Source organism: Mustela nivalis, assembly GCF_964662115.1.
Source record: "Mustela nivalis genome assembly, chromosome: 7".
In the NCBI taxonomy this organism is placed as follows: domain Eukaryota; kingdom Metazoa; phylum Chordata; class Mammalia; order Carnivora; family Mustelidae; genus Mustela; species Mustela nivalis.
In genome coordinates, this window is record NC_139026.1 from 58660364 (window position 1) to 58732452 (window position 72089).

The 72089-nt window shown below is 35.0% G+C and overlaps 1 long non-coding RNA gene across 4 annotated transcripts; it reads left to right on the forward strand.

The window, feature by feature from the left end:
• Positions 1-18711: 18711 nt before the first annotated feature.
• Positions 18712-50437, forward strand: LOC309869421. 4 transcript variants are annotated; one of them, XR_014314175.1, is made up of 7 exons: positions 18712-18801; positions 33062-33219; positions 33820-33912; positions 34201-34339; positions 47017-47150; positions 49094-49202; positions 49633-50437. It is a non-coding gene; the product is annotated as an uncharacterized lncRNA (long non-coding RNA). The 4 variants fall into 4 exon arrangements; XR_014314176.1 differs by having other exon boundaries at positions 47071-47150; XR_014314178.1 differs by having other exon boundaries at positions 33062-33136.
• The last annotated feature ends 21652 nt before the right edge of the window (positions 50438-72089 follow it).

Consider the following 72089-nt stretch of genomic DNA (forward strand, 5'->3'; position numbering starts at 1 on the left):
TAAAAATTAATTAACAAATAATTTATTAAAAGATAAATTAAACTAACCTATCATTCTGTGATAGTATTACTAGGTTGAGAAAAAAGTATAAAGGTCTCAACCCAGACACGTTTCCTTGGCTTAAAGACATCTTCAAGAATCTGAGGACTTTTGAGCCTTCTGTTATTTATTTATTTATTTTTTTAAGATTTTATTTATTTATTTGAGGGAGAATGAATGAGAGAGAGCATGAGAGAGGAGAAGGTCAGAGGGAGAAGCAGACTCCCCAGGGAGCTGGGAGCCCGATGCGGGACTCGATCCTGGAAGTCCGGGATCATGACCTGAGCCGAAGGCAGTTGCTCAACCAACTGAACCGCCCAGGCACCCACTTTTGAGCCTTCTATTTTGCCATTTTATGGTCTTTGTCTTTGGACTTTCCCTCATAGCAAGTAAGGCGGTTGTTGCAGAAAAAGCCCTCGAGTATCCACTTTAGGGACATTTTTTCATCAAGAAATTTCTTTTCCAAAAGTTCCAAGCAAACCTTCCCTTAGGTCATTTTGGCTAAATGACCATGTGTCCAAGTTCTTGCTCCAAAGCAGTACTGGGAATGTGAGTATTTGGAGTTTTTGGCCTCTGTGGAGGAAGGTGAACTCTGCCAGCAAGAATGAAGTAAAGGGAGAGGTAATTGAATGGAGAGGCATATTAGTAGGATGCTGCTGCAAATGAAAACAATATCCAGGAGCTCAAATATGATAGAAGCTTATTTCATGTTTATATAGATTTTTAAAAGACTTATTCTAAATGAATGGTCTGCTCAGTTTTTGAGTTTCAGGGAACCAGGTTCTTTCCATTTTATGGCTCATGTAATTTTAACAGACTTTTAAGTTCACTGTGCTAGCTTGGATCCAGCCAGCTAAAGAGGAAGGAGTGGGGAATGATACTTGCTTCTCAAGCTCTTTGTCCTAAAAGTCATGTGTACCACATCCCGAATCATTCCACTGGTAAAAGCTAATCACTTGTCCTCTCTCTTCCCCACCCAGATGGCGATTTGAGGAATATAAGCCTTGACTAAGCTGAACTTCCCAGCAGCAACCAAACTGTGAACAAGAAGGAAATATGTGAGTAGGATAATCAAATAGTTTGATGGTAGAATGATTACATTTCAAGAGTACTGATTATGAATACATTATCACCCCAGAGGGATGTCTCTAACAGGAAATTGCAGGGTATATCAGCATTTTTACTAATAACTTGTTTGAGGATATACGATGACATGCTAATCAAATTTTTAGACATCTTGAAATAGAGAGGAAGTGCCAACACATTGGTTGAAAGTTCTAGGATCACCCAAAAGATCTTAAAAGACAGCAATAAGGAATCAAAGTGGAGATAAAATTGTTAGAAAGAAATAGCAATTCCTACGGTTAGGTCATTATATTCAGCAACACAGTTTAATTGGACAAATGTTCATTTAGTTCATATTATATTCAAGGTATTGTGCTAAAGTATGTATGGAATATTGGAAATAAGAGTTAACATGCAGGAAAAAAAAAAAAGCAGTCTTGGGTGATTGAAAAACCAATATGAATTACTAGTGAAGATTCTTTCTCCATATGTGAGAGTTGTTTGTATATTTGTGTGTACACATATATGTATTGTTTATGTACACATCTTTGGTTAAATTATAACATTCATAATATACAAATATTCCAGAACATTCTAGACTCTGTTCTTCAGATTTTTGTCTCAGATTAAATTAGTGGAGTGAGAAAAGTGATTTCTTCCAGCAAAAATGGTAAGGAAAAGATGTACAGAGTGGGAGATAATTTCGGTTGTTCTTTAAAGGTAGACAAGCTAGGATATCGTCAAAAGGAAAGAGAAGTGGGGTTGTATTTCAAGGAAGGAGGAAGGACAAAAACTAAAACATAGATATTACGAGAGCTGTAAACTCTTTAATGGCAGCCTGAGTTGCAGGAAGGAAAGAATGGGGGAAACAGCCATTAACTTATTTTGAGATAAAGTTGGAGGTGATCATCAATGTTGGTTAAAGCTTTTGGATTTTATTCAGGATATAAGCAGTCAACGAGCAATACTGTATTTTTACTATTTATATCATAGAGGCTATAAAGGTCATAAAGGTTTTACCTGTGTTTATATGAAAAATGGTAAACAACAACAATAACAACATCAACAACAAAATGATGAAACAAAAACCTGGAGATATTTAACTAACTCCAGAAGAGAAAATTTATGGTATGAAGCATTATTCATCTCTTGTCATCTTTTTTTTTTTGTAAGCTCCTATACTATCCCATACCCTAAACTAAGACCAACAGTGAGAAATTACAGGAAGGCTATATTTTGGATGTAGTATATGTGAGTTTATATGTGTGTAAACATCTCATTATCAACAACGTACCTTAAATGTATAATGAACCAAACTTGAAAGGGTCTAAACCCAAGTCTGTGTTCATTTGCTGGACCAATGTAGAAGGGTGATCAGAACATCTTCTGGAAAGTGAGACAGGGATGTTTAAGATTTCTGTTCCAAACCTACAAACACTATGATTTCATAAAATATGGAAATTTGTTCATATTTCTCCTTTTTGTGAAAAAATTATCATTTTATGGGATTTTGGAGGGGAATTTTAATTCACTTAAAATTTAGAATTTATGCTATCCAGAGTGATTGACTGAATATTAGCTATTAACTGAATAAGTTTCTGTAAAGAGTTAATATAAACATGAAAAGTTTCCATCTGCCCTTTTCTGTAATCAGTTTTAAAAAGCTAAACATTATAAAACAGAAATACAATATTCAAATCTAAGCTACACAGGATATTTGTAGGGTAGAGAACTAATAACTTGTCACTTTTTTATAAATCTTTTTAAGAGGCAAACACTTGATTTATTTCATTGTTTCATTATCATTTTAATTCTAGTTAGTGAAAAGAGATCATTCAAGGTTGCTCCAAATCAACACAAGCTTCAAACAATTCCTTAACAGTTGTCTTACAACAGACCTTAGCTTATCATACAGATTCTGAAATTTTTCATTATGTTGTTGGAGAGTGTCCATAACTGACACACATCTTGCCTATTAAATATTAGTCTTCCAAACTTTCCAACATAAACTCTCCAGTCACATCAAGGCAGCACATTATTCATGCTAATTCCATTTTTGCCTCTCAACATTTTCTTGGAATGTCCTTCCTCTTATTTCCTAACTATAAAAATTTACTCATTCTATAAATTTTCCTGAAGTCTTCCTAACTAGTTTAGCTTATGTCAGCTTCATCCTTCATTGACCTTGACATAGTAATTATTGGCTGTATTTCATATCTTGATACTTAATCACATCTAAACTTATGCAACTCTTCATTTGTTCCATATTGGTTTTATTTTTCTTCCCAGTGAGAATATATGTTCTACAAGGTCAGAGGACACATCGTACATCAACTTTGCATTCCCTGGAATATGCAGAATGGCACTGGGAATTATGTGAAGTGCTTATGAAATAAGAATGAAGTAGAGTTGGGTTGAATTGAATTTAATAAGTACTCAAATTTTCTTTGACTTTGAAAATATTGTCATCACAAAATAATAATTTTTATTTTATATATTCTTGCCAAATTACTAAAAAAAATTTTTTTAAAGATTTTATTTGTTGTAACTTCCTCCTCTTTTTACCATTATTCTTCTTCTTTGCTCTCATCTGGAATCACTGTCTGCTATCTTACTGTACTCTTGCTTTTATGGTGTACTTCCTCACAGAAGACTAGGATATAGTCAAAAGGAAGAAAAGAGGGGTTCACTAGATGAGGAGGTATGGGGTATTCTAAAATGATCTGAAAGATAAAGATAATAATAGAATGCTTACTTATTGTATCCACGGCTATGAAACCCAATACAATTAAGGAAGAGTATTTGGGTATAAAGAGAGATAGGAGGGGGGTCTGAAAATTAAATGTGTAACTTTTTTATCAGGTTATATCAGGAAATTTTAAATGATATACTGCAAATCCATAATTTTGCTCTCATTTTTGAAATTGAGCTTCCATGGATTTAAATTTCCTGCCATTATGTGATTGTTAATACAAACTCTGTGGCAGACTGTGAGCTCATGGAAACCAGAGCATTGTCTTAACCACCGTGTTTCTATTTTTTTAAAGCTTTTATTTTAAAGAAATTTCTATACCCAATTTAAACTAAGCAGAGTTTAAAGATCAAGAGTCACATGTTCTACTGACTGAGCCAGCTAGGCCCTGCTCTAATTACTTTGTTTGTAGAGTATAACATGATATCTAATGTATAGTAGGTCCTCAAAAAATATATTTGTTGGGTAAGTAAAGTTTACTATGGCCATCATTGTTCTACTTATTGATTTTCTAGATTACATTCACTTCCTTTTATTGGTTATTATCTTCCTATTACTGGTTTTCTATTTGCTTTCCCATAAGGAAAAATAAAGTCATCTTATAAAAAGGTCTTGTGACTCCTTTAAAAATCATATTCTTAGGGTTTTTTTTGTAAATTTCTTCTATTTATAGTATTTAACTGGACTCGGAATTCTTGAGGACAAAGCTATACATTTCATTCATTATTGCATTTACAGCTCCTAGTTCACTATGGGGCACAGATAGGGAGCTACCCAATAATAGGGAATGGGGTAATATTAAACAAACAAGACTCCATCTTCCCAATGTAATCACTGAGAAGTGATAATAAATAGTATTCACTATTTTATAGTCTGATGTAGCTGAAACCGTTACCCAAAGTGTTATAATTCTTATGGGAAGGACTTTGTACTCAGAAGGGATTTTTACCCCCTCAAAAGTATTTTGGTTTAAAGTCCTGGCTCTGACACTACAAACTATGTGGCCAGGTTAGTTAATCTCTTCAGTTGTAAAACAAGAATAAAAAGAGCACTAACTTCCTAAGATAGTTATAAAGGTGAAACGAGGTCATGCATATAAAGCTTGTCATATACTAATCGCACAATAAATATTAGTTATTGTTTTACTGTTTTCTTCCCATAAAACAAAAATAATGTACAGAAGGGATATCACATGTGAATTCATTTATGTGCCAGTCATCTATAAACTTTGTACTTTCTCTACCTCATGATGACATCTTGATTTATAAGAAATATATACTTGGGGACACCTGGATGGCTCAGTTGGTTAAGCAGCTGCCTTCGGCTCAGGTCATGATCCTGGCGTCCTGGGATCAAGTCCTGCATCAGACTCCTTGCTCAGCAGGGAGCCTGCTTCTCCCTCTGCCTCTGCCTCTGCCTGCCACACTGCTCACTCTGACCAAAAAAAAAAAAGAAAAAAAAAAAGAAAAAGAAATATATACTTGGTCTTCTTCACTTTTCCTGACACACAGCTCCTAAAACTCCTGGAATTTCCTAAGTAATAAGAGTGATGAGATGAAGGGTGTGTGGGGGGTGTCTTTTGTTTTCATAAAGAAACCCTTTAAACCACACCTGAGTTTAAGTTAAGTTGGTGACTTTTGGAAGGCACTAAGGATGGGGGCTGGTTGCCAGGAGAACCAACCTGATTAGAGAGCTAGAACTTTCAGTCCCACTCTCTATCTCCTAGGCAGGAAGAGAGACTGAGGTTGAGTTCATCACCAGTGACCAATGATATAATTAATCTTGTTTATGTAATGATACCCCCATGAAATTCCAAAAGGATGGATTCAGAGCTGACTCTGGAGCCCGTGCTAGTTACCATTACACTGATTCTCCTACTTAATGTCTATGGCTTCAGACATGCTTGTACTTTACTTCCCTTTCTGGTAGAGGTACTTTGTCTGATCTTCTTCTCTGGCCATTTCTTCCTATAACCTTCTCTCACCCTTTCCTCACCTTTCTATCATTGATACTGGGTCTGGTCTTTGTTTCTGTCCATCTTACTCATGAGGACATCACATCAAAATCCTTCACTTCGCTTACTACCCGCATTGATGATTCTCCCATCTGATCTCTAGTCCTAACTTTTCTTTGGAGTCCCAGATTTCTACATCTAAAATGTATGACACTTATTTCATGTTTCTTTTCATGTTAGACTACATAGGACTGCATTATCTTTCCCTCACAGTTAGAGTCCACTGGTTACTTTCTTTCTTTGTAAATGGTCCTGTGCAATCTGGAAGCTTGCCTTCCTTCTTATGAAGACTATTTCTTTGTCTACATCCTCAGTGCTTTTCCCTTAGTTCAGCCATTTGTTGTCTTCCACACAGTTTAGTCTTTCCTTCTTCCCAGTACCAATTTTCCCTTCCTGGTTTCATGATTTAGGCCAACTTTAATCCAAAAGTCTGTAAGCAGATATGATGTGTACAGATTCTGACTCATAACTTTAGGGAGCCATCTCCTTCCTCTAAGACTCTATTTTCCCTTTCTGCTGGGAAATAGTAAAAAATGCATCAGTGGCTAGTTGGGTTCCTGCATGACCTTGTGCCGCATGGCTTTCTCCTGCCCTAGACAACCTGCTTGCTTCTAGACTGCAGGTTAAGGGGGGAAGTTCTTTGATCTCCTTTAGAACACTATATTTTAGGATCATTTTAGAGCAGTTTCAACTGAACCCTAAAAACTTCTTAAAATTAGTTCAACTAACTCAAGGCATGTTCCAATCCATCTTCATTCTTTTAAATGAGTATAATGCTTTCAGAAATGCAAATATGGTCAGGCCAATCCCTGTTTAAAATTTAGAAGGGGTGTTTGCTTTGTTTTTTTTTTTTTTCCCCCAAATTGATTTTATAATCATGAGGAAATTAAATAAATCCAACAGTACTCCCTCAAGCCTTAAAAATAAAATTCAAGTTGCTTACCAGGGCACAGAAATCCCTTCCTATTCTGTCTTCTGACTATTTCTAGAGTCTTAACTTTTGCCACACAGCCTCACAGGCCCCCAGGCACATGACTCTTTCAGACCTGGGATGATGACAAGTTCTTATACATACCTGTGTCTTTATACCTTCTGTTCTCTCTGTCTGGATGCCTTTCCACGTTTTTTGTTTTTTATTTTTATTTTTATTTTTTTGCTGGGTTAATGGCTGCTTGTCCTTCAGGACTTAGATCTAGACTCAGGTCAAATATCATACCCTCCATAAAGCCTTTTCTAAGGTCTTAATACCAATTAAATGTCCCTTATCTGTCACCAAATCCTGTCTGTATTTTTATCAGGCATATTTCACATGAAAGTCTGTTTCTCCACCAGACATTGTCTATTCTCCCACAAAAATATACTCTCATTTAACCAGGTTCTGTGCTACTTACCTATGTTCCTCTGTACAGCTGGTATTCAACTTTTTTAATTGAATAATGAGAACATACTTTTTTTAACCACTGAGTCCGAAGGGACCTTATCCTCTATTGTAATTTCTATATTTCAGCCCATAGCAACTCCTTATACAGACAGAGAACAGTAGAATTTCATATTTAAATGAAATTAAGTTTATACCTAATGTAATTAAAATTATTAGAAATATTTATTTTCTTTTATTTATTTATTTATTTTTAAAAAATATTTTATTTATTTGTTTGACAGACAGAGATCACAAGTAGGCAGAGAGGCAGGCAGAGTGAAGGTAGGGGGAGCAGGCTCCCTGCTGAGCAGAGAGCCCCATGTGAGGCTTGATCCCAGGACCCTGAGATCATGACCTGAGCTGAAGGCAGAGGCTTTAACCCACTGAGCCACCCAGGTGCCCCTATTTATTTTCTTTTAATGTCAGCTTTCAGTGACTTTTTAAACTTCAATGCCTTAGAAAATTTTAAGAAGTTCTTATGAAACATTACCTTTGATTATTGAAGAAATAACATTTTTATAAGAAATGGGGGTTATAATAAAAAGTTTGCAGTGTTCTATATAGCAGATAATCAATAAAAACTGAATGAACAAATAATTGTTTTGGCTTTGGTAAATACGCAGTTTATCAAACATTGAAAAACAATTTAGTTTACAAATATTCTCAAAAACCAGTGTTCAGTTCTTTAAAACCCAAACAATAAAATTTAACAATTTTTCATATTCTTTTTTTTAATTTTTAAAATTTTTTAATTTTTAGTTTTTTATAAACATATAATGTATTTTTATCCCCAGGGGTACAGGTCTGTGAATCGCCAGGTTTACACACTTCACAGCACTCACCATGGCACATACCCTCCCCAATGTCCACAACCCCACCCCCTTCTCCCAACAATTTTTCATATTCTTTAGAAATCTCTCAGCTCTTTCTTTGGTTAAGACAAAATTTTAAAATACTGCACAAAAGGGAAAATTTTACTTTTTACAAATATTCACACCAAAATAGTATAAAGACTTTTAATCATGTATTCTAAAATTTCAGAACATTGAATACTAAAGGAATTAACATTCAATTATTTAGGATTTTTTGGAGAAATGATGCTTGATAGGCTAACATAGAACTTGATATGAGTTAAATATGAAACTGTCTCCGTATGGGCTATCTTAAAATTAAAAGAAATATCTCTATTTTCCTAGATACTTTATTCTTTCCTTTTACTTGTACATAAGGAAGAAATGAATAATTTATATGGATTTAATGATTTATATATTTCAATTCATTGATTTATATATATTTATTTGTCAGACTATTCGTATAACCACATTAATATAATTTCTGCTGCGAATTTGTATATGTGTGTTGGCCAAGGAGCCACTGTATTATCATAGAACTCTTCAAGGGTGAACAACCTATGTAGTCACAAAGACGCAGATGATATTTATTTTAGAAGGCCTTTCGCTTCATTAAAGGCTATTACAATCCTGCAGTTCTTAATCATTTTTGAACAAGGGGCCTGGATTTTCATCATGCACTGGGCCCCACAAATTATGCAGCCAGTCCTACATGCAGTTTAAGCAGTCCTCCTGATTTTGAGCTAATTGTCAAGAGAGTGTATGGCTAAAATGCCCATTTCTGAACAGCTCCCCATAACAACAGACCTAGGGTCCTAGATGTCTGCCAGGCTCCACTTGCCCAGCTTAGCTGTCAGAAGCAGCACGCAGGTTAAAAGAGAAAGATTCTCCTAAGTGTCAATCCCTCCTGCTGGCTCAAGAGAACAAAGCTGGCAGGCAAAGTGAATCAGATAGCGTACCTTGCACGCCCAAGCTTCAGAATAAAGCCGATAGGTCTAATTTCAGCTTTACCAGCCTTGGTCGTGTCCCTTTAAGTTTACTAAGTCGGATATACCTGTAAGCAAGCAGTCTAATGTTTTTGTGATCTTGCTGCTGTGAAAGTATTTAATAATAAGCCTCAGAAGTTGGAGGTAAGAAGGAAATCTATGATGTCTAATGCCAAGGTGGTGTTCAATGTGTTGAAAGTTGATTAAATTTCCTTTTAACACCCCTTGAAACTGACATTTTGCTACCGTTTAAATTTTTTCCCTCCAAACTATTTTTTATACCCATGATTTAGAGTGATATACAGCAAAGCAGTGGCTATGAATTGGCTCAAAATGATTCGAGGGGTAATGAGCAGGGATTGAAAAAAGTCTGCTCCTGTTCATTTAAGGAAAGGAAAGCTAACTTTATCCTGCAACTGCATGCCAAGGCAGGGTCAAAGATTTGAGACTGCTCAAATAGTGCCATCCAAATTTTATCGGTTTGAAGTGATAACTAGGTTCCAGAATCCCATAGATTGATAAAAGGAAAATATATTTAAATAGATTAGTGCATTCTCAGCTATCAGTTGCAAAATTGCTTGCTATATTCACATGTTTCCATTTTTAAAGTTACATCTGTTTTAATCGAGATAGTCTAAATTTGAAAATTAATATGACATACTTCTCTATTTTATATCTAAAGTATCTGATTTTTAAAGAGGATTATTGTTTCCCTATGTATGTCTATCATAGGAAAATGTGAAAACCAGACCTGAATCCCTGTTAATGCCACTGGTGATGTATCTGTTGACACAGATGATGTAGAAGCTTACAATTACTGCCTGGACTAGGTAAGCGATGCAAAACTGAACACCTCATAAATGGAATAACGCACCATCTTCTGTATAATTGACTATCAGCTGTGGCCATTACAAAAGCATTTATTTAGCACCAATTGTGTACATTTATTTTTCTCCACATCATTCTGTATTTTAGCCACATTAGTAGTTAAAAACGGAAATCCAACAAAACTTTCTTATAATAAAAGCTTGAAATATTAACTACCTGTTTTCTTCTGCTTTTGAGCCTCGCCCAGTGGCTCTATTCTACTTAACCCAATATCTCTTTTAATTTTATTCATTATTTAAAAGTATGTATGTAGGTATGTATGATGTATTTATTTATTTATCAGTTAGAAAAAGAGAGAGAGAGAGAGAGCACACAATAGGGAAGAGCTATAGGCAGAGGGAGAAGCAGGCTCCCCACTGAGCAAGGAGCCTGTTGAGGGACTTGATCTCAGGACCCTGGGATTATGACCTGAACTGAAGGCAGACGCTGAACCGACTGGGCCACCCAGGTATCCTCAGTATCTCCTTTTAATAACAAATATTTTAAAATGTCATTCTGAGCAAAAAGCATGTGAAGATAAAGAACCAGGACATCTATGTGGACATTAGAATCTAAAAAAAATGTTAATTATTAACAACTGAGGTTTATTTGTATATGATAATAGAAAGTAGGAAATTACCTTAATTTATGCAGAACCAGGATCCCTCCAAAATTTAAAGAGAAGGGAGAAGATTTATAAGTATGGTATTCTTGCAAATAATTTTCTATGTTAAAAACAGATGGGCTAATGTTAAAGAATCACACGAAGCCTACCATTTACCTTGAATTCCCAGTACATGACAAGACAGACAGTCAGACCACAGTACCTAAATTGACCTTGGGAATTTTAGCCTTTGACAGGTGACGGAAGACAGAGGGTGAATTGAAATTAACAAAGAATAATATAGGAAGAAGCCATAGTTATCTGGTAGACCTCTATGGGCAGTATCAGAATGAGCGTGGATAAGAGTGGAAGACCTCAGGCCATACAAGAGTAAGTAGATAAATCTGCTACATCATCTTCACGGTATTTCTTATCATTGTACAGTGAATTAATGTAATTGTGAATATGAGCTATAAATATACCTTTATTAATGCATTACTCAATAATTTTTCTTATAACATCATGTAGGAGCCTCAATTATTTTTTATTTTGCGTTTCTATAAAACAGCTGCAGAGGAAGAATGATGTAAATGTAGACTGGTGCTCAGGGGCCGTGAATTTCATTGTTGTAGGTGACATCATTTTCAAATATAGTGAATGGCTTTAATAAAATTTCAAGCTAAATAAAGTCGAGTCTTTCATAGATGTACATGACAGTTACACTTCTGAAAAATCCAGTCTATGTAAAAACTGTGCACATGTCAAACGAGGACAAATTCTAGACTCAGATAATTACAAATAATATTTTCCCTATATGGACTTCTATGGTATATTCAAAATTTGAGAAAAACATAAAGGAATTCACGTCATTGTGTGGCACTGTCCTACTCACTGCATTGCTGAATCCTGCTCCCCACTTATTCAATGTCAGTACTACCCCTCCATAACATCCTAGTGACAAGATCACACTTGAGAATTTCCAAAATGTCCCCTAGTGATAGGTACCGCACCACCATCTGTTTTTTTTTTTTTTTTTTTTAAGAAAAATAGCTTTGTAATAAATCATGTAGGTATACCTTCTAGTTGGGGTATTTACATTTAGAATAAAATATGATTACCATTTTTACACAGATTAACTGACCCCTAAATTGCTATACTAATAAAATTGTGGTTCAATAAAGATGTGAAATGAAAAGAAATGAAAAAAAAAAGAAATAAAAAAAATGGATTAATGGAATATTTGTTCATTTAAAAAATCCAACTTCACTACCAATGAATGTAAGAAATTCCAAGTTGGAAATGTTAATACTAACTTAACAATTTATATGACCAGCCATAGCACAGTCCTTGATTAAACAATATGATTTCAAGTTAAAGTACTCATAGTTCCAGTTCAAAATCAGTGACTTTTTTTTTTCTTTTTACTAGTTGTGTGAACTAGTACAAAATACTTAACCTTTTGATTCTCTCATCACTTCATTTGGAAAATGGAGATAATGGCACTTTATGTTGCTATATTTTTAACAGGCAATGCAGATTTTTAAAAATCTACTTAACAATTACCAATAGATATCAGCTATTGTTAATGTTGTTATAAAAGCAGTTTAGGTTTGAGTTGTATATTTCTTGACTGTTTACTTTGTTTATTTATGAAACAAATATCAGAGCATATTAAGCTGCATTAAAAATATGAGCTCTGTTAAAGTAGATAGTCCAGAAGAGGTAAATCTGCATTATAATAAGTGATAAGAAAATGTGTGAGATAGAAATAACCTATTTTTTATTGTAGAAATAACTGTTTTTTTCTGATAATTACAAAAGTTATCCAGTAAATTCTTTTCCTTTTAAAGTCATGATTTTGCTGTCCCAATACTGGGAGGTGCCACAGCGAAGCTTTGCTTTTGTCTCAACATCGAGTAGTGACTGATTCATAGTCATTGCTCAGATGTTTTTTGAGAATAGCAAATTCCTTAGTCTCTCCAGAGCCTCTCTAGTATTTTTTTAAAACACTTTTTGAGCTATATTGAACACATTTCCCCCCTCGAAACAGTTCAAGCTCCTAAATCATATTCATCACCTCAAATTTTAAATTCTAAGTAAACATGTGACACACATATAAAGTACAAATCTATGCTTGTTTTCCCTTTGGCCCAGCGTCTCTAAAGACTTCTTCCACAAGGTAGTCATTTGGAGGGTGGACATGAGGAAACAAAACACATTTCCCCAATCAGAACTGTGACTTAAACACGGGTCTTCCTTCTGCCAGTCCATTTTCCTGCCTTTAATTCACTACACAGCATCTGGGTTTCAAGTTGCTTGTATATGTAAATCTTACAGAATGGTAATATGGTTAGCAATGTATTCTTTTTAACAAAATCTATTACAATAACATTTGAGCATTGTGCCAGGGCTGTTTATCTCTACAACTATAATATATATTTAAAAACTTTATTCTTTTGCTATGCCAATGCCCTTCCCAACCCCACCACTTCACATGATTAATGATTACCCTGGGAACAAATGAACTGGTTTGGCCTGAAAGTTAATTTTAAAAGAAACCTGTTTTTACATAGACAAATTTTGTGGTTGGCTTGGGATTTTACTACAAGATGGGGTTACTGAAATGATCTGCAGATGGACCTCTTAGCCTGTTTTTGACCCAGCGAAGTATCTATGGGATCAGAGGGTGGCTTTGTGCCCACCTCCTTCCCTCCCATCCTATTGACCCATGTAAAGGGTATAAGCACCAGTCCCTAACGTTCTCAGCTTTTTAAAATTTCAACCTTTGCTCTCCTTCCCCTAATCCCTGAGGCCCCATTTTCCTTATCCTGCTTTACTTTCTTTTCATAGCATTTTTACCACCTGGAAACATGTATTAACTTATTTATCTGTTTATTGCCTGTCTCTTCAATAGAAAATAAGCTCCTCTGGGGCCAAGGCTTTATTTTGGCCAGCGCTCCAACCTGTGCCTGGGAAATAGAATACAATAAATATCTGTTGGAAGAACGAACAAATCAAAGCCTTCTCTTCGACTTTATTAATGTAATTGATTTATGAAATTCTTTTGTTGTTGTCTAGAATTATACTTAAATAGAGAAGAGTAGATCAAATTAGAGATTAATTGGGGAGCAGAATCATTATGTTATTTAACTTGAAGTGGAAATCTGGGAACCAAGAAATAAATCTGAGACTAATTGAGGACATTTCTTTAAGCTTTCAATATACTCTTTTTGCATTCCAGAGAACTAAGACCTAAAAACCCTTGAAAAGCAACACATTCACACTTGTATTTCCATCAGACAACTTTCTTATATCATAATGTCAATTCTATTTAGGACCCAAACACCCACCTCGTATGCCACTGAAGTATGCCAATTACCGTGGGTAAGTTGGCATAGTGAAGAATCAGTCTATGTGCCATTTCCAGAGCAGCTAAGGAAAACACTACTGTTTTCCTCATTTAGTAATATGATTACTAACTTATATTCTCAAGTCATTAAAGACCGTCAGAAAAGCAAATCATGAATACCACCTCCCACATGGTATAATTGGGAAGTTACTAAGCAAGCAGAGAACAGAAGTCATGTATCTCAGAACATGGTACCTTACCAGTTGCAACATATATTGTCAGAATCAATTGATGCATTCTGTAAGGTGACTGCATTTCCCCGGGAGGACTGATAATTCAAAATTGTATAAGCATCCACATAGTTTACATATATTTGTATGCCATGTTCAAAATGCCTCTTACATTCACATATGTCACAAAATATCTAATGAAATCTATTAGTAGCTGCAGTCAGGCCAAATGTTCAGGAATTCTGGAAGAGGTAAGGATCGGAATGGTCAGGGGAACAACAGACCAGCTTCCTGACCTTCTCCCTCACATTAGGGACAGTTCTAGAGTGAATCAGAGAGCCAGGCTAGAAAGAAAGATGATCAGAAATAAAACTATTCTCGAAAAGAATTATGTCTGCTAAAGCGAATATGGCGAACATTTAATTGGCTTAAGGCACCAGACTAGGTCCCCTAAGAATTATTTTTGAGATCCTAGATGGTATTGAAGTAGAATTCTGTATCCACATGGAGTGTTGGTGCCAGCATCTTTATACAAATGAACTGTCTTTTATTCTTTCCATTGCCTTTTCCCTCTTCCAAATAACACCGACATATATACTTAATTCAGAAAAGCATGCTTTGGTTTCAAGTTCTTATTAAAGCTCAGAAAAAAATTACTAGTATATAATCCTGAGGTTCATAATTTCCCTTTAAATAAGCTATAGGTTAATGTGTAAAAACCCCTGTGGATTTTTTCCCTTTGTTTAAATAATATCCTGTAATTCAAGCCAATATACTTTACAATAGCATGTTAAAGGCAAATAGGAAAGCAGTTTAGCTCTAAATTAAGGTTTCTCCATCAGCATTTCTACTCACTCTGGATATTTTCTGATACAAAGCTTTGGTCTCTCCTTTCATGATGTTATTCTGCAGTAGTAAAGCAAGTAACCACAGCTTCATAATGCTAAGCACTCCAGTGGGAAACACAAACAGAGTGCATAAACCAAAGTATTCATTTCATGAGGTTTTATTAAAAGGCTTCACCTCTAAATTGAGCTGTCATACACTGTTGGGAAACTTTTTACCACAGTTTATTTTAACTATGTAAAACATTAAAGGAATGGAATTTCTTCAGCTTTTCATATAATGGGCATGACCCCTCTTACACACTACAAGCAATCTATACTGCATTTAATCAAATTGGCTGTAGAGTAAAATCAGGCCATGTGTTTTTCCCACTTTCCCCAATTCTCAGAAATGACCCCAACCTCGTTAACATGCTGTAGATTTTCATGTATACCCAGCAAGTTCTTTGGCGTTCTTACTGATAGAGTATGCCACATGATTAAAAGATATCCTTCAGATGAGAAGGACATTGGGTAATTTATAAATCATTCATTTGTGACACAGCTTTATATAGCATTTCAAGGAATTGCATTAACTGCTTTTGCAGTTTCCTCAAATGTTGCTTTCAGTTGATGGTGTCATAGGTCATTACTGATTTTTTCCTTATGTAAGCAATACCAACTTTCTATTAAAAATACTAATTTCCACCCTAGTATAGTGTCTTTTGAAGTAGCATATATATTAAAAAAAAAATCAAGTTGCTTTGAAATATTAAAGGAATATATTTAACTGAAGGGTTTTCAGACAGGTTGTTTTTCTGTATTCCTGATGACAGAAAGATTTTAGCCTACAAAGTCAATAGTAAATTTTATTAAAGTCATTATTTTCCTGTTACAGGCCTCGTGCTTTAAATAAACTACAGCTGACAATGCTGTCTTACATACTGTCATACTGTAAAATGTCCCCTCTTTATTACCGCAGGGACAACTCATTTAGAACTTTGAAAGTGTTTTCACATTGGAACTGCTCATTTGCAGAGCTGGCCTATGGCTGTGTTTAAAGAATGTGGTTGATACTTCTCTTTTCCTCTAAATATTCTAGGGAAAAATATAAACTTGCCAACACAACATTTTTTAGATAAAGATTAATGTCCCTTCTCCATAGATAAAATATATCTCAATCTTTCCATATTAGTGTGCTTGGACTACTTATGACATTATTTTTCCTGTTAGCTCACTGTGTATATGCAAGAGCAAAGCACTTGATGTGTATATCACCTGTTTTGTTTTGGGGATTTTGAATTTCCTCCAAATTACATTCTTTAATGAATAACCCACCTCCTTTGCATCATCCTCTTGATCAACATAATCTTGATTATAGAGATGTATAATTGCTGGAAATTGAATAATCATCCAGAAAACATTTTAGGAAAATCAGAAGGAATATGTTTATAATTTGGGAGCCAAGGCGTATCATTCCAAGTTGTGCTTATTTAACTCCTTGTATAATATACATTTTGTCCTACTGTCCTTTACCATATATTGCATAATTTTAATGAATTTTTATTTTCTTCTCCAAATGTACCCAAACCTCTATCTACTAAGATTCTACTGTGAAGAAAAAAAGAACAGAAAAAAAGCAGAGGAAAAACAAAACAAAACAAAACCAAAAAAACAACTTGCCTTTACATTGGAAGTTGACGCAATCAATGCCACTAAATCCACAAGTATTTCCTGACCTCTTTTCCTGTTGGAGGGTATTTCTATAAAGTACATCTGTACTGTTTGGGGCTATCAAAATCAAATGAAACTTTACCCCAAAGTCTTCAAACTCATAGCAAGAATGGCTAGAGTCTCTTTTCTTCCATTTAGAGAAAGAACAGAGCAGAAGTGGCCAGAGGCAGAGTTAACTCTCTGCAGAGATATGGCTGGTCCCCTCCTCTGCCCTCCAAATCTGGCATCATTTCATTTTAGCTCATGCTATACTCAGACCCACAGGAAAAATGAGAAGATGTGTGTAAACCCTTGTCCTAGACTAATAAAGACTTGATCAATGGCAAGTCTTTGATTTCAAATCCAGTTCTCTCCTGTTCGATCTTCAGACAGTAATCTTTGCTGCTTGTCTGTGCCTACATTCAGATCTTGCTGGTGTCTATTTCTGCAGTCTTTTAGATCAGGTAAAACAGAATGGAGACCATAAAATATTCTCCCTTTGAAAGATAAAATAATTCATTTCATAAAATACCATAAGTAAGTAGCTAATAAATGTCATCCCTATAAAAGGAGAAATATTTTTTAATTAACAAACATTTACAATTTTTTCTCAGTTTATTTCTTCAGTCTTTTGCTGAGACAGAGCTATATTTAGTTTGTATTTAAATCATCCTCATGCCTCACTACACACACACACACACACACACACACACCCAGAAACACTCACACATTCCACATACATATTCAACACAACCCATAACCTAGTCAATAACTATGACAACCTTGAATCCTCCCTATCCCTTCTACACAGCCTAGAATCCCAGCTAAACCACAATCACTAGAGTTTCTTATACCACATGGTGTGAACCTAGATGGTATCAAAATGCCTGATTTGTGATGTGTGTGTTACTGTTCACTTAAAAGTGCTTTTACTACCTTTTCTTATCAATGGAAAACTTTCAAAGTATTTAAAAGCAATGCCTTTAAACATTCTGGCTGCAATAAAGCAAAAATGGCAGGTGGCTATATGAAAGAGGTAGAATACATTTAAAGAAAATCACTCATAGGGAAAAGGTGTAACATTGCTTAGAGTTATTTATATACTTTCTACTGGGAAGAATGTGTTTTGGGGTGATGTGGGATTCTTTCCATTTGCCCAGTGAGAACATTAGCTGTTTTATAGAGCACTGTTGTTATTTTTAAGAAAGATGGAAAAATGAAACATTAGAAAATCTGCCTAGCAATACAAACTGAGTTCAGCAATGTAAATAAAAAGGCTAGAAGGCTAATCTTAAAATCCACAAATTACTTAAATACAAAAGATTAAAATGCTTTACCATTAGACAACATTCTGAGGACTAGAGGAGAGGGAACCTAATGTTTATGAAGCAAGACTTCTCACTAATTAAGGAAACGGAAAAAAAAGATTGTACTTGCTACCCTGAGCAGGTTATCTAATGTGACTAATGCACACTTGTTTAAGGAACAGGAAAATGATGCTTTGACATTCAGAGAAAACAACAGCAGCAGCGACAAGGTTCTTAATATAAGTCACCAAGACAAATCTCTAAAACCTGTTACAGTGAGAAGTTAGGTTTGGAATAAAACTGAACAAATAATACAATTTGCCTCCCTTCATCCTGGAAGTTTCCATTTTGCTTTCTTTAGGGAGCGTCACTCTCACTCTTGCATTCAGTGCATTCGGTGGCAGTTGGGGACCTCTAAAGGACCATGTGTCAACTAGGTAAAACTTTTAAATTATACTCATTAGAGGTAAAAATTCCCCAAATTTACTACTCTTTAAAACATAAGTTATTTATATTTAAGACTGTAGTCTTTAGTGCCATCTAAGTATGACAGTTGAATTGATAAACAATTTAGAAAAATGACCAATTTTTACCATGGAAGCTAAGATTGTATCTATAGACAGTAAAACCTCTATTGCAAAATGTTGGACCCATTGTCACTATGTCACAGATTCTTAGAATTTTAGAGCTGGAAGAGAAACCCTCCCATAATACCTATGAAGAATCAAGACACTGGCTGGAAGCAGAATTTCCCTCAGTGCTTAGTACCCATCAGCAAAGGTACAGATGGGAAAAGGTTTTGACATAATTGAATCTCCACATGGGTGTCCAAAATTGTAGGAATTAATTCATTTTTCTATATGATTGTTGTTTCAACCTAAATACCTCCTAAAAGTGAGAAAATATACCTGGCCCCAGAGACAGGAGAGGAAGAATGAAATTTCTCAGATGTTTTAAAGCAAAAATAATATTGAAAGCTTGTGTTTGAGAATGAAATTAATCCTCACTCAGGCATCCTGTGTCTGTAATGAATTCTGAGAACCCTGAAAACTCTACATTTGAAACTTGGGCTTTCAGATTTTCATGTGGGTATATTTGTCAAAGTAGATGGATACAACACAGGGTATTTATGTGTATTTAGGAGTTTGCTAGGTTTATTTTTATTTATTTTTTAGAAGATTTTTTTCTACCTATTTGAAAGAGAGAGAAGAGATTGAGAGAACGAATGGAGGAGGGGCAGAGGGAGAAGCAAACTTCCTGTGGAGCAGGGAGCGGGACACAGGACTGGATCCCAGGACCCTGAGGTAGATGTTTAACTGATTAAGCCACCCAGGACCTCCCCCCCACTCAATTTTATTTATTTATTTGAAAAAAGGTTTTATTTATTTATTTGAAAGAGAGAGAGGAGTTTGCTAGCTTTATATAAAACTTTTATTCTTTAGATAAACAGTATATGGGTTTCACAGATGTTAGGGGACAGGCTGGTAAATAGGTTAGAAACTCTAGAGACTCTTTTTCTCACTTGTTAACATAGAAAATTACCTCTGAATAATTTTGGACATGATAGATGCACTCTAAAATTTCATTTTAAGGGGCACCTGTGTGGCTCAGCCTGCTAAGCCTAAGACTCTTAATTTTGGCTTAAGTCATGATCTGAGGGACATGGGATCCAGCCTCTTGTCAGTCTACATGCTCAACATAGAATCTGCTTGAGATTCTCTCTCTTCCTCTCCCCACTGCCCCTTCCCTCACTTGTGCGTGCTCCCTCTATTTAAAAAAAAAAAAAAAAAAAAAAAAATTTCAATTTGAAACAACATGGAGGTGGCCAAGGAAAGAAACTCCTGAAAGGATTTGAAGGTTTGAAGGAATAGTAACTCCTACTTAAGATGATAAACAAAATGGAGTTAACAGCAGATTGAAAATTGCAGGAAAAAAAGAAGACATAGCAATAGAAACTTTCTATAATAAAACAAAAGAGAAACTATAATTTAAAATATATAATAAATGAGCTGAGTGACAACTTCAAATAGCCTATTGTGTATGTAATTGAGATCTAAGAAGAAAAGAGAAAAAGACCTGAATAATTAATAATAATTTTCCAAATTTGAGTAAAATGGTAAAGCCACAGATACAAGAACCTCAGTGAACAAGAACTACAAAATAAGCACAAAAAAATCAAAATCAAATGCCTCAAAACTAGTAATAGAATACACGATACTAGTAAAAGAATACAGACTATTTGTCTCCCTCCCAATCGCATCTTGTTTCATTTTTTCTTCTCCTACCCTCTTAACCCCCCATGTTGCATCTCCACTTCCTCATAGCAGGGAGATCATATAATAGTTGTCTTTCTCCAATTGACTTATTTCACTAAGCATGATACCCTCTAGTTCCATTCATGTCTTCACAAATGGCAAGATTTCATTTCTTTTCATGGCTGCATAGTATTCCATTGTGTATATATACCACATCTTCTTTATCCATTCATCTGTTGATGGACATCTTGGTTCTTTCCATATTTTGGCTATTGTAGACATTGTTGCTATAAACATTCGGGTGCACGTGCCCCTTCGGATCACTACGTTTGTATCTTTAGGGTAAATACCCAGTATAAGTGACTCTTAATCTCACAAAACAAACTGAGTGTTGCTAGGGGGGAGGGGGTTGGGAGAGGGAGGTGGGATTATGGACATTGGGGAGGGTATGAGTGTATGTGCTATGGTGAGTGCTGTGAAGTGTGTAAACCTGGTGATTCAAAGACCTGTACCCCTGGGGATAAAAATACATTATATGTTTATTAAAAAATAAATAAATTTTAAAAAAAGAATACAGAGGAAAAGACTATCTTATATATGAAAAGCAAAGTTCAAGACAAGTTACTCATCAAAAACAATGCAAAGAAGAGTGGAAAACCATGTTTGAAATACACAAGTTTACCTTTAAAGTATCAAAAACAAAAACGTTTAAAAACAAACGAACAAGGGTCCAAACCTTGTCAACCTAGAATTCTAGACCCAACAACACATATTTTAAAAATAAAGACAAAATAAAGACTTTTGTAGATATAAGAATAGCAGAAAGAGAATTTTCAAAGTTGTTTCAAGAGAAAGAAGATAAAGCATAACAGAAATATGGATCTACACAAATGAAGGAAGAGAACCCAAACAGTAACTACATGGATAAATATATAAAAGTTCCTTCTGACTTCTTAAAGCTCTTAAAAAGAGAATTTTCTAAAAAGCCATATACAACTTACTTTTTAAAAAATAACTGAGAAGACATCAAGAGAAAATTAAAAAGTATTTCAATTGAAATGGAATGAAAACACCACTTAATCAAAATGTATACGATTCCTTTAAGGTAGTAGTAGAGGAAAATTTACAGCAGGGAATGCCTACATTGGAGAAATCTCAATTCAAAGATCTCATTTTTGTCATAAGAAACTAAAAAAAAGTACAAATGAAACCCAAAGTAAGCAAGGGAAATGTGGAAGACAATGAGATAGAAAACAGAAAAACAGTAGAGAAAAATAAACCAACGTTGGTGTTTTGGGAAAACTCAATTAAATTAATAAACCTATAACCAGACTAATCATAAATAAAAAGAAACTAATATTGGGGATGAGAGATATGACATCAATGCAGATTATACATAAACTGTAAGGATAATAAGAGAATATTTTGAACATCTCTCTTTCTTTCTTTTTTTTTTTTTTTTAAGATTTTATTTATCTCTCTGACAGAGAAAGAGAGAGAGATCACAAGCAAGCAGAGAGTGGGGGAAGCAGGCTCCCTGGGGAGTGGAGAGCCCCATGGCAGGGCTTGATCCCAGGACTCTGAGACCACGACCTGAGCCGAAGACAGAGGCCCAAGACCTGAGCCGAAGGCAGAGGCCCAACCCACTGAGCCACTCAGGTGTCCCAAACATCTTTCTGACAAAAAAAAATTGGACAGCACAGATAAAATGAACAATTCCTTGAACAATACGTTTGAATCTCACTCTAGAAAAAAGTAAATAAAATAGCCATACATCTATTAGATATTTGAAATTATATCTTAAAATTTTACTACAAAGAAAATTCACTCAGGTGCCCCTCATGTTCAGTTTTAGAAGCCTAGGTGGCTCAGTCATTAAACATCTGCCTTTGATTAAGGTCATGATCCCAGGATCCTGGGATTGAGTCCCACTTCGTACTCCTTGCTCTGTGAGAAGCCTGCTTCTTCCTCTCCTGCTTTCCCTGCTTGTATTCCCTCTCTCACTGTCTCTTGCCTCTGTCAAATGAATAAAATCTTTAAAAAAATAAAAATAAAAAACAAAAATCTGATGAAATCTATCAAAATGTTAATAGAGCTATTAAGGTAGTTTAGCAAGGTTGTAGGACCTGAGATTGACATACAGAAGTCAATAGTATTTTATACCAGCAACAATCAAAAATGAAATTTAGAATTACCATTTCTTTTAAAGATTTTACTTATTTATTTGCCTGAGAGAGAGTGAGAGCGAGAAAGAGAGTGAGAGAGAACACACAAGAAGGAGGGAGCAGCAGGCAGAGGGAGAAACAGTCTCCCAGTTGAGGAAGGAGCCCAACGTGGGACTCTATCCCAGGACCACAGGATCATGACCTGAGCTGAAGAGCCACCCAGGCGTCCCCCCAAAATTATAATTTTTAATAGGAAAAAAAATGAAATACTTAGGAATAAAGTTGACAAAATGTGTGCAAGACCTAAAAACTGAAAACTATAAAACAGTGCTGAAAGAAATTAAGGAACTCCTAAATAACTAGAACAGTCATTATTATTTATTACAGTCATGGGTCAGGAGACACATTATTGCTATATGTCAGTTTGGTCTGAACTGACCTGTTGATTCAACACCAAATCAAAATCCCACCAAATGTTTTTATGGAAGTTGACAAGCCAATTTTAAAGTTTAAATGGAAATGCAAAGAATTTAAAATAGCCAAAACAATTTTGAAAAAGAAAATGAAATTTGGAAGACTAATACTACTTGATTTCAAGGCTTTTTATGAAGTTACCATAATGGAGAGAGTGTTATAGTGATATAGTGTAGGAAAATAGATCAATGAAACAGAATAGGGAATTTATTAGGAGACACACACATAAGAACTCATTTTCACAAAGATGGAAAGGCAATTTAACAGAAAAAGTATAACCTTTACAAACAAATTGTGTTAAAACAAGGAGTATTCATATGTAAAAACATGAACTGCAATCCATACCTAGTACCAGATATAAAAACTAACTCAAAATTAATTGTAGACCTAAAATGGTAAAAATACTAGAGGTAAATAGGAGAAAAATATTTGATTTTGGATTAGGCAAATAGATCTTAAATATGACAACAAAAACAACTCACTGAGGGAAAATAATGATAAATTGGACTTTATCACACAAAAAAATCTGCTCTTTTAAAGACATTGTTAAGAGAATGAAAAAGAATAAGGTTAAGATAGGACTAGCAGAAAGTATTTGGAAAATGTCTATCTGATAAAGAATTTGTGACTAGACTATAGACAGAACTCTTATAAGCCAAGAGTAAAAATATGAACAACCCCAAAATTTAGACAGAAGATCAGATGGTAACCTTACCAAAGGAGATATATAGATAATAAACAAGCATAAGAAATGATGCTCAAGGGACGCCTGGGTGGCTCAGTTGGTTGGACGACTGCCTTCGGCTCAGGTCATGATCCTGGAGTCCCGGGGTCGAGTCCCGCATCAGACTCCCAGCTCCATGGGGAGTCTGCTTCTCTCTCTGACCTTCTTCTCATTCATGCTCTCTCTCACTGTTTCTCTCTCAAGTAAATAAATAAAATCTTAAAAAAAAAAAAAAAGAAATGATGCTCAATATCATTACTTATTAGAAAAATGGAGGGGCGCCTGGGTAGCTCAGTGGGTTAAGCCTCTGCCTTCAGCTCAGGTCATGATCTCGGGGTCCTGGGATTGAGCCCTGCATCAGGCTCTCTGCTTATTATTTATAGGCATTAAAATAGCTAACATTAAAAAGATTGACCATACTAAGTGTTGGTGAGGTTATGAAGCAACCGTACTGGTACTGGTAGGAATATAAATTGGTACAATAACTGTGGAAATCAGTTTGACACTTTGCTAAAAGTTTAATATATAACCCATATGATTCAGTCAATTTCACTCTTATGTATTTGCCCAAGAGAAACAAAACCTACATCCAATGAAATACTTGTACCTTTGTGTATACAGAATCAAACTGGGAAACAAGTGAAATGTACCATCAAGAGGTAGATGGGCAAACAACTTGTGATATATCCATTCAATGAAATTTATTCAACAATAAAAAGAAATGAACATATGCAACCTGGATAAATCTCAAAACAGTTACATTGAGTGAAAAAAGCCAAACAAAAACTGGTATCTGTTGTATGATGTCATTTATAAAAAAAATCAAGATCAAAACTAACCTTTCATGGCAGAAAACATACACATGGTTGCCTGGGGATGAGAAAGATTGGGAGGGAGTGGTTATAAAGGGGCATGAGGAATGATAGATTTTTTTTTTATTCTGATGATGGTTTTCCAGGTATGCACAAGTGTCAAAACTTACAAAATTAAACACTTTAACTAGATAGTTTATTGTATGTCAATTACATCTTAGTTGACTTGTTAAAAATTATTACTGAGATCAGTTTGATTTATTGCTCACTCTTTTATTGTGTTTTTTAGATAATTGGAAAGTCACAATTTTGTACACTTATTTGTGAAGTTCTTCCTTAAGAGACCTTGCCTTTCCAACTCATCAGAGGAATCCAAGGAGAGTTTATATAGGGAATCACCAGCAATTTTCACTGTACTCTTTATCTTAGTGTTTACATTATTAATGTACCAGGTATTGGGAAAAACATTTTATTTCCACACTTATATCCAATTTTCTTCTTTTTTTTTCCTTTACTGTAACTCTCTGTGTAGTTACATTTCCCAATTTTCTATAAAGTATACAGCCAACAATATACCTAAAATTTAAGATTCTTTACTCATGTTACTTTTCTTGGTCTAAATGTCAGGTCAATGAAACAGGGTTCAGATTTTTTTTTTTTTAATTCACATGGAAACAGAAAATGTTTATGCGTGGAAGTGGAGGAAAAATATAGGATTGCACATAGAGCATTATTATATCCACAGAGAAGTTCAGCATATAGGGCTTTCCAGATATATAAATCTATCTCTTTACTGTTCTCACTGTTCACTTACTTCTAATAGGTCTTCTAAATGGAAGAGTTATTACTAGTCCATTATTAGTATTAACTCTTCCCTTCAAGAAATTTTGGCATCTTTTTCTGGTGTTCTATATTAGCATCTGCTATGACTTTAATTACTGTCCAGGTGGCTTCCAATCATTTGTTGCTCTCACCTTGGGAACTATTCACCTCATTTCTATTCTCTTTCTTCCTATTTCAAATGTACATCTTTTGTTTATCTTCTGAGTATACCAAAGTTTTCGTAGTGTACTTTGAAATCCATTGCCCTTATAGGTTCTTCCAAACTCATGCTTTTTTTTTTTTTTTTTTTTTTCCCTCTTGGAGTTCTTTGAAGATGTATGCAAAGGGTGTCTCCCAATTTGAGTGGAGAAGGAGTATGGTTAACAATAAAAATCAAAATGTAATTTTTATGTAGGGAAACCTGAGCACTCTTATATACATAAAACTATCATAAGTCATCTGTCCAGGAAAAATATTAAAGAATATTTTGCTTTTACTGATTGGTTAAATGCAGCAAAGGAGGCAAGATGTGTTAGAAATGTAGAAAGAATTTTATTTCACTGGAGTTTAATGTGGTATATGGTACCCTAACAAATACTGAAAACTCCAGTGAATTTTCTACTTTACCTGCACCCTGTTGATGAAATGTGTCAGTTTGATGAGAAGTCATCCAATGCAGCTAGGTTCACATTTAGTTTGATATAATAACGTAGGAGGTTGCATCTACAGATCTTTTAGCATTTTAGAAGTGGACATATGATTGGTAATTGGTTATTTGAAAATTCAAGTAATAAAATTAAGTAAAAGAGGTTGTAAGCATGCACTGCACATGCCTATAGTAACTTCTTCCTATCTATTATCCAGAAATTTTCATCATGGTCTAGGTATCATGCCAGAGTTAAGCCAAGCAATCTAGCAATTCTGATTTTGGAATTGATTAGATCCTGCAAGTAACAACAATTCCCCAATTCCATTCATAGAAAGTTTCTTCTGAGCTGCTATCATGTTTGCATAATGTTATTTTCATACCAATGCTCATTTCACTGGTTCTCCTGGGTTCTGGGTTTATGTCAAGCAAGTGCAAGTGAAAAAAAAAATCTCAATATCAATAAAAATTACATAACAATGACCTAAAAGGCACTGAATACAAATAAAGTGATTTACTAGATTATTCAATAACAAAGTTGCCCTTAATAAGCTAGTTTGAATGATGGAGATTATTGAGCTATCATCTTAACAGATATGATGCTAAAAGTCTAGTGAGGCACAGGTTTTGAGTTTATCCTCATCAAAATTTAGGTCGCAATTACAACCTTCAAAACATTTACCCTTAAATGTAGTTGGGTTGCATCACTGATTACCAATATATTTTTAAAAGCTACTATATTAACTAATTTTTTTAGATTTATTTATTTATTTGAGAGAGACAGTACATACATGTGATAGAGGCGATTGGTGGGGAGGGGCAGAGAGGGAGAGAAGCAGCCTCCCCACTGAGCGTGGAGGAGCCCAAAAGGGGCTGGATCTCACAACCCTGAGATCATGACTTGAGCCGAAATCAAGAATCTGATGCTCAACCAACTGAGCCACCGAGGAGTCCCTTCACTAATTTTTATGAAGTCCTTAGATTAAAAGTTCTTCTATCTTTGCATACATTTAATACTCAGGTAATTTTAGTATTGTCTGTTACTTTGGTAGCTATTCCATGGTATTCCTTCCTCTTCCCCTTCCCCCATTACCTCCCCATTTTGGCCTCATGTATCTGCACCCTTAAAATTTTGAACTAAGTACATTAATGTAGTATACATAGACAAGAAAAATTTCAATGTAACATTCCTTTGCCACTGCAGAATCATCAGTTACAGAGTGATAAGTAAAGATGTGATACATTGCTAAATTCTATAATAAAGTCTATGAAGTCACTTAAATTTTGCAGTATTTCTCTCTGAGAGTTTGATTATAACATTTCTTTAAGTACTATTGTGGAAGGATCTTTTGATAGCTAAGGCAACTTCACTTTCCATCTATTTTGTCTATATAGAGGTAAGGACAGTCAGTCAATCTTTTCTCAGCCTACCTTACAAGTAGTAGTAACCATGCTACACATTTTAAGACAATGAGGCATAAACAGAGATATGTTTGTTTGTTTGTTTCCTAATAAAAGGGACAGATCTTATTGTCTCATACTCTCTTTCTTTCTTTCCGCCTTTATCTGGACCTGTTGAATGGAGCTGAAGCAACTGTCTTTTTAATATGAGGCTAAGCAGTAAGATGTGGATAAAAGATCGAAATGCTAAGGATAGTAGAACACAAAGAAATGGAGATCCTCGGTAACTGATGGCATCATTGAGCAGTTGCACTTCAACTTATCCTTTTTTTTTTTAAGAGTTTATTTATTTATTTGATAGAGGGAGTAGAAGCATGGGGAGCTATAGGCTGAGGAAGAAGCAGGCTCTCCTTGAGCAGGGAGCCCACTTCCCATTGAGCAGGAGGCCAATGTGGGGCTCCATCCCAGGTTCCCTGGATGAGGACCTGATCCTAAGGCAGATGTTTGACTAACTGAGACACCCAGTCACCCCAAGCTCAACATATTCTTCTATATTTCTTGCAATGTGAGATAAACATCATTATCACTAAAGCCTTTCTTATTTGGCTTTTTCAATATTGCAGGCAAAAATACTTAACAATACCACCATTTTAACAATACCACCATTTAAAATTTTTTAAGTAAAAAAAAAAAAAACAAATTGAACAAAGCTATGACTTAGAGAAAACATAACTATTCAACAGTAAATATGGTGAGTAGTCATGCATGGTTATTTTACCATAGGTTGTAGAATGATTTTTAAGGAATTTGTTTGTTTTACCTGTGCTTAGCTTTGAGGTGTATTATAATGGATATGTGAAAAAGGAATGAGTTATTTAAAGTGCTAGTTGGAAAGGCACATTACTAGAAAGAAGAAAAAATAATAATTTATAAAATTGGTGAGAAGATAATGAATGTTGTATAAGGTTATAGAATAAATAACTTAATATTTATAACTCTCAAGAACAAATAGTGAATAGTGAAAGAAAATGGATTAAAAAAAATGACTAGTGAAATGAAAAAATATCTTGGGTGTGTGACCAGATATTTAACATCAATGCTGGTTACTTATCATATGCAATTCAATTCATGAGTAAGTTTACAATTGGCTTCAAAAAGTGATGAAAATATTGCTTCTGGAAATTTGTTAAAGTTAAGGCTGATTCACAAATTCAAGGCAATCTGAATGTTAGCCATAACAAAACATGGCAGATAGGGTATTTGCAAAATGATTTACTTCACCGTTTAAATAATAAAAGACAATGAACATGCAATATTTACTTTTTTATCCCACTTCATGAAACTCGTTATTGGGATAACTGGAATTCTAGTTGCTGTGCTGTCTTGGATCGTTAGGACAATATAATACCCTTGAAATGATCATAATGTAAACTTGCAAATTTAAGTACTACTAATATACTTCTTACTCTGTCTCTGTCTTTGTTTCTCTCTCGCTCTCTAAACTTAACATGAGGAATAATGAAGTCTATTTATTTTTTAAATGCACAGAAAGGAGGTCACTGTGGTTGTATCTTGACTCCGATTTGTCTGGACCAATCTCAGGTGTGGGGTACTCAGCCTCAAAAATTACCAAATTATGCTCTTGTAGCATTTGGTAGAATCCCTGCTAGTTGAAGATTGACTGATACCTCACATTAATGTCTGTCAACTAAAGAATAAGTAACTATAAATGCTTGTTGTCAGTGAAAGCAGGTTAAAAAGTGAGGTGAGTATGAGAATAACTTTGCACACATTGAAGGAGGTATAAGAGTAGTATCAGGACCTGAGTTGCATCAACTACCCATAGGCATGTTTCAAACGATTATAAATATACCTGTGTGAAAATTCTAAACATTCTATTGTTGTTCAGTAAATCCTAGTTGTCTTCTCAGCCATCTTGAGGTGGCTGAGGGGGTGGAAAGGAAAGATTAGACCATCTTCAGGTGGATATCTGTTGTAAAAATCCTAGTCAATAAACTTTATTTTTGCTTCTCTTGAAATCTGTTGCTACAATTCAGATTTTAAATTAGGAAATATATTCTTCTTAGTTATTTTTGAATCACTGGAGTTATATGCTCAGCATTCCCTCTCAAAGCACATGTGTCTACCTTGCTAGAAAGTTTAGCATATAAGACTTACTTTTCTTTATAATTCTTCATCCTTAAGAACTTCAATTCCGGGGCACTGGGTGGCTCGTGGGTTAAAGCCTCTGCCTTCGGCTCAGGTCAGGATCCCAGGGTCCTGGGATCGAGTCCTGCATTGGGCTCTCTGCTCAGTGGGGAGCCTGCTTCCCACTCTCCCTCTGCCTGCCTCTCTGCCTACTTGTGATCAATCTTGGTCAAATAAATAAATAAAATCTTTAAAAAAAAATGGTGATGGTGAATAGAAAATGAGGAAGGACTGGAATCATTATAAAACCAATATAGCAAAGAGCCAAAGAGATAAGACTTTTAGAAAGTAGAGACTTGGGATAAAGGAAACCATGGGAGAGGACAGGCATATAGTCCCATATGATTTAGGTGGGGAAACTGAGATGTCTAAGACAGTTGATGGACTGTGTTTAAGCCTGAAATAACTCAACCAGGACAATCACTTTGTGTTCTAGAGGAGGGAGAGAGAAGAGAAATCTGACATAGGGAGTAAAGCCACTCTATCTCTAGGACTATACTAGGATACAGGAAGGAGTGTCTTCCAATTCTAAAATTAGAAACTTTAAATATTGGTGGGTACAAAAATGGTGAAAACATCTGCTGTTATGTTACCCACAACAAAATTAAAACTTTGAGTATATTGTTGAAATAGAGATAGAATAGAACTTAAAATGAGTTGGTCATCAAAGGAAAGTAAATTGAAATTGATTAAACAGTACTCATTAACATTAATTTAAGAAACATAAATGGGTATTTGGCAATTGGTAGGCCCTTTGCTTGGTGTGTTTTCTTTTCTGTGCTATATTAGTGAATATAAACTTTCACGTATATTTTAAACATTTACAGACTTCCATTAGGATACCTGAGATTTCTCATCTTCTAACTCAGTTTTTCCCAAGGGTATATAGGTTTTCATTCCAAATTCTCCAATTCTGTGGTTGAGAAAGAATTGATACTACCACTTAGAAGCATCATATATTCCTATGTCAAATATTCATGCTAAAATTAAGTGCCGACATATATTCATATACAGAAACACACACATACAATTTTTGTATTCTATCTTGCTCTGGATTATCCAATGTTTTCTTCAATTAGTTCAGAAAGAGGAAAGCTGAGCAAGCCAAAGCTGACCCATATATGACACGTCCAAGTGAAGCTTTTAAAGTATGTTCCCTTTAATAGCAAAAACTATTCTGTTTAAGCCTTCTAAGATCATTCTACTTAGGCTAGAACCTGTTTGCTTAATCAGTAGATAAAGTCTTAAGTGGCCTTTAAAAAAAAAAAAAAAGCCCGATTTTGTTTTGGTGGGGAGGAGGGGTAAAAGAAGACAGAGCTTAATTAACCAGACTGACAGGCTCCATAGATCTCTCAAGTGTTTAAATTAAGGATTGCAAGTTCTTGAAACTTGACAAGCCAGGCAGGATTGTCACCGCTGCTGTCTGAAGCAGAGGTAAGTACAGATTAGGCTTGTCCTATCTCTATCATAAGCATTTTGCTGGGATCTAAAAACTTCACACTGTGAACAGACTTGCAGGCTTTCTTTATTCCTGGAAAATTTGAGCAATAATTAAGGTCTCAAAATTTTCAAATAAAGATTGTTCATTTGTAATAATTTTTTTTCTCGGATGGAATGGCAGTATTACTGTATTAAATGTTTTTGCGCGTGCGCACATACACACACACACACACACACACACGTTCCTTTATTAAAGAGAAATAGTTATTTGTACCTCGCACTGGGGGCTTTCAGGTTTTGTGTATTCACATCAAAAACAGACTGATGTGCATCGAATCACTGGCTATAGTGCTTAGGGGCTAGTGAATGTTAGTAGCTCCCACCCACCTGGTCAGAGCTTTCCTGTGGAATGAGATGGATCCTTTCAGTTATTTATTTTCTCTGTGTGCATATAGTCACAAATATAAATATATACATATGCTTGGAGCATGTTCCACTACATTCGACATCTGGCAGGTCTCCATTAGGAGACTTCTGATGCTTCCAATGAGTAATAAAATGGAATTACAAGAAGGGGGTGAGAATGGGGAGGAAATAATGCAAATGACGGCCCAGGAGACTCTTTCTTTGAATTTAGGTAAGTTTCAAGTGTGTATCTGCTGTAAAACATCAAATCCTGATCTTTAACCAACTCCTGTTTATATGCTGATTTCTGGAAGATCAAAGGCATTTGGATATTAGAAATACACCTTTCAGATATTTGTGTGTTGATACCTCCTTGCAGAGAAAGCTTTTCTCATGCTTACATAAAACAATGGCCTAACCATATTAAATATTTTGAGGCATTTGCAGAATAGGCACGCACTATATTCCCAAAAAGGAAAAAAAAAAAGTATTTATTTTCTAGAGGAAAAAAATGTTTTGGCTCTCTCTGTCACCTGGCTGAAGAATAAAAAAAATAAATAAAAAAAGGAAAGGAAGAGGGAAAAAAAAGTTACTGTGTGCAGTTAATATCGAACAGCAGCCATCTCCAGATGATCCCTGCTGCATCCAATTTCTGCCAAAATGCTTTCTGTTAAACCTCCATCAAACAGACACACGGCGCACAAAAGAAAACCTCATCACCAAGGGAAACTAATCCACCGGTGCGCAATGTAAGCCTGTCAACTTTTTATTATAAGAAGTCATCACTCATTTCAGTGAAGATTAAAAGTATGACTAAATTGAGAAAATCCTCTTAGCCATTTGGAATTTTAATAGAGGAGAAAAGGGGGTGAGTAAAATTTAGACTCTGTGTGTGAGTGCGTGTGTGTGTGTGTGTGTGTGTGTGTGGCTGGGTGCATGTATATAAATGGACACACAGTATCTACATGCCTATGTGTGTATGCACATGCATACCGACATTTGTCTATGCACGTTATTTGGGTGAATATTGTAATTATGTACATAACTTCAGCCCCCTCCAAAGGAAAAGCGACTGAAATTCATACATAAACATGTAGCCTTGTAGTAGGTTTTCTCAGTTACCACAGACAAACAGTCTCTGATTCAGAGGAACTTAAGAGATAAGAATGGAAAATGAGTCCTCACAGCTTTAATTACATCGCCACTGGCAACAAGGTGTTACAGTGGCAGAATGACAATTGCTTTTACTCAGAGTATAGATTCAGGGTCAATATGCTATTTCATCCTAGTACACCCGAGCAGATGAGCACCATGTTGTTTCTGTATTGGCCTTGCAATACTTGATTCCTGCAGGAAAAGTTAGTCTGATGTGCAATTAGAATTACAGGAGATACACGCATCCATAGCTAACGAGAGCTAGGTTTTGTAGATTATATTGAATGTGGTGCGTTTCATTTAAGCTGTCACTGAAAATGTGGGTAATCTTTTACATTTAAAGACCAGAACCATCTTGCCTTTCCAAGATTTTACCTGTGTTTAAGCACAAGTATTTCTCCAGGATGAAGTTTGAAAATGATCAGCTATCATCCCTGAAGTCCTAAGTTACCTTGTTAAAATTCACACAGAGCACTTTAAGTTTGTATAACTCCTCCCATGCCTTGGTGAACTCTTTCCCCCTCTCTTCACAGCACAGTAATAAGGTTACACAAGTCATTTGGTTATGAACTCCACATAAGTCCATCTGATCACTGGAGAACAAACAAGTAAGTCTCATCACTTGCCGAGCAGGAAAACTACAACTGTATCTTACCTTTCTGGAGTTACACAGGCACCAACGGGCAGTGAAGTGGGTTGATATTCTTTCTGCAAATCACTAAAGACCTTGTACGACCAGGAAACCTGCCTCTTAGAGCATAGCAGAGCAGTGATGCTGACACCTTTGGGAGAGGATGGGGAAACCCGTCAGCAATTTCAGCGTCTTCTGGCCTTTTGATTAAAGTCTTCCCACACCCACCCCCACGCCCAAACTAACTAAACCCCTTTGCTAGTGGTAGACAACCACTGAACTGTTTCTGCTTCGAGAGCCTACTTTACTTTCCATAACCTTCCCTTCTATCCAATGAAAAGCAACTGTGGCCTTTTACTAAGTAAATGAGCAAATATTTTCCCAGTGTTCACCAGGTTAGATCCCCATTTAATTAAACTGGCTCATTATGTCCCTATCTGATTAGCAGAGTAGAATCAATTATTCAATGCACAAACATGGCTGCAGGAGCTAGAGGTGTATACAGAGCTGTTCATTTAATTCCAAGGACACTAATTAGGTACAAAGCAAGCAATAACTTTAACAATTGCAGGCACAAGCATACATGCAGTACAGGACAAGGGGAAAAAAAAAAACAGGCCTTCATTTTCTTAATAAGCTGGATTCTCTTCCCCCTAACAGGGTCAAGAAAAAACAGAAAGCGAGAGAGGATGAAATGTAGATCAAGAAAGCCAAGCATCCAGGAAATAACCCTTGGGATTTGCATATGTAATGGTGTGCTGCTACTTTTGTACTTTATAATCAAACAGTAGGCAATTATCCAAATTATTGACAGCAGATTTCTCATTTCAACTGCAAATTAAGGCCATTAATAAAGCTTTCTAATGCAAAAGTGACTAATTAACTAATGGAATGGAACTCTGAAGCTGTGATATCAAAACCAGTCCACCACATATTGTGGAAACACAGGGGAACTAATTAGTTTAATTATCAAAACAGCTAATTAAAATTACACAGTTGCCTAATTAGTTCTTTGCATTTTTTCTCTGGTTTAATTGACAGGATGGAGTTAAATAGGTAACCGGTCTCAAAGAGGGAAAGGGAAAAAACCAGGAATAGCTTCTGCTGAATATTTTAGCTGATGTTATCTCATTCATGTGGCAGACCAGTAACAGGAAAATAAATGACTCTCATCCTTTTGGTAAGCAACTCCAAATTTTCCAGACATAAATCTGCCCTCAGAGTAAGCTATCTAAAAAGATTTTCATGAAGTTAAAGGGCTGGGACGTCTTGATGCCTCCAAAAGGTCAGGGCGAACACATATTTTGGAGGAGGACAGCATGTGGTTTTTCTTCAGGAAGTTAATTTTTCACTTAGTTTAATTTATACTGTACTGTATGTGTGGTTCCCTAATCACTGCCAAGGGACATGTAAAAACGGCTTAGATAGCAGAGTCGCTTCTACGCCCGAGTGCTGAAAGCTAGTGAGTGCTGGTGGTAGCAGTGACTGAATCTGAGATGAAAAACAGGTGCCTCTCCACAAGGTCTGAGAACTTTCTTAAGCTAATTACTTGATTCTGAGAAATAATAACAACAACAACAGTCGTATTCACCGCGGTCTCAAGGATCTTTCTTCCCACTCTGCAGAGAGAATACAGCCCAAACAGGCTTTCCCTATCATTTCAGCACTTTTGGTGCTGGTCAGCACCCACAAATCCAAAACCTGGGTTGCCCTGTTCCTAGAACTATTAGAATCATGGAACTTTTTAACTGGAAAAGAGCTAAAGAAACCATAGAGTTCCTTCCTCTAAGTATAAATGAACTGAATAAAAATGTGTCATGCATTCTGATGTCTTCAGGGGATATATATCAGTTACTGGCCATGTGTGGAAAGTATTTCAAAATGATATTTTAAAATATAGCATCGCTCTGATAGCTTTCTCAATGAAAAGCAAATGGGCAAATAAGGTTATCACTGTTGTTAATGATTTTTGCTGGGCTTTTATTAGTCAATATGTGGGCCATGTTTTCAATATTATAAACAAATTTTTTGTGACTCTTTTCTGCCCAAATGACAGCTTTGTATTTAATATTATCAAAATTTGGGGGGTAGTTTGGCTTAAAAAGTGAGGGATACTTAAGTGAGCGGGGTCTTCTTGTTCCTGCCTTTTGTGGTTTCACTTTTTTTCCTTTTATATATTAACAATTTGTGTCCAACTAAAAATTATATAATTAAAATAGTATACTATATATAAAATAATATGTATAGCTATATACATATATATAATGAAATATAAAATAAAATGAGTATTCATAAATCTATCCTACAGCTTAAGAGCTAAAACATGACAGATATCTTTGAAGTTATCTATGTTCCATTTGGAATGCATTCGCCTGCTCTACCCCAGCGAGTTAAACACTACCCTGAGTTTTGCATATATCATTCTTTTAGCACATGTATGTACCATTAAAATATATTATTTAGTTTTGCTTAATTATATAAACAGAACATAATTAAGTCAACAGTCATTGGGGGATTGCTTTTATCATCTAACATAATTTCACTAAGACTCATCTATATAGCTGCATAGCAATTTAATGCATTTACTTTCTCCTATATAATATTCCTGTGTATGAATAAACTTTATTTATCTATTCCTTTGTTGATCACTTGGAAAGCAATCTGGAATTATTCTAAAGCTGAGAATGCACATATTTTAAAACCTAGCAATTTCACGTCTGAGAAAACACTCATACATATATGTTAAGAAATGTATAAAACATATTTTTAGTAAATGGTTATGAGTTTTCTTAATTAGATTATTAATTATAATTAATCTTCACTCCTTACATACTACTGTTGAAACCAACAGAATCAACAGTGTAAATAAGAGGGTAAAGAGGGGTTGTAGAGATGCCCTGCAGATAAAAAGGTTATTTGTTCAATGTTATCTAAATTATTTGCATTCAATATTCAATAAATATTTCTGAGTACTCCCATGTATCATGCACTTTTCCATTCATAGGGGATGTAGCACTGAATAAAATTGAAGTGGCTGCTAGCATAAGGCCTTATTTTGTTGTGGAATATAGATACTGAACACAAATAAAGAGTATGATATTAAGTAGTGGTAGTAGTACAGGTAAATACAGAGCCAAGTAGAAGCATAAAAAACAATGTGGCTTCTAGTTTAGATGGTATGGCCAAAGGATGTCTCTCTACCTCAATGAAGGTAAGAAAGAGGTCTTGCATGTATCTCAGGGAAGAATATTCTTGGCAGAACCACAAAGACTGTAAGGTGGTATTATTTTTATTGGTTTAGAAAAGCAGTAGAGATGTCACTGTAGGTGAAAAGGAATTGGTAAACCAAAGAAAGCTCAGATAATGTTGGAGAGTTAGACCAAGGCAAGCTCACATAGAGATTTATATCATTTAGTCCAGGTGTCATTGATGTCCTATAGTCTATAGTCCTATAGTCTGGATGTGAATAAAAGGGAACTATTTGATATTTTTATGCAGGAGAGTTAGTTAAATGATACACATTATTTATGATGTTTAGAAACATCATACTGGATAATAAATTGAAAAACCTGTAGCAGGGGAAAAACAGAAGCAGGAAAACCTCTTGGATGGGAGTGATGGTCATTTAGATGAGAGAGGATGGTGTCTCAGTTTAGGTGGCAACAAGGGAGCTGGTAAGAAGTGATTAGCTGGAGAATAGATTTTAAAATGGAGTCAGAAGGATTTGTTGATAGATTACTTGTAAATCTGTAAGAGGGAGAAGTCAATAATGACTTCAATGTTTTTGGCTTGAGCATATACGTTAAAGATGATGTCATGCATAGAGATAGAAAATTATGAAGTAGGGGCAGGCTTAAGTAAAAAAAATTAAATGTTTGGTTTGGGGCATGTTATGTATGAGATATTTGTTAGATATCCAAGTGGAGTTGACATGCCAAGTAAATACTAGGTAAATTATTCTGGAGTTCAGGTAGAGCTCGGGGATGGAGATAACAATCTGCATTTGGAAGTCACAAAAGGGGTGATATTTAAAGTAATGGAATATGATATGATCATCTAAGTGCTTCGCATAGACAAAGAAGAAAAAAGGTATGAAGATGAGAGCTGATGTGGCTGACTGATTGCATTAAAGGCCTCATATCTATTTCCTTCTCTTTACCCATTCTCTTTGCCATGTAACTGGGCTATCACATCCTTATTCTGGGCCTAAAACTCTCTTTGGCCCATGGGATGATGATGGTGGTGATAAAAGCAAAAGCTTGAGAAAGTACTTGTACATTTCCGCTCTGCTATTACATTCTACCCTTACCGTGAGAAGATGCCCAGACAGCTTTTGTCCCAGCAGGAGCATGGGAGATACAGGGTCAACCCAAGGTGCATGAGTACGCCTAGCTAAGTGCATTCTAGATCAGATGAACCTCACAGACAAATGAAGTGTCTAAATGTTTATTGTTGACTGACATTGAATTTTAGAGTTGTATTTTATGAGCATTATCATAACAATATATATCCAATACAATATTTAGAGGTTTGGATAAGGTAAGAGTCACAAAGGATAGTGAAGAAAGCATCAATGGAAAAAATAGGATAAATGGTATCCAGAAACCCAAGAGATGGAAATGTTTCAATAAGGAGACGTAATCAACTATGACAAATGCAGTGAGAGTTTATGTAAAATGGAAACTAAAAACTGATCAGCACATTTGGCAAAATGATTTTATGAATGTCTTTGATAAGTGTGGTAGGAAGAAAAGTCCAATTTAAGAAAGTTCTAGGGAGGACAATAGATGAGCACGTTGAGATAATTTAAATTAGAGAGTCTGTTCTAAAGGGCAATGGAGAAATGGGGTTATGGTTGGAAGGGAACGTGACTTAGAAGAGAGGTTTTATTTATAGATGGGCTATATTACAGATCACTTGTACGTGGATAGGAAGATTTAGTTCATTGGGGAAATAAAACAGATGACACAGGAGAAAAGAGAAATAATCAGAGTAGTGAAGACTTTTAGTTGGTAGATCGGGATAAGGTCTGGTGTACAAAAGGTGGAGTGTCCCTTAGATAGGAAAATGGGCAATTCTTCTATAGCTATAGGCATGAAGGCAAAAATATAGAGAGGACTTAAATAAAGAGAGGCTGGTCAGCTTGCCAGATGTAAGGATTAAGTTTTCTTCTGAGGGTTTATTTTATTTTTTTAATTAATGAATGAAGAATTAAAACTATGACCTGGAGGGAGAAAGAGGAGTATGGTAGACAGAATTCTAAGATGATTCCTTATGACCGTTACTCATATCATATGCTCCCTTCTGAGTATGGGTGGGACTTATGAAGAAACACCACTCCTGTGATTATATTGCTTATTGTTATATGAAAAGAGAGAGATTATCCTGAGTGGACCTGACCTAATGAGGTTAGCTCTGTTTAAAAAAAAAAAAAAATTGTCTCAGAACAGAAAATCAGAGGGTTATACCTGGCTGGCCTCAAAGAAAGCAAACAGCCATTTTGTTAACTGCCCTATGGGGCACTTGGCAAGGAACTGGGATGGCTTCTAGGAGCTGAGAGTGGTCCCTGGCCAACAACTGGCACTAAAATGGGGACCTCCATGCTACAACAGAAGCGAATTCTGTTAACATCCAGCAAGTTTGGAGGATGCCCTTGGGAGAGAGTTGCAGCCCGGCCTAATATCCTGTTATCAGTCTGGCGAGACTCTGAGCGGAGCATCCAGCCAAACACATCTGAACTTTAAATTACAAAACAGTGAGATTATAACTTAATGTTGCTTTAAGTCACTAAGTCCGTGGTCCATAAGATCTCAGACATTGGGATGCAAAGAAAAGGGCATCTCAGAGAACGAAGAATGAACTGACTACAGAATACAGAACGGTTATGAGACAGAGTGGAGAACTCACTTGAGGCAGTAATAAATTTAAAGTAAGACTTGTCAGAATTAGAAACTTGGATAAAGGCAAAGACTGGTTTAGGTGTTAGATTTAACTCAGATAGAGGATGGGCCAGTGAAATACGTGGAAGGAGAAAGGGGCAAGGGAAAGAAAGTTATATGCAGAAGAATGATCTTTATGTTAGGGCAAGTTACTCAAACAGGCTGAGTAGGGGAGTCGGGGAGTGAGGACAAGAAGAGGGGTAACACAGGGAAAACTCAAGTCCAATGCCCTGGATGTCTCAGTGGGATTAAAGATCTGAAGAAGGGGATCTTGTCAAAGCAGTCAAAGCAAGCTGACAAGGAGGAGTCTGCAATTATAAATTGGCCCTTAGATTTTATTTGGATTAGAGACCTTGACCAACCTTGTATCACTTTGCAGTGTCCTGAGTTTTGACCAAACTCTGCAGTAAGCTGACCTCTTTTCTCCTGAGTCTCCCATGTTTGAATGCTATTCCATCATTTATGAGTCTCTTCCCCAACTTTTGGGGATGCATTTCTCTGAGACTCATCCTCTTCTCAAACATGAATTCTTACAGAAAAGGCTTGATTATTAGTCACAGTACCTTACTGGGATATTAGCAATCCAAATATTCTCCTCAATTTCAAATAAAGCCTTTGTCTTTGGTTTGGTAAAAAAAAAAAAATTCAGTCGCTGATATTTAGAATAAGAAGATATTTTGTTGTTTCTGAAAACCACAGCACTTTCTGCCTCCTCTAAAACAGACCTGCAAAGTAAGGGTTATGGGCTAAATAATCTGTTTATTTAAAGAACATAATGTGTTCTGTAAATAATTTTTTTATTACAGTTACACCCATTTGTTTACCTATTATCCGAGTGTGCTTTTGTACAACAATGGCAGAGTTGAGTAGTCCAAATGAAGACTGTACAGCACACAAAATCTAAAACATTTACAAACTGTTTTTTTCAGGAAAACTTGCTGACCCTTGCCCTAATATCACCTTGCTCATGCCCTTTGGGTTTCATTATTCCTCCTCACCTCTATGTTATAAATGTTTAGAAATGGAGGAATAGGAATTGGAAAGATTAAAAAAAAAGAGATAAAGATGTAGTATAGATTTACTAAATGTTTTTGCCTATAGCCCTGGAAAAGGGGAGGGAATCTAAAGCAAAGTATATATGAACAAATGAACAATCATACTCTTGCCTTTATGCTTTTTATTCTGTGAGAAGAGAAGGAATTGAACTTTCTCAAGAAAGAGTAGTGCAATTGCAACACTCTGGTATGTTCTGGCATGCCTTTATGATGAAGAATACTGCTAAAGTTTGTTAACCCTTTGTGTCAGAGAGACAGAATTTGTTTTTTTTTTTTGAAATTCACTTTTCCGTGGTGACTCAGTGAGTCACAGAATATACTTCTGTATTTCTAACTGATAGATTTAATTTTTTTCTGTATCCATTGGACCCTGGGTTCTGGATCAAGATGAGCTAATATTGTTTCCTATGACAAAAATATAAACACTAGAGAGACTCTTTCCTTAAGCCAGCCTGAGACCAGCCTGATACAATGCAGAAAAACTTCAAAGTCATATTACAGAAAATTACAATGACCTCATCTTTTCTAAAATAAATCAAGAGGGGCACCTTGGTGGCTCAGTCGGTTAAGTGTCTGCCTGGGGCTCAGATCCTGATCTTGGGATCCTGGGATTAAGTCCCTGCTCAGTGGGGAGCTTGCTTCTCCCTCTCTCTCTCCAGCTCCCCCTGCTTGTACACTCTCAATAAAATAAAATAAAATAAAATAAAATAAAACAAAATATAGAGATGTATAATTGTTGTTAACATTACTCTTGTTTTCTAAGTCAGTCTTAGAGGTTTTTCAGTATTGTACTAGTATCTTCAGAGAAATATCTTTTAGTTTTTGATGATCAACTCCATTGGTTTTTGTTTACTTAGATGTTTACTTTTCATTTTATGAATTTTTGATCTGAGTCCTTATGATTTTCTTTCTTCAACTTTGGGTTTACTATGCTATCTCTTTGAATTTATTGCATTGAGTATTTTGTTGAGTTTACATAGCAGATGGCCAATTTTTGTGAATGTTCTATGTATGCCTGCAAAGAATATATAGCCTTTTTTTCTTGATGACAGTGTAAAAAAAACCTAACAATTTTGATTACATATAAATTGTGGCTTGAAACATAATCATTATATACTTATATTATTTTAATGATTCTTTTCAAAATTTTTTGATGTTTGAAGTCTACAGTTTACTTTACTTTCTCAATACTCTATTCCCCAATAATGTAAAATACTCAAATGTTTTAACGCCAATATTCCTCCCTTCCATCTTCTATGTTTTTTGTCTGGCACTTCAATTTCATCTTATTTTCTGAACTCCACAAAACTAACTTCTGTTTTACAGTCAAATGTAGAAGCTTCTGTTTTCTTCTATAGTCTCTTACTCTGTGACAGCTGGGAATTTTCTGTGCTTTCTCTCTGTTTCTCTCTCTTTTTCATTTATTCTCACGTTAAGTCAAAATTACTCTGATTTCATTTCTTCATTTCTGTTAAATACATGTCTTTTTCCCCACTGTCCCTGCTCTTTCCTCCAAACCAGTGAAGTCTACCATTATCTTACTCTGGACCACAGTTGAGTTTCCTACTTGGTCCTCCTGCCTCCAGCCTTGCTCTTTTCTCCCCACTCTACCCACACTGCAGCCAGAGTGGGATTTCACATCAAAACACGATTTCTTGCAGAGGTTCCCTTTTTTTTTTTTTTTAGAAAAATCTAAATTCCTTGATGTGGCATAACATGATGTTAGCTCTACTTCCACAGCCTAGTTTCTACCCACTTCTTCTCTTAGTAGTCTTTGGTTGACTTAACTATAATTGCTTTTTAAAAATTTTCTGTCTTTCCTGGTAGACACAAATCTGTGATGGCAGGAATAAAATCTGTAGTGCTTATCATATAAAACCACTTAATAAATATTTGGTTAATTAATACTGAATGGATTTTTGAAAGCATGGAATTATTAAACAAAAGTGTTATTCTGGTAATATGCTTATATTAGAAAACTTCTGATGAGAAATGCATTGGAAATTACCCCAAAGGGGGATTTGATAACGAGTGAGTTTATCTTACATCCTCCAAAGGGGAAATATGGAGACTTTATGAGCCAACAAGGTGGCCAAGTAATCCTAAAATTTAGATAATGACAGTAAATAGAGAACACAGCATATTTTCTACAGTGAAACAATTGGCAAGAGAAGACTGAGAGTTATAGCAAAAGATTGTAGACGAAATGAAATTGAAAACTGAAATTGTAGGCAACTCTTTTCTCTAGAACTCAAGGAATGTTTGATCTTGAGATAAATCACTTCATCTCTTGATGTCTCAATTTAACTATTGAGTATATAATGAATGATTATTCTTAACTACTGCATGGGGTATTGTGAGACTTAATTTGCTAATGTTTATAGAGTGCTTCAGATTGTCTGATTAAAAGTATGAAGTATCATCATTATACTATAAAAGAGCATGTGAAATTTTATTTTAATTTCATAAATATGAAATTACACCTTTCTACTTTCACTTAAAATGGTCTGAAATTCATACACATAGATTGGTGCATGTTTGAATCTAAGTCTCTAGGCACTTATGTTAACTGTTCTTACAACTATCTTTAGGCCTCATCTGCATTTCTATTATTCAGAAAGTTCACAAGACTTTGACAGAAATAGATGTGAAAGGGCACAACTCCTTTTTTTTTGTTATTGATTTATTGCCCAAATAAGTTGAGATTACTGTATTATGATTATTTTTTCTTTCTTTTCAACCTTTCATTTTTTTGGTGAATGCTTCCCTCATTGTTAAATGTGATTAGTTTTCTATATATGGCAATTTTCCCCTCACATTATTAAATATCCTCTCAAGTACAATTTTGTGCCCAATGAGTGGAAGTCTACAGGTTCAATTATTTCTTTCTGAGACACTTTCTGGTGCTCCATGCTCTAGCTTCTCTCTATCCAGGCGCTCTCCATCCATGCCTGCTGCAGACCTTAAGAATTCAGTGTGACACTCCTCTGGTGTTTCCCTTATTTTCGGAATGTATTTTTTTAAACCTCTTGGTTTTCTGCCTGTTCCTCTAGAATCTTTCTTGGAAATGTGTATGGGAGGTGAAAATTTGGTAATATTGCCTGCAGAATGTATGTATGTATGTATGTATGTATTCATTTTAGAGAGAGAGTGAGTTGGGAGCAAGGAGAGAAACACAGTGGGAGGGAAGAGGGATAGAGGGGGAGGGAGAGGCAAAGAATCCCAAGCGGACTCCATGACAAGTGCAGAGCCCAGCTTGGGGCTTAATCTCACCACCCTGAGATCAACCTGAGCTGAAACAAAGAGCTGGATGCTTAACTGACTGAGCCACCCAGGTGCCCTCAAACTGTCATTTTTTTATTTAAAAACTTAGTTGATAGTTTGAATACAAAATTCCTGCAGGAAATATTCTTCACTCAAAATGTTACAGAATTTCCCCATGTTCCTTTAGTTTCAGTGTTGCCATTTTTACTTCTGATATTTCTATTCTATATATATATTGTTATATATATATATATATAAATACCTATAAATTTTTCTTGCCAAGTTTAGGATCTTCTTTTTATCCTCAGTGTTATGTAATTGCATGATGAAACATATTAGTAATCTTTTTTTTCATTTATTGTACTTGGGACTCATAACTGCTTCTATATTCATATTCTGTATTCTATATTCATATTCTATATTTTATATTCAACATGTTATGATATCATATATTATGTAGCCACTGAAAAAGAGTATCAGAGTGAATAAGGAAAATAATGTTTTACTATAATTATGAAAATGAAAGACTTCTAAAAAGGCTGTGGGACTCCCTAGGACCTCCAGACCACAGTTTAACTGCTGCTGTATATACAAACCCACACACATGTGCATACACACAAAACCTTTTCTAGTATTATCTTGTTGGGGTTTTTTTTTTTTTTTTGTCTTGTTTTATATTTTTTCTCCAGAATTTTTTTTTTTCTCATCTTATTTGTTTCATTTGTTTTGGTCTTTCTTTTTTATGCTACAGGCTTTCTCAAACATCTGATAACATTTGACTGATGGTCCACAGTTAAGTATAATATACTGAAATCCTGATTGGTCACTATGGTTGGGGAAAGAATTTTCAACTAATGAGTTCATCCTAAGGAAGTGGCTTTCAATCCTATTAGAAGTAATGACCACTATTTTTTAAAGAAAATAATTAATAAAGCTCCACTTACTACTCTGAAATGAGAAGCATAGTAGTATGACCTACCCTATCAATGCATATAACTTCACCAAAAGTAATATAATGTCATAACTACAAAGTAAAAAGGAAATAGAAAATATTTAATAATAAAATTATATGCATTTCAATGTGTAAACCATCAGACATGGCTACTCTACACTTACTGTGGACATACTGAGGTAATTATATGCTTGCACTTACTTGGAGAATCTCTAAAGGGGACAGCTGTGAATACAAACTGATACAGTTGTGCTGCTGAGTAGCACTGATATTGTCAATATCATGAGCGACACTTGTCTTGGAGATGTGATCTTACGAAATGAAAAATTCTTGACTAAACTCCAAACCAAACAATATTTTATCTAGCTTCAATTTATAAATGCATCCCCAAAATACTGTCTTTGTTAAGGTTATGTCAAAATACATTGTGTTTATATGTAAAAAAACTGTTGTTTTGTAAAAAACGTAAGTAGGTCCTAGATTCATACAGCTTTAAAAACTTTTTCTTTTTCCTATTTGATTGTCTACTACCATATCAGAAAGTCTTTAGGGATGTGGGTTAATTCTCCACTGGGGGAGTTTCATACATGAGAAGATGTCTGGAATCTGACTCTTACCCATTAAATCCCAGTAGTGCTCTCCCAATCACTGCAACAACCTATAAATTTGCAACTCACTATTCCAAGAATTACTGCTCTGCCATAGTCATAGCAAGAGCCTGAATTTTGCATGGAAAACCTTAAAGGCTGATTAAACCATCAGTTGCTCACTTAGTTTATAAATCAGCCCTTCATCCCCTGAGACTTCTTTGTGTGGCCCTGAAATTCTCTGGCTCTGAGTCTTCGAGAGAGGGAAGTGAGAGTGGGCTGGCTGGCTGGGTTGAAGGCTAAAGTTTGAGAAGGCTGGATTGCTGAGAGTGGTCAGGATTTACCTAAATGCCCAAGGGCTTATTACAGAAACTCTTAGCCATCTCTGGTTACATGCCCTGTGGCTCCTGACTTTGGTTACAATAGGTGCTTTGCAGTATCCTCCAGGGAAAACTGGCTTCTTTCTCCTCACTCTCCTTTTTTCTTCTTCTTCCTTTTTTTAATATTGTTAATATTAAAATATTAATAATTTTATTTTTCTCAGTGTTCCAAGAGTCATTGTTTATGCACCACACCCAGTGCTCCATGCAATACGTGCCCTCCATAATACCCACCACCACCAGGCTCACCCAACCTCCCATCCCTCCCCTCCCCAAACCCTCAGTTTCTCAGAGTTCACAGTCTCTCATGATTTGTCTCCCCCTCCAATTTCCCCCAACTCACTCCTCTCCTTCTCCCAATGTCCTGTCATTCCTTATGCTCCACAAGTAAGTGAAACCATATGATAATTGGCTCTCTCTGGGTGACTTATTTCACTCAGCATAATCTCCTCCAGTCCTGTCCATGTTGACCCAAAACAAAGAGGCAACTCAAAGAATGGGAGAAGATATTTGCAAATGACACTACAGACAAGGGCTGATATCCAAGATCTATAAAGAACTCCTCACTCTCCTTTCAATAGGCACAATAGTCTTAGCTTCCTCTGGTCTTTTGTCTTTTTGGCCAGTTAGCTCTCCTTCATTTATTTTCATTTTTAAAAATTTGTTGACCTCTCTTATCTGCTGTTGTCTTTTCCCTGGGTCTCCTCCTCGAGGTTGTAAAGATTTTTATTGCCTCTCACTTTTGGAAGATAATAAAGTTTAAGAAATAGCATTTAATCAACAATATTGAATTGGAAGTCCCTGTATTAATTTTGTAATTAGAAAAATCAATATTGTTTAAGGCATGACCGACACAAAGGATTTATAAAAAGGAAAGCCTAAGAGATTTCTAAACTATTACTTGCATTCTCTCAATTTTAATATCACAAATCTGTATGTCTGGACTACATCATCACAATCTCTGTTCTATTAGAATTGCCTTTCTAACAGAACTATGCCTTAACATTACTATTTAAGTTTTCACACACGGCTGATAAAAGACAACAGCCCTCTGTGGAATGTCTCTGCATTGTCATAAAAAGTGTTATCATGGCACTAATTTATTTCATTGAATGTTGTCTCCTCATTTTAAAATTTTTATTTATTTCCACTCAGGGACCAAAAAAACTTTATACTGGTACTAAAATTTCCCTTGTGTTTTTTTTTTTTTTTTTTTTTTTGTTCTGGAGAAAGAACATTTAAAGATTACAGAACTTAGTTTCTCTATTTCTCTTTAATCAGGATATTTTGAAATGGGTAGGGCATTTCTCTGACCTTTACCCTTTATGTTTTATGAACTGTCTTTTATCTTTTTCCATACATTTGGTAAATTGAAGGGATTCCATCTTCAGAAGTAGGAGGTGATTCAAACAAATCAATAAAAATAATAAATAAGTAAAATTCTGAAATCGTGTGCAATGTTAAGAGACAAGTATATAAGATGAATTTAGTGTAAACATAAAATTTAAAAAATAAAAATAAAGCAAAAATAAAATTATTTTATTTATATTATTATGATATAATTGCATACAAATGGGATATAATTAATTTAGGAATATTGCTATTGCCTATTGCTATTTGTTAAGGGTCGCATCTTCTATTATCTCCTTTCATTTCTCTAAATCTCTCTGCTTACATTAGGAATGAAGTAGCTGTAGTAAGTTGTGACCTCAGCAGCTTCCTCCTCTTCCTCAGGCCCAGCCTTTGCTTCTCTCTGTCTCTGGCTATTGCTCCCTATTTCAGCCATCTGGGTATTTTGTGAAATCAATGGGGAGGTAAGTATACTTCATCATATGACTCTCATGAAAAATACAAGAATTAGACATTTTTTACACATACACTGAAAAAAATGGAAAAGAAAAATCCAGTCAAATTTAAGAAGAAAATAACAGAGAGGCATAAAGGCTTTGCTGATCTTGAAGCCAGTAGAAGTTTGGGATAGTACAAATGTTCTTCCAGTTAATGGAAGATCTTTGGCCAAAAAAGTTATTATCTCTTTAATTCCTTTGTATCTGATCTAGAAAGAAACAAAATATGAAATTATATACATATTACATACATATATCTTTATCTAAAATCAAGAAAATGTGCTACCTTTATGGTGTGCTTCATTATAGTAATGATATATCTTGCTTTTTCATAGGACTTTATTATTTTTTATTTACCAATAGAGGTTAGAATAATATTCTAAATATTAATCAACAAGTTATTTGGCCTATATTGTGTCAAAAAATGAAGAATGTAATGCTTTCATCAAATTGACTACAATTATAAAAGGAAACCTACAACTCAAAAGCAAAAGCAAAACAAAAAAACACTAAAAAATGGGCAGAAAATTTGAATTGACAATTTTTCCAAAGAAGACATACAGATGACCAACAGATACATGAAACGATGCTCTACATAATTTTTTAAAGATTTATTTATTTTAGAGGGGAGAGGGGCAGAGGAAAAGAGTCTTAAGCAGGTTCGGTGCTCAGCAGAAGTCAGACACAGGGCTCGATTCCACAAGCATAAGATCATGACCAGAACAGGAACCCAGAGTCAGTCGTCCAACAGACTGTGCCACCCAGGCACCCCAGAATGCTCTACATTTTTAAGCATTGGAAAAATGCAAATAAAAACCACAATAAGATATCATCTTACACCTATGAGAATGGCTCTTACCAAAAAGACTAGAAATAACACATGTTGCCAAAAATGTAGAAAAAAGGAAACACTGGTGTCCTATTGGTGGGAAAGTATATTGGTACAACCACAATAGAAATGATCACAGAGCCTTCTCAAAAAATTAAAAGTAGACCTATCTTATGATCCAGGAATTCCACTTCTGAGTATGTGTTTGAAGAAAATAAAAATATTGCGGTGTCTGGGTGGCTTGTTGGTTATGCTTCTACCTTCAGCTCAGGTCCTGATCCCAGGGTCCTGGAATGAGCCCCATGTTAGACACTCTGCTCAGAAGGGAGTGTGTTTCTCCCTCCCCTCTGCTTGTGCTCTCTCTCTCTCAAATAAACAAATAAAATCTTAAAAAAAAAAGAAAAAGAAAAATACTAACTCAAAAAGCTACATGTATCCCCATGTTCATTGCAGCATTATTTGCAATAGCTAAGATTCATATAAAATCTTTTTTTATTCATAAATGTATGGATAAAGAAATTGTGGCATTTATACATAATGGAATATTACTTGGCTAAAAAAGAATGAAATTTTGCTATTTGTGACAACATGGATGAAACTTGAGGGTATCATGCTAAGTGAAATTACTTAGAGAAAGACAAATACTGCATAATTTCACATAGATGTAAAATCTAAATAAAATTAAAAAAATTAAAAACAATAAACAAAACAAAATAAAGTCATAATGAAGAGAACATATTGATGTTTGCAAGAGGGAGGGATGGAAGAAATGGGTGGACTGTTTTAGTTTAGTTTTGTTTTACTTAAATATGTTGAATTTTAAAATCTTATAGCTATGTGAAAGCACTAAGCTGAAAACATAAAAACTCTTACTTAAAATATTTGCCAGAATAAAATCTTGTTTGATTGTGACTCCAGAATACTTACCCCCAAAACACTGACATGAATGATTTTTCTAATTTAAAAATTTTAGTGAACTTTAAAAATATTTAGCACCATATCACTTTATTTGAAAGCTAAATGTCTGTGTTAGTTCTACATAACAAAGCTAATTTAAGTTGTTATTTTTTGTGTCATCTAGGGAAATGTATTAAAGAAAAAAGTCTCCAAAGATTTTTGCATTTATTAAAGGGATATTTAAAGGATGTCAAAGGATGATGAGACCATTATACAGTATCCAATATAAAAAGGTAAAGTTGAATTTTTCCCTCATTATTGTAAGGGAATATTATGCTGGAATTATGCAAAATCTTTCTAGTTCAGCAAACTACTAATTTTATAAAGGTTTTAGGGAGTTCAGGGATTGGCAGATGTTCGAAAGCATGAATGGGTTGTCATCTGTAAATGTATGGTTACTTGGGTGTGACTATTGTTGTTTGGTTGGTCCTCAGAGGTATATTAATTGGGGAAAATTTATTCCTAATTGGCTACTTCAAAAATAAGGACACTGTTGGTTGGCTAGCTTTTAAAGTGTGTTTAATAAAGTAAGTTATTTATTGATTGAATGAAGTTAAACATAGTTCTGATAGCTTCTTATTACCATGGCTAAAGAATATTAGTCTTTTCCTAGGAGTGTGGAAACTTGTAAAACTCTTAATCGTTATTTTTTTCTTCACTCAGTCAAAGCAGCAAGATATCATTAAGAATTGTCCAGACTTTCACTTCTGTTGTTGATTCTTCTTGAAGATGGGATTTCATTTGTGAAGACCTGATTTTCATTTTGTGTCAAATGACAAAATTTATTTTTTTCTTTTTTTTTTTTCTTCATTGAATCACTTATTGAAACATCTGCCAGGACAATGGTTGTGCTGAAGAATTTGAGACACTGGACAATAAACATTAAATGACTGTGAGACAGGCAAGAATAATTAGAAATACTATAAGAAGGGACTAGAATATACTTTGTTACCATAACCTGAGACTTTTCAGGCGTGACCAAGAAAACAAGTCCCAATATTCCCTAAGCTGCCTTTTTTATTAACTTAGATGTAGATTGTTTTATTCCACTTGTCATGTTAGTTCAGGTAGAACATGAAGTGTTAGTAATGGTTTTGATTGGACAAAAATAATTCAACACCATTCTATCATCTATAACCATAAACCAGGATTATGATGGCCTTGGGTGGAAGCTGTCTACTTTGTGTCATCTCTTTGTAAGGTTCATCTTACATTTCTGCTTTAATCATTGTAGCTATAACTATTTAATGATACCTTCCTAAATCTTGTGCCATACCTAACACGTTAGGAATAATTTTATTTCAAGAAAATGAAATTGTAAGATGTAATGTTTTATCAGTTTTTCTTCCATTTACCCTCAGTTCAAGAATTCTTCCTTATTACATTGTGAACATCTTTGTTATATATCAAACTATTTTATCAGTGGCTATTTATCCATGACAAGTCTCTCCAGGAAAGCAGAAACCACTTCAATTATTACAACACAAAAAATTTAATGGAGTCAAGTGATTACACAGGTGAGGACTGAGCTAGGACACCAAATGTGACATGGTAAGACAATCCACAGATCAGAAACAGAACGAAGCCACTACTACAAGGTCAAAGGGAGCCCAAGCGCTAGTTTCACCTTTAAATACCTCATCAGTGGGACTGCTTGGTAGGAGCAGAAGCTGCTGAGGAGGGATAGCTGCTGCCAGAGACAACACTTCAGGTAGACAGGGAGGAGGAACACCCTGGCTTTTCTTTTCCTTTCACCAGCCAATATTTTGCCAAGGATGCCCATTGGAGAAGCCAGCTAACATATGATCTTGAGAAATGAAACCTATGGATGTCAGCTTTCCTGTTGAGGGGAGAATGAGACCTGAATCTTATTGGAAAGAGGCCTAGGATCGGCACTAACCAGCCAGGGATCCTCCTGCTACTCATCATCTACTCCCACCTTTCCACCTGCATGTACATCTCATACAACTTCATACCTTAGCATAAGTGAATCGTTTTAAAAGATGAATCAACTTTCTATCACAAGTAGAGACATGCTGTCAGTCTCTCCTAAAAATAAGAGACCCCACTACATACTTTTTGTTCTTCTAATCTCATTCCTAAGGACAGCTTAAGTCACTTGGTGTTTCATGGTTAATCTTCAAAAAGGTACACTAGCGGCCAGAAACCTTTCTAAAAGGAGGGCATTTGTAACCAAAGGAAACCAAGAATTTACTCTAGAATCTTAGCATTTTTATTCTCCTTTGGGGGTTTTCTAGACACTCCCTGTAAATTTTTATTTACTGGTAAACACTTTGAGTATCATTGGTATCTGCTACATCAGAAGTCTTAGGCAGCAAGGCAATTTGGACCTGCTGGAGAGTCTTCTGCTCTGGATTCCATTTAAAAGTAGAAACCATATAGCTTTTCAGTAAATGGGGTAGAGAAACACACAAATGTGTCATATGTATTGTTCATAACCAGCAAAATATCATACTCTTCTCTTCCATAACCAAGCCCAACTGAAACCCTTGTTCTTTTAGGAACGATATTTATCAACATTGGATACTGGGTTATGATAAATTGCATTAGTCTTCCCAATCCCCTATCTTTTCTACAGGCTTGTCCTTTCCCATGGATTTTTCAGTTTTTACAACAAATACAGAATATACTTCTAAAGGAAGATCCAAATTCTGTTACTGCTCCAGAAGTGTTCATCCTGCAATAAATTCTCTGCATCTTCTGTAAATTCTCTGAATGCAAATCCCCAACACAGAGTTCGTCTTTCTAGGAAGTCAATCAAAAATGATTGGTGCCTGGAGTGGTTTAGACAAGGCAACTGTAAAATGAGATTTGGAGCTGAAACACTGGAGATAGGTAAAGCACGCGCTGTAGCAGTGCAATTGCTGAAAATTTCAGCGGTGAGAAGTGTAGAGGGATTCAGTGGTGGGTGAAGTATTTCAATATTTTGAGAAATTGAGGAGCACTAACTATCAGGACAATGGAGTCAGAGGCCCTCTTGGAAGGCTAGTGAGGCAGGCATTCAAAAAAACCCCAAAAACAAAACAGGGAAGGGTGAGAGTAATTATTCATCAAGAAAGAAGAATCATAGTCAGAGGGCCTCTTTAGTAGCATATAAAGGGACTCATCTTTTGCAGCTGGAGTACAGAAAATGATAGGAACAAACCCAGAATTAACTGTTAACACTAACAAAGCTTCTGAGAAGGTTGAATTCTCAGCCCTGGATAGACTGCTAATTCTTGTGGAGAAAAAAGTGAGAACCTGAAAATTGGAACTGGGCATATCTGGGTCAATGAAACACAAAATTTGACTCTCCAGATACTCTGAACTTTGTGCTTTAGAAGTAGCCCAGTACTTCATGCTAAAGGCCACTGCTTTCTTCTCTATGTTCCTTGCTTGACGGAGGTGCAGAGGACTCTGCTTTGCAAGGAAACAAATACTACCCATTCCAAAATTTAGCCTTACCTGCTTCTCTTCTGGCTACAAAACCAATAACTAGGGTTATGCTCCAATATAATTCAGCTGAGAAAATGGTGTGCTTATTAAGGGGAAAGGAACTCCAAAGCAGCAATAGAAACTAGCCAACGCATATTAGCAGAAGTTGGGTATTAGCATAATATATACATATAATATGTGTATTATGTGTATATATAATACAGCCTAAGGGTGCAAGAGGATCAGGGAGCATGGAAAGAAACACTTGAACTGTGTGGCAGTGTTTTGGGTCAAGTGGCAAGCAGTGTGGAAGCTGTTATGGGGTGCTGGAAATGGTGAGAATACTATTGTAGAAGTTAGGAAAAATGTGTTGTAATATTTGGAATTCTGTGGCCTATAATAATCTAGAATATAAAAAATGGAGGGAATGTACAAGTAGAGGTGGGGGATATTTCTTGAAGCTAAATGTTGAAAGCATGACTCTGATCTATGATAAGTCACTGAGAAATGTATAAGTCCAGAAGACAAATAATTAGTTATATGCCCTATATGTACAAGGCATATAAAGAAAGATCAAAAATAGGATTGAAAAACAAAATTGTTTCTCATCTATTCAAAGGTGAGACTATTAAGACGCAGTTTTTAGGAAAATAAGTGATTCATGACTTCAAAATAAAGACCCAGTCATGATTGTTGTTATGAACTGGGAGAAAAGGGAAGCTAAGGGTATGTATGAGGGAAAAAAAAAAAATTGTGTGGTTAGAATGAGTGAGAAATGAAAGATCACAAAGTTTGGTTCCCTCCTCATCGCCCTCATGATCACGTCCAAACTTCCTACTATCACTTACAATGCCTTTCACCAACTGGTTTTAGTTCTCTAGCTTCGTCTCTCACCATTCTGTCCTTAAACTTTATGCTGAGCTATCTGCAACTTTGAACTTTAAACTTTAAGCTACCTGCAGCTTCCCCTATGACCATTCATTTTCTTTCATAGTGACTGCTGTCCTAACTTTGGACAGTTCTCCATCCCTTTTTTTTCTCCCACTCTCACTGTTTTCCATCAGTACTTATTCTTGTCCTACATACTCATTTAAGCCACTGATTTGATAGCCAATAATTCTGATAGACTGATTACGGATTCCTGGAAGACTAGGTTAAGGAGCATAAAGTATGTAAGAACAAGTCTAGGGTTCATTGGATAAGCAATGTCCATCATATTGAAAGAACAGTGGCATATATACTATGCATTTTCCTTGTATTACTGCCTAAACATTACTCCTTCTCATAACCTTCCATGAAGTTTCATTAAGAAATGGTAAGTGATTTCCTATGTGCTTCTGTATTATTTTTTGCTTAGCTCTATCACAACACTTGCGTTGCATTGTATTTTCCTGTTACTGTGCATATCATCCCATTAGTCAGCATTTTACTTGATAAAGAGATAGCTTCTTTTTTATTGGCATATTCTCAGTGTCTGACACAGTGCTTTGAACACAGGAGTCAGTACATAAAATACTTATTAACTTGAGTTAACTTGTTAAATGAGTTAATTGAATTTGAGGTAGTTAAGAGATAATGAGGCTTGGTTGTTGGATGCATTGTTCAAATGTACATGATATCTTCTAGGTAAATAGGAAGTATACTTATAGGTATCTTGTAGCAATCTAACATGTAGAATTTAAGCACAAAAAAACCACGAATAGGCCATTGGATCTTTTTGTGTCTTTAATTGTATTTCTCTAATGTCTTGAGAGGAACAAACATAATTGTTTAGAGATGAATTTTGAGTATTATTTTCTCTAACTCATGTCTGTAAGACCCTTAGAAGGCCAGTTCTGGTGAAAGTCATATAAGTAACATTCATGAAAGCCAAACAAAGTGTCAGCTTTCTGTCTTTTTTTTTTTCCTTAAGATTTTATTTATTTATTTGACAGAGATCACAATAGGCAGAGAGGCAGGCAGAGAGAGGGGGAAGCATGCTCCCTGTTGAGCAGAGAACCCGATGATGATGATGATGATGATGATGATGATGATGATGATGATGCGGTGCTTGATCCCAGGACCCTGGGATCATGACCTGAGCCGAAGGCAGAGGCTTTAACCCACAGAGCCACCCAAGTGCCCTCAAAGTGTCAGCTTTCTAATTATTGACTTACTCCCTTTCTCTCTTCTTATCTACCTTTATATTATAATGCTAAATTCAAATATTTTGAGCAAGTAACTAGCAATAATTTAGGTCATGACATCATTTAATTTTTTTCCTGATAAACTGAAAAAAAAAATGCTCACAGGCTTTATTAAATTAATTATATTAAAAATAATTAGTAATATATAATTATTCTATATAATTTTATTTTTAATGTAACTATATCTTTTTAGAAAATTGTAATTTTATATTTAAATAAATAATTAATTTAAACAAGTTAAAAATTGAATTCACACTAGGAACTGGCTGTCATTACTAGCTAGAAAAATTATACAGATGCCTTAGCAATGGCCATCTTTCTTTCTTTTTTTTATTTTTGTAATTAAAATTATAGTGTCTTGAATGACTCTAATAGTTCTTTAGTATCCTATCAAAAGAGCTTATATGCAATCATTATTTTCATGATTCATTAATTCATAATTTTTCAAATGATACTTTCTGAATGTTTATCACAATCCAGGCATTCTTCTAAATGTAAGGAATACAGAGACAAACAAACCAAATCTACTCTCATGGGGTTAGATTCTAGGTAAGAGATAAAAAATAAACAGATAAACCCTATGTCAGAGGTGGGGAAATGATATGAAAATGCTGTAGTCCACAGATGATCCCAGAAGACCTTTTAGAGGAGGTAACCTGAGCCTACACCTCTGATTATGAAGAGGTGAAGGAGAAGCCAGAAAAATGCATCAGGAAAATAAATGAGATTTACGTTTTGCTATTTTAATCTGGAATAATTTGATCAACTTGAGTCCACTCTGATAGACCAAGTAAAAATGATGTTTTATTGCATGGTATCCTGTATAACAAGACACATCCGGTAAACCATGAGTTTCTGTAGTTATTTATGTTTCTTACTATGATGTTGATTACAAAGGAAGTCACAGTTTTCCTTATATCCTACTTCAATTATATACTAGATATTTACATTGTTCCATTCAACAGACATTTCTTGGATTTCTTGTGTGTGAGGAAGTGGGAAGGATTATTTAAAAGACAGATTAAAACATGGTCCTAATGTCAAGAAAGTTACAAAATGAGCAGAAAGTTTGACTCATGTATACAAATAATTGAAAAAGTATACATAATTATAGATAGAAAATTCTGTAAGAACTTAAAATTAGCACATCAAATAATAATAAAAATAGCAGTAAATGTATTAATAATAGAGCTAAGTAATTATAACCACCATCTATTATTCTATTATTGTGTGTCAGGTATTTACTAACCACTACCTCTAAGTCTCAAGTCTATAAAATTTTTCATAATTTTGTGTAATGTATAGCATTAAAATCATTGCAAATGGTTTTTTTCCTTTCTTTTGTATAAACTAAAATTTACTCGTGGAAATGGGATGGTATAAACCAATCATAGGGAGGGTGCCTGGGTGGCTCCATGGGTTAAGTCTCTGTCTTTGGCTCAGGTCATGATCTCAGGGTCTTGGGATTGAGCCCCGCATCAGGCTCTCTGCTCTGTGGAGAGCCTGCTCCCCCTACCCCACTGCCTACCTCTCCGCCTACTTGTGATATCTCTCTCTCTGTCAAATAAATAAATAAAATCTTTAAAAAAAATCTCAGGCACAGATTACCAATTCCACATGTTCATAGAAGAAGTATTGCCATTTGGCACATGGGCAAAAGTATCCATGACCTATTGAGGTAAGGTTGTCGAAGGGTACAATTAAGCATAGTTATTTACCATTTTATTTTTTAAAAAGGAGTTTAAAATCTGGAGAATTTGTGACTTCCCTCACTTTCCAGTGGCAGAGTGAGGATATAAACCTACATCTGTCTGAAATCAGAACAAAAACTCAATATTTTGAAAGATAATAATGAAATAAAGAAGCTTTATATTTGATATGATAGTGGTGATGAAAGGGGAAAATCTGAACCAAGTTACAGAGAGGAGGAGAAAATCAGGGAGTTTGAGATATCAAAGCATAAGGAGTACTCATGGACCATAAAATGTTTTTTCTTGGTTGGAGTGAAGCGAGGAAGAGGTAGAAGATGACATTGAGAAGCTTTGAAAAAAGTATCTTTAAGCCTAATTTAATAGGTTTTGGGGAAGCACTTAAAGGTTTCGAGATAGAATATTGACAAAACAAGAGTTTTCTTTTTGTGAAAATGAATTGTGTATAGAACAGTTAGTGAAAGAAGACATTAGAGGCAGTATGATCAATAAATGCTGTACTGGTGCAGAGCAGTATTCTTTTCTCACACAAAATCAGGAAATTCTGCTTTGGTTCTGGTGTATGTAGATTTGTAATAGGTGGCATCTCTTAAATATAAAAATGAGTTGTCAACATCTCTGTGCTGATTTTGTAATGTGTGACTTTACTCAAACTATATTGAAATGATTTTTTAGTCTGATACAAGGCTGAAGGTAGATGGTTCCTTAGTCAAACTGCTAAGTGAAATAATTCTAAAAGTTACTTACCCAAGTCTCAAACTATTAAATATTTCAGAATTTTATGACCAAGTCCATAGTAACTACATTCTTATCTTCCATGATTTAAAAAATATTGCTCAATTGTTGCTTGCCTCAGTTCCCTTCTTTTTCATTATTCTTGCATGCTGAGAAAATCTTGTATACTTTCTTTCTTTTCTTTTTTCTTTTTTACTTTTTATTTTGTTTTAGTATGCCTACTTTTGGTTAATTAGAGCTTTAAATCCAAAACTCTGATGGTATTGTCATCTTGCAATTTTAACACCAAGAAAAATCCAATGCCATCTGAAAATATGCAGATACTAATATTAGATAACACTCCTACTCCTTGAGTACCAGTTTCTGATGTAAAAAGATCAATGTAGGGGCGCTTGGGTGGCTCAGAGGGTTAAGCCTCTGCTTTCAGCTCAGGTCATGGTCTCAGGGTCCTGGGATCGAGCCCCGCATCCGGCTCTCTGCTCAGCGAGGAGCCTGCTTCCTCCTCCTTCTGCTGTCATTTCCTCTGTTTGTGCTCTTGCTTTCTGGCAAATAAATGAATAAATAAAATCTTAAAAAAAAAAAAAGATCAATGTATCCATTGTTTTAATCAAACAACATTTACTGGGTGCCTATTATATTATCAGTTGTATTGCAATACAAAGGTAAATAAAAATATCCCCAAGGCAGAGAGTTATAAGGCAGAGGAAACTGACACATAAATTATTGTAATATGCCATAAACATTGTGATAAGAGATAAAGAAAATGCTGAGAAATATAGGAATGGAAATGCCAAAGTCTCCCAGGAGATGCCAACAGAAACTTCTCAAAGGAGATGATCTTATCATAAAGTATAAGGGCAAATTCATGAAGCAGAAATGTAGGGTAGGATACACAGAAGGGAAATAGTATATATAAATTTGTAAATGTCCTGGGAAAAAGACATATGTTGAGAATTGGGAAAATGGTAAAAATTTCAGTGTGAAAGCAACATGGAGATTACCCAGAAGAGAAAGGATTACCCAGAAGAGAAAGGATTACCCAGAAGAGAAGCTGAAGGAGAAGCTATGGCGAAGGTCTTTGATTGACCCTGAACTTAATCCTAATTGATGCAGAATTAGTAGAAATTTGAATGGTTGAGTAACAAGATCATATTCTTTTTAAAGGAAGATAACTTTGGAATCCATTTGGAGACTTAATTATAAGAGATTAATGAAAGTATGTCAATTACAAAGCTATAGGAACACACCAGGTAAAAAAAATCATGAGGACTGGGGCGCCTGGGTGGCTCAGTGGGTTAAAACCTCTGCCTTCGGCTCGGGTCGTGATCCCAGAGTCCTGGGATCGAGCCCCGCGTCGGACTCTCTGCTCAGCGGAGAGCCTGCTTCTTCCTCTCTCTCTCTCTGCCTGCCTCTCTGCCTACTTGTGATCTCTGTCTGTCAAATAAATAAAATAAAATCTTAAAAAAATCATTAGGACTTAGGGAGATGGATAAAATGAAAGAGGTGTGTGGAAAAGGAAAAAAAAACACACACACATTGATAGGATTCCATCACCACTTGGAAACAGAGGGAACAAAAAGATAACATTTCCAGGATGCTGCCAGCATTTTTAGATTAAAATATTTAGATGGCAGTGCTTTGGGTGTAAGTGTAAATGTGATATGGGTAGAAAAGGTACACTTTTACTGAGACACATATGTGCATGGTTTGCAAGGATATACAAAATAAGTAGTCAGAAATGCATCATGGTTGAAGCAGAAAACCTGGTTGAGATCACTAATGGAAAGCGGTATTTGTGTAGCTTTTATTATTTTCTGTTTCATAGTTAACGCCGAATCTATGATTAAAATCCTTCCTAAATATCTAGGTGACTTTATTAATTTGCCCTGTTCTCTGAGATTCTTTTTATACATGGCCTACAGAAAAAGACATATATGACATATGATTACTTTTGGTGGCAGTTTTATATTTTATACTAATCCACACCCATAGTCTAACTTGATTGCTCTTAGAACAAACATACATACATACACAGTTGGCTTGAATTAAAGGTTCTGACCTATGACTAAATAAACTTAAACTAGCAAGCTCATGTGGAACTTCTAAACAGCACTTTACTTTTATTAGTGCCTTCCTCCAAACAACTGACTTTGTTCATCTCAGCATAGTCAGTAATGATTAAGAACAACAGACTTGAGGTTGAATTCTGACTTCACCATTTACTACTTATGTGATTTGGGATAGTCACTCACTCAGCATTTCTAAGCATGAATTTATTATATGCAAGTGTGTATATTTTATAAGATACTCATATAAAATGGACATTTATTTCGTAGTTGATTTTGATATTTAGAAGGAAATTAATTTTGAAACTTAAATTTTTGTCTTTTTTTTACTGATTGCTAGTTTAATTCCACTGGGGGTGTGTTTTATGGTCCATCCAGCATATTGTCAGTTTTAGTAAATCTCTTATGTATACTTGAAAAGAATATATTCTATCATTTTGGGGGCTCAAGTTATCACATTTGTCTCTTAAATTCAATAGCTTGTTTCAGACCTTTTTTTTTCTTTTTTCTTTTCTTTTTTTTTTTTTTTTTACTGAGGTAAAAATCACACAACATACAATTAATCCTTCTAAAGTATATAACTCAGTTGCATTTAGTACATTCACAATATTTTACAACCATCACCTCTCTCTAGTTTCAAAACTTTCATCACTTAAGAAACTCTGTATCCATTAAATAATCATTCTCCATTCCCAATTCCCCCATCTCATGGTAACCACTAATCTGCTGTCTCTATAGATTTGCCTATTCTGGATATTTTATAAAAATGGATTCATACAAAATATGACCTTTTCTGTTTGGCTTCTTTCACTTAGCACAATGTTTTTAAGGCTCATCCATGTGGTAGCATTATCAACATTTCATTCCTTTTGTGGCTTAATAATGTTTTATACTACAGTTCATTTATCCATTCATCCATTAATGGGTGGTTTGGTTGCTTCTACCTTTTGGCTATTATGAATAATGCTGGCCTAAATATATAAGTATAGTGTTGAAAAATATGAAATTTCAATGAAGGGGGAAATTATAAAGAGGAAACTTGGGCGCCTGGGTGGCTCAGTGGGTTAAGCCGCTGCCTTTGGCTCAGGTCATGATCTCAGGGTCCTGGGATCGAGTCCCGCATCGGGCTCTCTGCTCAGCAGGGAGCCTGCTTCCTCCTCTCTCTCTCTGCCTGCCTCTCTGCCTACTTGTAATCTCTCTCTGTCAAATAAATAAGTAAATCTTTAAAAAAAAAAAAAGATTTGAAATTATAAAGAGGAAACTAAACATAAATTCTAGAGATAAAAGTTACAATAGTGGAGAAATTCACAAGAAAAATTCAATGATTGATTTAAACAGGCAGAAGGAGTAATCAGTGAGTATGAAGAAAGGCAACTGAGTTTATCCAGTTTGAGGGAAAGAAAGAAAGAAAGTAAATAAAAATGAACAGAACCCAGTGGATCTGTGGGACACCATCAAGTGTGCATATATATGCACCATGGGAGTTCCAGAAGAAGAGTGATAGATAGAAAGAGACAACAGCAACAACAAACAAAAACAAAAACAAACCTGTAAAAAACAATGGCCAAAAATTATCCAAATTTGATCAAAGATACGAATATGCACAATCAAGAAGCACAATAAACTCCAAGAAGGATAAACTCAGGAAAGCTACACTGTGACAAATTATAGTGAAATTGTCAAAAGATAAAGACAAAGAAAAAAATCCTGAAAGCAAGAGAAAAGTGAATCATATCATGCAAGAGATCTTCAATAAGATTAACAAGTGATTCTTTTTAATCACTAAAAATGGAGTCCAGAAGGCAGTGGGATGGCATATTTAGTCCTGGAAGAAAAACCGTCAACTACTAATTCTGTATCTGCAGAACTATTCTTCAAGAATGAAGGAAAAATTAAGACATTTCAAGGTAAAAAAAACTGAAGGAGTTTATTACTAGAAAAGCTGTTCTATAAGAAATTCTAAAGGCAGTCCATAAAAGTGAAATGAAAGAACATGGATAGTAACTTGAAGCCATATGCAAAATATAGGGCATTGGTAAAGTGACTACCTAAGTAAACAAAAGCCAAGTATTACTGTACTTTTGATTTGTAACTCCATTTTCCCCTATTTAATTAAAAAGGTAAATGTATAAAAAAATAAGTTTATGTTAATGGGCAAACTATGAATAAAAATGTAATCTGTGACAATATAAAGGGGGAGGGTCAGAAATGTATAAAGGCCAAGGATTTGTATTCTATTAAAATTAAATCTGTATCATTTAAACTGGGTTGTTACAAGTTTAAGATATTAATTATAATAGCCAAATTAACTATTAAAGAAATATCTGTAAGACATACAGAAAAGAAAGGAGACTAAAATGGTATACTACAAAACAAAACATCCCACAAATAACTAGATATTAAAAAAAGGCAGTAATGGAGAAATTGAGGAAAAAAGACATATGACATACAGAAAAGAAACAGCTAAAAGGCATAATAAGTAAGTCATTCCTTAGCAATTATTTTAAATGTAGATGAATTAAACTCCTCAATGAAAGACTGGTTTAAAAAAGACTGGATTAAAAAAAAAAAAACCCATGATCCATCTCTATGTTATGTACATATATATGTTGTGTATGTAAATACAAAGACACAAAAAGATTGAAAATAAAAATATGGGAAAATACATTCCTTGTAAATAGTAACCAAAAGTGAGCTGGACTAGCTATGCTATTATGGTACAAAATAGCTTTAAGTCAAAAAGTTTATAAAAGAGATAGAGAAGGATATCCTAGATTAATAAAGATTCAAGATATAACAACTATATATTCACCTACCAATAGAGTGCAAAAATATAAGAAGAAAACTGACAGAATTAAAGAAAGAAATGAACAGTTCTACAATAATACTTGAGGATTTCAATATCCCACTTTAAGTAATGACTAGGGTGGGGCGACTGGGTGGCTCAGTCCATTAAGCGGCTGCCTTCAGCTCAGGTCATGATCCCAGGGCCCCACATGGGACTCCCCTGCTTCTCCCTCTCCCTGCTGCTCTGCCTACTTGTGCTCTTTCTCTATCTCTGGAAATAAAATAAAATAAAATCTTTAAATAATGAGTAGGGCAACCAGACAGATAAATAGAAAGCTTCTATAATAAATATAAATCAATTCAGCCTACAGATACAGACAGTAGAGTCCATCTAACAACAGCAGAATATACATTTTTTTCTTGAGTAGACATACAACCTTCTTAGGATAAATTATACCTTGGGCCACAAAATATTTTAATAATTTAAATAAGTTTGAATTAATATAAAGCATATTTTACAAACCCAACTGAATAAAAGTAGAAATCAATAAAGACCAAATACTGGTAATGTGATGCCCCCAGTTTTATTTTTGTTTTTCAACATTTCCTTAGAGATTTGGGGTCTCTTCTGATTCCATACAAATTTTTGGAAAATTTGCTCCAGGTTTTTGAAGAATACCGGTGGAATTTTGATTGGAATGGCATTAAAAGTATAGATTGCTCTAGAAGGCAGTATAGACATTTTAACAATGTTTATTCTGGTCCAAGGGCATGGAATGGTCTTCCATATTTTTGTGTCTTCTTCAATTTCTTTCATGAGTGTTCTGTAGTTCCTCAAGTATAGATCCTTTACCTCTTTGGTTAGGTTTATTCCCAGGTATCTTATGGTTCTTGGTGCTATAGTAAATGGAATCGATTATCTAATTTCCCTTTCTGTATTTTCATTGTTAGTGTATAAGAAAGCCACTGATTTCTGTACATTGGCTTTGTATCCTGCCACGTTGCTGAATTGCTGTATGAGTTCTAGTAGTTTGGGGGTGGAGTCTTTGGGTTTTCCATATAAAGAATCATGTCATCTGCGAAGAGAGAGAGTGTTAGACTTCTTCATTGCCAATTTGAATACCTTTTATTTCTCTTTGTTTGATTGCTGTTGCTAGGACTTCTAATACTATGTTGAACAAGAGTGGTGAAAGTGGGCATCCTTGTCTTGTTCCTGTTCTCAACGGGAAGGCTGCAAGCTTTTTTCCATTGAGGATGATATTTGCTGTGGGTCTTTCATAGACAGATTTGATGAAATTCAGGAATGTTCCCTCTATCCCTATACTTTGAAGCATTTTAATCAGGAACGGATGCTGGATTTTGTCAAATGCTTTTTCTGCATCAATTGAGAGGAACATGTGGTTCTTCTCTCTTCTCATATTAATTTGTTCTATCACATTGATTGATTTGAGAATGTTGAACCTTCCTTGTAGCCCAGGGATGAATCCCACCTGGTCATGGTGGATAATCTTTTTAATGTGCTGTTGGATCCTGTTTGCTAGGATCTTGTTGAGAATCTTAGCATCCATATTCATCAGTGATATTGGTCTGAAATTCTCCTTTTTGGTAGGGTCTTTGCCTGGTTTGGGGATCAGGGTAATGCTGGCTTCATAGAAAGAGTCTGAAAGTTTTCCTTCTGCTTCTATTTTTTGAAACAGCTTCAGAAGAATAGGTGTTATTTCTTCTTTGAAAGTTTGGTAGAATTCCCCAGGGAATCTGTCAGGTCCTGGGCTCTTGTTTTTTGGGAGGTTTTTGATCACTGCTTCAATCTCGTCACTATGGAGTATTATGCCTCCATCAGAAAGGATGAATACCCAACTTTTGTAGCAACATGGATGGGACTGGAAGAGATTATGCTGAGTGAAATGAGTCAAGCAGAGTCAATTATCATATGATTTCACTTATTTGTGGAGCATAACAAATAGCATGGAGGACTTGAGGAATTAGAGAGGAGAAGGGAGTTGAGGGAAATTGGAAGGGGGGGTGAATTATGAGAGACTATGGATTCTGAAAAATAATCTGAGGGGTTTGAAGAGTCGGGGGGGTGGGAGGTTGGGGTACCAGGTGGTGGGTATTATAGAGGGCACGGAATGCATGGAGCACTGGGTGTGGTGAAAAAATAATGAATACTGTTATGCTGAAAATAATAAAAAAAAAAGAATAGATATTGGAAAAAAAAATGTACAAATACCCAGAAATTAAACAACATAATTTTAAACTATCAGTGGATGAATAAAAAATCACAAGGGAAATTGAAAAATACCTGAGATAACCTAAAAATGAAAACACAACATACCAAAACTTATAGGATGCAGTGAAAGCAGAGCTACAGGGGAAATTTATAAATTTAACATCTAATCAAATCAATAACCAAACTCTACACTTATAGGAAGTAGGAAAGCCAGAGTGAGCTAAACCCAAAGCTAGCAGAAGGAAATAAACAATAAAGACTAGATCAGAAATCAATGAAAGAGAGAATAAAAAAGCAATAGAGGAAACAAAACTGAGAGTTGAATCTTTGAAATGATCAACAACATTGGTAAAACTTGAGTTACACTGACTATGACAAAAAGAAGGAAGACTCATTACTAAAATCATAAATGAAAGAGACATTACCATGAACTTCACTGAAATAAAAAGGATTATAAGAGAGCACTACATATAGCTGTATGCCAATAAATTAGGCAACCTTAATAAAGTGGAAACATATCTAGAAAGACATAAGTTATCACAATGACTCAAGAAGACAGAAAATCTGAATAGACTTATAACATGTAAGGATATTGAATCGGTAATCAAAAACATCAAAACAACAACAACAAAGGCCTAGAGCCAAAGGTCTCACTGGCAAATTATATCATACATTAAAAAACAAAAACAACAACAAAAAACCTAACACCATTTCTTTTCAAACTCTTCAAAAACTTTGAAGAGGAAGAATGCTTTCTTACTCATTCTCTGATACCAGCATAATCCTGGTATCAAAGCCAGACAACAATACTATAGGAAAAGAAAACTACAGGCCAATATTTCTTACAAATATATATGGAAAAGTCCTCAATAAGATACTAGCAAACTGAGTTCAGTAACATATTCAAGGGATTATACACCATCACCAGGTGAGAATTATATCAGGAGTGCAGGAATGGTTCAATATACAAAAATAGATTGAAGGACCACGTTATTATTCCAGCTGATGCAGCAAAATCATTTGAAAGAATCCAACATTCTTTCATGATAAACAACTCCTAAATTAGGAAGAGAAGGAGGCTTCTTCAAAATGATAAAGGCCACATGTAAGAAACCCATGGCCAGCATCATATTCAACAGTGAAAGACTCAAAGCTTTTCCCCTAAGACCAGGAACAGAACAAGAATATTTCCACCACTTCTACTCAACATAGTACTAGGAGTTCTAGCCAGAGATATTAAGCAGGAAAAAGAAAAACTATTCAAATCACAGGCTTGGCTTGGAGCTGCTCTGGCAGATGCAGGAGAGGTTGTTGACTATCCTGTAGCATTCCACCTCGCACTTCTGGGTTGGTCTGGTCAGAGACCCAAGAGGTGAAAGGATCCAAGTACCCTGCAATCAGCCCCAGGGCTCCTCAAGGATGGAGGAGAAGCAGAAGCAGCAGGGGATGGAGGGAGACAAGGAAGATGATGAGGATGATGTGCCCAAATCGCAGCAGTATGAGTTTGATGAGGAGCTGGACAGCGACAGCTTCTCCTATGAGGAGAAGTCTGAGAACCTGGACCAAAATACCTACATCTTTGGTGATAAGGAGGAGGCTAATGAGACCTATGACTGAGAGGCAGGATGCAGGGAACTTGTGGAGCCACCCAGAGTCATGGGGGCTCTGAGGAGGTCACCCTTCCCACCATTCTTGGGGGAGTTAATTCCCAGTGTCTGCAGTGCTTTCTGGTTACTGAATAAACTTTTTCCCCCCCATTTAAAAAAAAAAAAAAAAGCTGTGCAAATCAGAAGAAATAAAATTATCTCTATTTGTCAATAACATGATCTTACATGTAAGAGAGCCCTAAGAAACTGCAAAACCACCACCAATATCAACAACAACAAAACAAGACAACAAAGCATTAGAGTTAGTAAAAAAAAAAAAAAAAGCTTCAGCAATGTTGTAGGATACAAGATTAACATAAAAATTAGCTGTATTTCTATACAGTAGTAATGAACTATCCAAAAAGGATTTAAGAAGCAATTCAATTTACAGTAGCATCAAAAAAGAGAGTACTTAGAAACAAATTTAACCAAGATTACGTAAAACTTGTACATTGAAAACTACAAAACTCAATAGAAAAAACTAAAGAAGAGTTAAATAAGTAGAAAGACATCAGATATTTAATGTATTACAATACTTAATAACTGTCAAGACGACAATATTACCCAAAGTGATCTACAGATTCAATGCAATTCCTACAAAAATCTTAGGGTCATTTTTTTTCAGAAATAGAAATACCCATTCTAAATTGCATACAAAAATTCAAGGGAACTGAGATAATCAAAACAAACTTGAACAAGAACAAAACTGGAATCTTAACCTTGCCAATTTTATACCTGCTACAAAGCTACAGTAATCAAAACAGTATGGTAGTGCCATAAGGAGAGACATATTGACAAAGAATAAAATTGGAATCCCAGAAATAAGGCCTTAGCTGCATGGTCAATTACTTTTCAACAAGGATTCCAAGATGATTCAATGGGGAAAGAAGAGTCTCTTCAACAAATGATGCTAGGAAAGCTAGATATGCACATGCAAAAGAATTAAAGACACAAAAGAATTAGACACTTGCTTTATACCACATAAAAATATTAATTCAAAATGGATTTTGAGGACTAAAACTATAAAACTCCTAAAAGAAAACATGGGGGATAAAATTTATGACCTTGGATTTATCAATGGCTTCTAAAATATGCCATCAAAACCACAGGTAGCAAAAGATAAAACACATAAACTAAATTTTTTCAAAACTTAAAACTTATGGCATCAAAGGAAATTGTATATATAACTAATGTTACTGACATGTATACTTAAAAATGGTTGAAATTGTAAATTTTATATTATGTATATTTTATCACAATACTATATAATTTTTCTTGATTTTTTTTAACCCCTGGCTATTAAATTTTTGTGGTGATTTGCTAAGTATTAAGCTTTTTAAAATACATTTTTTTTTTTTTTACTGATTTTTAATTTACTCCTTTTTGGTCAGAGTTGGTCAGAGTACAAACTCTTTGTTTTCAATCCTTACGTATTTAGTCAGAATTATTTTATGGTCTAACATAACATCTATCTTGATTCAAGTGTCCATGGACACTTGGCAAAGATACTCTTCAAGTGTTGAATATAGTGTTATATAAATGTCAAATTAGTGCATGTTATGTTAAAATCTTCTACATATTTAACTGCTTTTTTTTGGTATCTACTTATTCTATAATTACGTGGGTTAAAATCTTCACCTGTAACTGTAAGTTTGACTGCTGTCATCTTTAATCTGTTGATGTCTATTTTACATATTTTGAAGTTTCAATGTTAGGCTTTTAGGATTGATAATTTTTTGGATCAACCCTCTTTTGATTATTCCATAACCCCTTTATCTGCTAGTACTCCTGTTTTGAGGACAACTTTATCTAATATTAACATGAGTATAGCAACTCTCTTACTAGTATTTTTGTATTGTATTTTTATACATCCTTTCATGTTACTGACCTGTGTCTACAACTACAGTGTATTTTTTTTATAAACAGTATATAGTTGGGTCTTGTTTGTTTATTACTTTTAATCTAGTCTAACAATCTCCACTTTCTAATTGGGATATTCAGTCCTTGTACACACAGGGCAATTACTGAGATGACTGACTCTCTTACTGTTTTCTATTTGCCTCCCAAGTTCTTTTTTCATTCTTTCTTTAGTGTGATTATTTTTAGTAGTTTCTTTTATTTCCTCTACTTTTTTTTTTACCTATACTTCTTTGTTTTAATATTTTAATTTTTAGTCTAGAAATTACAATATGTATCGTTATCATAGTTTACCTGAATTAGCATTTTAACACTATATTGAAAGTAAGAAATTTAAAGCAGTATAATTAAAATTACTTTCCCCTGTCCTTTCTCTGTGCTAGTCTTGCAACATATTTTATTTCTGCCTATGTCTGTTGTAAATTTTTATTAGGAATTGGTGTTGGATTTTGTTAAAATCTCTTCATGAATCTTTTGATATAATTCTATAGATTTTCTACTTTATTTTAATTATATGATAATATCATGTTAATTGGGTTTCCTATAATAAACTAACTTTGCATTACTGGCATAAATTCCAGAAAGTTGTGGCATATTGTTGAATTTAATTTGTTAATATTTTGTTAAATATTTTTGCATCTATGTTTATAAGAGATGCTGTTGGGCATTTTCATTGTTTCTAATGTTTTTGTCCCGCTTTAGTATCAAGGTAATATTAGCCCCCTAGAATGTTTCGGCACATTTTCCCTTCTTATTTTTTGAAAAGTTGATGTTGGCTGATATAATTTATTCCTTAAATGTTTGATGGCATTCAATAGTTAAGACATCTGGACCCAGCAATTGCACTATTGGGTATTTACCCTAAAGATACAAACATAGTGATCCAAAGGGGCACGTGCACCCGAATGTTTATAGCAGCAATGTCCACAATAGCCAAACTATGGAAAGAACCTAGATGTCCATCAACAGATGAATGGATCAAGAAGATGTGGTATATATACACAATGGAATACTATGCAGCCATCAAAAGAAATGAAATCTTGCCATTTGCGACAACATGGATGGAACTAGAGCGTATCATGCTTAGCGAAATAAGTCAAGCAGAGAAAGACAACTATCATATGATCTCCCTGATATGAGGAAGTGGTGATGCAACATGGGGGTTTAAGTAGGTAGGAGAAGAATAAATGAAACAAGATGGGATTGGGAGGGAGACAAACCATAAGTGACTCTTAATCTCACAAAACAAACTGAGGGTTGCTGAGGGGAGGGGGTTTGGGAGAAGGGGGTGGAGTTATGGACATTGGGGAGGGTATGTGCTTTGGTGAGTGCTGTGAAGTGTGTAAACCTGGTGATTCACAGACCTGTACCCCTGGGGATAAAAATATATGTTTATAAAAAATAAAAAATTAATTAAAAAAAAAAAGACATCTGGGCCAAGACTCCTCTTCTTGGGAATATATATAATTACTAATTTATTTTTTATTTTATATAACTCTATTAAGATTTTCTATTTTTTTGTATCATTTGGTCATTTATGCTTTTTTGGACTTTATTTCATCTATATTGTTAAACCTGTTGGTATAGACTTGTTTATAATATTATCTTAAAGTCCTTTTAAATTTCTGTTGAATCTGTTGTAAAGTCATACCTTTTGTTCCTGATACTGGTAATCTGTCTCTTTTCTTTTTTATCTTGATGATTCTAGTTAAAGTTTTGCAAAAGTGTGTTGTTCATTTCAAAGATGTAACTTTAATTTCATTGTTTTCTTTTCATTATATTTCCCATTTCATTAATTGTTGTTCTGATTGCTATTATTTATTTTCTATTTCCTTTGCTTTTTTCCTAATTTCTTAGATTGAAAGGTTAGATCATTGATTTGAGATCTTCCTCTTTTCTAGTAAACCATTTAAAGCCATAAATTTCCCTCTAAGCATTGCTTTAGCTTCTTTCCATGAATTCTGATTTGTTGTGTTTTGATTTTCAACCAATTCAAGATACTTTCTAATTTCCCTGGTTATTTCTTATTGGAACCATGAATGATTCAGAGTTGATTTTTTAAAAAATACGTGTCTGTTTAATTTTTGAATCATATATGTAGACATGACTGTTTTCTTAGATTGGAGTTTCTGATGTAAAAATTAGATGTTTTATTTTAAAGATGAAAGAGAAGTAGGGCTATTGGCCATAGGGTATGGTTGATAGCTACCACAGAGTATGGGGTCAAGCATGCATGAGATGGGTAGCACTTAGGAAATTAAGAGCTGGTGAGTGAAATTTGTGTGAGATATATTGACATATAATTATAAACTTAGAAAATCATTCGTAAAAATCCATACAAAAAATTAACTTCTGGGAAGAGTTTGGCCTGAGCAGAAGAGGGGACTAATACTGCTTTGCATGATTTTTTGTGCTGGTATTGTGGATAATTTTGACATTTTTGGTGGGTGCTTGCAAAATCAGAAAAAAGTATTTTTAGACTGAAGAAATTTATTATATGGACATATGACAGACTTCTTGGTAGCTATTAAAATGCAAATTGAAAAATTTTACTTCATTATATAAAACAATTTCGTTCCCATGATATATTTTGTGAAAGTATATATTAAATGGAAATACATAAACAACATAGAAAGAAAATAATAGAGAATATAGTAGATATTTAAGGATTTTAAATAGGGATTTCTTAAATTTTTTTAGGGGGGGAAGGGCTTTCTAAGTGACAAAGCTTCCTTTTATTTATTTTTTTTTAAATTTCAGCATAACAGAATTCATTGTTTTTTGCACCACACCCAGGGCTCCGTGCAATACATGCCCTCCTTAATACCCATCACCAGGCTCACCCAACCTCCCACCCCCCGCCCCTTCAAAACCCTCAGATTGTTTTTCAGAGTCCATAGTCTCTCATGGTTCACCTCCCCTTCCAATTTCCCTCAACTTCCTCTCCTCTCCATCTCCCTATGTCCTCCATGCTATTTGTTACACTCCACAAATGAGTGAAACCACATGATACTTGACTCTCTCTGCTTGACTTATTTCACTATCAGAGTCTGACCATTTAGATGAAGTATTAATAATATGACCAGAAATGGGGCGCCTGGGTGGCTCAGTGGATTAAGCCGCTGCCTTCGGCTCAGGTCATGATCTCAGTGTCCTGGGATCGAGCCCCGCATCGGGCTCTTTGCTCAGCGGGAGCCTGCTTCTCTCTCTCTCTCTCTCTCTCTCTGCCTGACTCTCCGCCGACTTGTGATCTCTCTCTCTGTCAAATAAATAAAGAAAAATAAAATCTTTAAAAAAATAATAATAATAATATGACCAGAAATAAAATAATAGAAGAGACATAAGGAAAATATGCAAGTTATATGAGACTGAGTGAATAGTGATCATAAGAAATAAATAGATTTCAGAGAAATAATTCTGTATGAATAAAACTTGTGGAAGCAGCAGCAGTTTGGGGCACTAACAAATATGGTTTTGAATTCTGCCACTGACATATTGCAATTAATCCTGCTTGAGTTCCCATTTTCTTACCTCTTAATAAAAAAAGCACATCTTATTTTTACCGGATTCTTATCATGATGAGTAACAAAGATATATTTAGAAGGTTTTGAATAAATGGAAGGGTTAAGGATTTAGTAATAATGGATGAAGTGTAAACAACTTTGTTAGAAGGTAGGAAATGAAAATTTGCTTATAATACTTTAGTCCTCTCCCATTTTAATTTCTTTATTATTTTGGTAATTGATTAGTTACCAGCACTCTCTAGAAAGTCAAAAAAGAATCCCAGAATTCAAAGCTAAGTCTCAATATTTACAAAGGTAATGAGTCTGTCAGCCATAGGAAGTCAAGTGCTCTTACTGTTTGGTATTGCTAACCTCAAGCCTAACCTAAAGGGACACCTTTCTTGGGGGATAACAGTTCATTTGTCTTCATGCTAACTCCATCAAGGAATTTTCCTGTGCAGAAAACAGCTAGTTTCACTAAGCTCTGTATGTGCAGTGTTTTTTATGTAGTGCACTGACAGCTAGTAACCGAACCTAATCCGTCAAACTCATTTCACCTAAGACCTCAAGTATAACTCCAATTCTGATCCTTAAGGTAAAGGCGTCACTGAAGTACTTAGTTCCTGACCTTTTGTTTTTGAACACATAGTACCCTGGGGTTTGGGGTATGGGAAATGTATATTTCTTTTTTGTACTGAGAAATAGTCATTATTTTTAGGTGTTGCATTTAAAAATATTATGTTTGTCCTAAAATTTTCTTATAATAGCTGCAATGTTGTTCAAGCGGCCTTTGACAGAGATTCTTCTTTGCACTCGAGTAGGTTTACAGTTTAGCAAGCTGCATGCTTTTTATTCATTTTTTGTTTAATGGTTGAATCTTTGGAAAATATTACATTGTTCTTGCTA